General features: G+C 42.6%; 1 protein-coding gene and 3 long non-coding RNA genes across 12 annotated transcripts; 2 read left to right on the plus strand and 2 right to left on the minus strand.

The window, feature by feature from the left end:
- Positions 1-14,123: 14,123 nt before the first annotated feature.
- Positions 14,124-15,568, minus strand: LOC115576811 (uncharacterized). 2 transcript variants are annotated; one of them, XR_003982945.1, is made up of 3 exons: positions 15,290-15,568; positions 14,527-14,728; positions 14,124-14,229 (listed from the first exon to the last, which is right to left on the minus strand). It is a non-coding gene; the product is annotated as an uncharacterized LOC115576811 (long non-coding RNA). The 2 variants fall into 2 exon arrangements; XR_003982944.1 differs by lacking the exon at positions 14,124-14,229 and having other exon boundaries at positions 14,453-14,728.
- An 18,622-nt stretch (positions 15,569-34,190) lies between these two features.
- On the minus strand, positions 34,191-45,402 carry LOC115576745 (uncharacterized). 8 transcript variants are annotated; one of them, XM_030409301.1, is made up of 17 exons: positions 45,357-45,402; positions 44,596-44,931; positions 43,962-44,088; positions 43,686-43,772; positions 43,232-43,436; positions 41,882-42,051; positions 41,696-41,794; positions 38,812-38,905; positions 38,336-38,680; positions 38,096-38,204; positions 37,928-38,019; positions 37,695-37,815; positions 37,431-37,547; positions 37,075-37,263; positions 36,789-36,941; positions 36,448-36,646; positions 34,191-36,327 (listed from the first exon to the last, which is right to left on the minus strand). In XM_030409301.1, exons 7-16 carry the CDS (start codon positions 41,791-41,793, stop codon positions 36,549-36,551), a joined length of 1,416 nt encoding a protein of 471 aa, XP_030265161.1. In that variant the 5' UTR covers position 41,794; positions 41,882-42,051; positions 43,232-43,436; positions 43,686-43,772; positions 43,962-44,088; positions 44,596-44,931; positions 45,357-45,402; the 3' UTR covers positions 34,191-36,327; positions 36,448-36,548. The 8 variants fall into 8 exon arrangements, with proteins under 8 accessions (XP_030265161.1, XP_030265164.1, XP_030265162.1 ...); XM_030409304.1 differs by having other exon boundaries at positions 36,435-36,646; XM_030409302.1 differs by having other exon boundaries at positions 44,596-44,686; positions 45,357-45,379.
- Positions 45,403-53,962: 8,560 nt separating this feature from the next.
- LOC115576830 (uncharacterized) lies at positions 53,963-54,512 on the plus strand. Its single transcript, XR_003982952.1, has 3 exons — positions 53,963-54,136; positions 54,203-54,291; positions 54,371-54,512. It is a non-coding gene; the product is annotated as an uncharacterized LOC115576830 (long non-coding RNA).
- A 6,282-nt stretch (positions 54,513-60,794) lies between these two features.
- On the plus strand, positions 60,795-61,944 carry LOC115576829 (uncharacterized). The gene is made up of 3 exons (XR_003982951.1): positions 60,795-61,063; positions 61,130-61,218; positions 61,823-61,944. It is a non-coding gene; the product is annotated as an uncharacterized LOC115576829 (long non-coding RNA).
- The last annotated feature ends 10,145 nt before the right edge of the window (positions 61,945-72,089 follow it).

Consider the following 72,089-nt stretch of genomic DNA (forward strand, 5'->3'; position numbering starts at 1 on the left):
CGGCCTTATAAACTTATCGTTAGCTAGCTCTCACGCTAGCTCTCTCGCGTCGCTGTGGTCGTTGGTCCAAGCACGTAAAACACTGCCAAACAACTGAAAAAAGTGTTGGATTCGTGCGCGGCTGTCAGCTGGTGGCAGCACGCGGTGATATGAATCGAGAGAAAATAGCGCCAAGCGATTATGAGGTCTGACTATTTCGTGGACAACGGTTTTGTGATGCAAATGTATCACTCTTTTGAACACATTTCAGGGTTCGTACGGGTGCTTGAAATCCGTGAAAGTGCTTGAATTTCAATGTTGTGTTTTCAAGGTCTGAAAAGTGCTTGGATTTTAGTTTAAGTGCTTAAAAGTGCTTGACATTATGCAGGGTTCTCCCCAGAAATTCTTAGTATAGCGGCGCACCGTCTGTCCGGGGGGGGGCGCGACTGCTCGTCAACGTCAGTCCGGGGGGGGGAGACACGGACGTACGGACTGCCGGTCATCAACTCCGTCAGCCGGGGGACGGACGGACGCTCATCGCCGTCAGCCGGGAGCTCCTAGCCGTCAACCGGGGGACGGCGGACGGACGGACGCTCGACACTGTCACGCGCGGAGTATAGCGGCGCTGACCGAGCGGTATAGCGGAGCAGCGCCGCTGTTCCACCGTCTGGGGAGAACCCTGTTATGTCTATGCTAATGTCATATACTCTGTCTTTCACAAAATTGGGATCAGACTGGATAGTTTGCTTATTACAAGGAGAAATAAAATCAGTAAGAGAACCGTATGTGGAGATGTTTCCTCCTGGGCTTCGCTGAGCCTCTCTGCTCCTCTCCGCGACCTGCCGGTCTGTGTGTGACCCCGCCCCTTTCGAAGAGAGACAGCAGGAGATGACAAAATGCCGGGAGGCTGTTGTTTTTACAAGCGTTGGCTTGAAAATGATAACTACAAACTATGGTTAAGATAAGGACCGAATCAAAGAGTGCAGTCATGCAAGGTCTGCAATAAGATTTGCAGATGTGTGCAATGGGAGAGTCTGCGCTCTCCAGTCACAAGAAATGTAAGTTAAGACTTTTTGAGTAACTTAGGCCAACACTGCACATTAACACTTTATGTTAACCGCTAACGTTAGCTAAACCATAACACGCTAAATAATAATTAACGCACCACTAATCACGTTAAGTGACCTCGTTAGGTTAGCGCCTGATTGTCTGTGTGTCGTTACACATGCAGACTGGTAGCAATAGAGAAGGATGGCTGAAGAGAGGGTGGAATTTGGTGCACCAGAGCTGAAAGTGTCATAGTCAGAAACTGACTGTTCAGTTTGTCTCTGTAACGTCACACCAGGCACTAACATACGTAAGAGCTTTAAGTGTAAAAAGGAAATGTTCACTTTTCTCCCATTTTCATGACTTACTTCTAATAAAGTAAGATTAGCCTACATTGTAAGGCCCTTTAGCTAATGTTTATGAAGTTTTTGTATGTTTTATCTGGATACAGACTGATGTGAAACAGATTGACGTTATGTCACTGTTCTATTGGCTGATATATTATAGTCAGTAGCTCAGCAGCACTAACCTGTTGAGGCAATGATAGCTTACCTTGTTATTGCTAGCCTGGACGGGGATCTTGCTCACAATTTTTCTAAAAGACGGAGAATCCACTGTTGAAAGTGGCAGCATATCTTCGAAAACATACTCTGCCACAGTCTCCTCACTTCTTGAGGTTCAAGCATCGCAGAACGGGAGAATGATTTTGCTGCTTAGTTTTTTCTCCACTCTCATCCTCAGTTTGCTTTCTTTTGGTTACTAGCTTAATGTTAGTGTGGCACCGCTCTAGATGTTTCGTTAAATAACTTGTGCTGTGTCTGGGATTTGTACCCAGTAAAATATTTTTTTTGTAATGCCTTACATTACTGCGTTACAGCAAAAAGTAATGCATTACAGTAATTGCATTACTTTTGTAATGCGTTACTCCCAACACTGCATTTTGAAACATACAAATTTATATCAAAAAAGAAAATTACAGGGTGCTCTCAGGTCTCTCTGTCTCGGTGCAGGTGTGCCTGGAGAACGCCAAGTGGTTTCCATTTTTTTGGATAAAACTTTGTGTTCTCCTTTAATTTCTAAACTTTTTGCTATTATGAAACATCATTTTAGATGTTTACAGCATAATACAATGTACATAATTGTGATAAAAAGTGAAAAAAAAATAAAAATGAGTGTATATATTCCTGTAGATATGTATTTTACCCCAGCGATAAGGTGCTGAAAAAATTTAAAGATGACCCTTAAAAGTGCTTGAAAAGTGCTTGAATTTTACCTTGAAAAATGTGTACGAACCCTGACATTTGTTTTGAGAAGAAAAAGGCTTTATTTTCATGACCCCAGACAACTTGCCGGACTACTTTTGTCAGCACCAAAACAGGGCAAGAACTCGGCGCATAGGACACTGTCGGGGGTAAGTCAGTGTTGATGCACGACACTGCTGACGGGGATGCTATACAGATTCATATCAAAAAACCCGAACTATCCCTTTAACATATCAAAAGCATAATTTCTATAACAAAACTAGTGACTGTATAATGGAAAATCTGATTTAAACATGTTGCTGACATTACCAGCAGATAGCATTGCAGAAATGATGTCATGTCAATAAAACGGTATTTAAATGGATATAAGACCTTTAGATAATTACTTTCACCACTAAAAAATTGTACTATCGTAGAAACAACATACAACTTCAGAAACCCTGTATGAACCCCAAAAGGGAGTTTGAAAAATAACCATGTCAGTTGTCATCAAGTTTTGTCATTTTGATGCTGACATTTTTGTTTAACCTTCATTTATACAGCAAAATCTCATAATATACTATCAGTATGACAGTATGTCCAACCCAGTCTCACGGGAAATCGTGATACTGTCACGTTAATTATCTATTGTTTCGTGCATGCCAGCACATTTTCCTCATTTTTTTCGTGCTACTCAGAACGAGTTTCAAACTAATGCATTTCAATTCGAAGTTAATTTTGTGCGTACAAGCACGACAGCCAAACGCCACGGCGCACAGAAGGGGTTTCATTTTATTTAATTTCTGAACCTTTCCCCCCTTTTTTTTTAATGTTATGTCAAGCCTGTACATTTAATAATCCAGTGATATTCGGCATCATATCGTCTCATATTTATGATCTGATGCTTTTACTCTTATTTTTTGTTGCAGGATTCAGCCATTTTGTGATTAGAAAACTCTTTTATGGTTATTTGTAATATCTGCTTCCTGCTTTTTTCCCTATACAATATAGCTAGAATGTCCGCATTTATTTTTCATATCTATCGAGGTAACTTTTTTTTTAATCGTATCTAACGCGGTCTTTTTTTCCCCCTTTTTTTAATGTTATGTCAAGCCTGTACATTTAAGAATCCAGTGATATTCAGCATCATATTGTCCCATATTTATGATCTGATGTTTTTATTCCTCTTATTTGCTGCAGGATTCAGCCATTGTATGATTAGAAAAGTCTTTTGGTTATTTTATTTTGTAGGAGAAAGCAGGAAACATAAACATATATCTGTTTCCCGCTGTCGGAAGCAGATTCTGCCCTTCCCCGCTAACCCTTCTCTAGGTAAGATGTGTGTCTGCTGGGTGTTCACATTAACAATGATTTCTTTATTAAACGCAAGACTATGAAAACGATCTTCTAACTTGTGATGGAAAAAATAGCCAAATCTTGTAAGTTTTTTCCAGCTAGCTTACCGGTTAGTCAACTATGTTTAAGCTAATAGTTACTGTATTCCCGCCGAGCGTGGAGCATCACCAAAGAGTACGTTATTATGTGATATGCAATAACATGAGACCAGAAGGTGTGCCCTCACTGCAAGACAGAGCAGCCTCTGAAGCAGCGCCTTAAAAAGAAGCTTCAGAGGTTTGATGACAAGAGAGAAGAATGGGTGGTTTGCCGTAAGAAGAACCACAACGTGGCATCCATCAAGGATGAAGCCACCATCATGGTTTGTGCAGATTTTAAAATTGCATTTAACTGCAGTTCTGTCCTCAGTAATTTCTGTGTTCATAACAAAAAAGGTCATAAAAGAAATTGACTTGCATTTATACCACTACAGCTTGTAAAATATATACACTGCCAACTATAAATGCATTTACAGCATTCACCTATTCAGTCATAGAATCACAAAGGTTTCTCTCTATTTTGAGTACATTTAGAAACTGTCATTGTTGATGCTTCAGTTTCTAGTTATCTTAACGAAAAACAAGTGCTACAAATGTGATACATATTGTACCCTTACTGTTGCTATTTGTCTAAAAGTTTAGTTTCTGCTTACACTTCATGAACTGTTCCTGTTTGCACATGCATTTTTATACAAAAGTGAAACTCATCACAAAGTTAGAGCATCCTAAATGGCATTAGTATGGATGCTGTCCTCAGTAATGTCATATTTTTGTCATTAATCAATGTGTTTTGTTAGTTTTGTAGTTGCTATTCCATTTTTTCAACTGATAATACAAAATTTTGTCATTGCAGCTTGAGAAACTCCATGCTATTGGCTACAAACAAGTGCTTCTTCCAGGAAAGACGACAAAGAAGGAGCAACCCATATATATATATGTATATGTACATATACATATGTATATGTATATATATACTCATCAGGAGCAATTTGGGGTTCAGTATCTTGCTCAAGGACACTTCGACATGCAGTGTGAGATCCTTACCCCTCGTTGCAGACTGACTGATTTTGCTAAAGACTACCTCCAATAAATTGCCTCATTTTATGAGTACCTTTGTGAAGGTGAGATGCATGCAATGCATGCTTAACAAATGGTATTATTCATGTATAAATTAAATTATTGTATTGGAAAGGAATTATGGGGCTCTATTTTCATGGCATGGTTTTTTCATGGTGGCAAGTTTCATGCAGTGCAACACGGCACACGATCAGTTTGGCAATTTGGTAGACAGGGGTGCCCTGAGATGGGTGTGGTGGCGCAGCAGGGGGAAGTTTCACAGATTCAGCTTGGTGCAGTGACAATTTCGTGCCAAAAAGCTGCACCAAAAGTGTGCTGAAAGCCCGCCAGCGCGAACCTGGTCTACTCTCGGCGCAAGGCGAAGCGCAGCCGGTGCAGTGGTAGTTTGGCTGCACAAACGAGTTTCCATAATGTCAGGCACATTTAAATGACAATCTCAGAAAATTCAAAAGAAAAGAGGAAAAGGGAAGAAGAGACGCTCGCCGACAAGGGACAGGCCTCAGAGCTTGGCGATGCGTCCTTTACGCACAGGTGCTTCTGATTTCATCCCCGTTACACATGGTATTTGTTTATGTTGTGATCTGTGCACACTACTCATATTTGTTACACAGGTTAAAATATTCATAGATCATGTGATGTCACACTGCGGTTGCAGCGCCATCTTGAGTACCGACTTAGAACAGGCCATCTATCTGTTACCTTGTGGGCTGTGACAGCAATTCTCACAAAAGGAGTGGATTAACATTTCTTTATGACACGGCTCTTTTGAATGCTGCATTTTGATCACACTCTAATGAATTACACTCTTGATTCTACATCTTACAGTCTTGTATTTCTGTATAACAGACCGTTGCTAAGTAAAACAGACCGTAAACAGTAAATGTGAGCGTCTTTATTACTGGAAAAGGGTGCGTTTTTCTGTTTGTTAATTTTTTTTCCACACTGGGCAACAGTTCTTAGTGTATCGGGGCAAATTGGATTAACCATAACCTCCTCCCAGACTACTTCTGCTTCATCAGTCCGTGGAGGTCTGTCAGTCTGGTGCTGTCGGAGATCAAGTGGTCATTTGTGGTCACTGCCTGCCAATGGCCGCTGAAACTGAATGTCTGTGCTGCCAGGAGGACTCGGACGTGTTTTGTCAGTGCCTGGACGCTATGCTGGACGCGGAAAGTTGCTGCATGTATACAGGGCCAGATTAACACTTCACTGTACCCTGGGCAACAATACTCAAGGGCCCCATCATCACGACTCCAGGATCACCATAATCTGGCAAAATTCAGAATAAATTACAGTAATATACAGTAAATATACTCAATACTTCAATAACTAACTGTCATCAAGTGCATGTTGATGTACAGATGTGCAAATGCTCATAAAACTACAAATGCACCACTATGTTCTCTTGTCAAGACCGCTCACTCATATGATGTTATGAAAACAAAATAAATTGGCGTCAGTATAATCTGGCAAAATTGACCCACTACATAGAGAGGGAAGGAAGTGTCCTCCATTTTCAAAATAATAATCAAAAATCAACCACTTTCAAAGCATCCAGTATTTATTTAACAACACATACTCCCAACACAAATGTATTGAATTGATAGAACCATCACAGAGGAAGTCCACAGACAAGACACTAAAAAATATCCATAATCTAGAATCAAGAAGTATTTTGGTCCTCAGCTCATTTTAAACAGAAATCACCCTGTCACCTCAGAATTCAACAGGACTTCAAGTTATAGTGCAATTTAAACATTTTGAAATCTGCCTGTTCTCTCAACAATAAATAATTTACAGCATTTTCATGGAGCCACCACAAGGAAAACATAAATAAAATGCAGTATCATCAGCTCCTAAACTCATTTTTAACTAGTTTTAAAACAGAAACTAACCTGTCACATCACAGTTCAACAAGACAGGCAAGGGTCAAACATTTTAGTGCAATTTAAACATTTGGAAATCTGCCTGTTCTCTCAACATCAATAAACAATTTACAGCATTTTCATGGAGCCACCACAAGGAAAACAAATAAAATGCAGTATCATCAGCTCCTAAACTCATTTTTAACTAGTTTTAAAACAGAAACTAACCTGTCACATCACAGTTCAACAAGACAGGCAAGGGTCAAACATTTTAGCGCAATTTAAACATTTGGAAATCTGCCTGTTCTCTCAACATCAATAAACAATTTACACCATTTTCATGGAGCCACCACAAGGAAAACATAAATAAAATGCAGTATCATCAGCTCCTAAACTCATTTTTAACTAGTTTTAAAACAGAAACTAACCTGTCACATCACAGTTCAACAAGACAGGCAAGGGTCAAACATTTTAGCGCAAGATAGACATTTGGAAATCTGTCAATTTCTCTCAATTAGACAAGACAAAAAGAAATGCTAAATACTCTGGCAAAATACACACTTTTAATCCTAAATAATGGGAAAGTGCATATTTAAATTTGAAATGCTTGATTTTATTTGGCAAACACATCTTACACTGGCATTTTTCTGGACTTTGAATGTGCAAACTGGTGTACAATATCTTAAAAATCAAGGGCACTAACAAGTTCATGTTCAATGGCCAAGAGAGAAAGTGCAGAGAGCCGTGTCTGTGACATTGTGGTCCTCAGCTCATTTTTAACTAGTTTCAAAACAGAAAATGACCTCTCACCCTCGCAGTTAGACACAGGCAAGTGTGGCAAGGAGGAGGTGAAAAGAAAGGAAAAATACTAAAAGCTCAACAACGCCACCCTGGGAATTTCACCCAGAGAATTATTTTCTTACGCAAGGCACACAGGTTCGTAGTTACTTAAAGGCGAGAGACGTGGTTCAAAGTTTTAAAATGCATTTTATTTTAATATATTCTTAAAAATCAATTAACTCATTCACACAAAAGACAAACCTAATCAGGGCTGAGGCCGAAGTGGATGGACGAAGGCTAGTGCAGGGGAGGAATCCACCAAAATAAAGAAACAAACTTAAGTCACCGGGCACACGTGGCAGACACACTCTCAGTGAAGAAAAACCCACTCCAAGGGACACAGCAAGACAAGGGAGGATGCCACCACCAGGTCACCAGCAACGCCACCACCGGCCTACAGCAACTGAAAAGGGAGGAAACAACAAATTAGTGGGGTCACACACACACACACACACACACACACACACACACACACACACACACACACAAAATGAAAGAAAACCTAACAAAACCATAACAGACAGACCCCTTCCCTAAAATCACAATATATCACTTAACTGCTGATATAACCAAAAAAAAAGAAAGAAAACAAAACTCAGTTACCAAATTCAATTAACGAGATTTACAAAATAGATTTACATAAACAGAATCCAAAATGAACTCAAACACACACTCAAAAATAATGAAACAGGATCCACACATTGATACACTCATTCACATAAGGGGCACCAGTCCCCAGTAAAACAGATAGTCGGGCCCAGCAGCGTGCGGCCGACCAACTGTCCTGTACAAGCCGACACTTCCGATGACCGCAGGACAACACCGTACGGCATGCAGCAGCAGCAAATATGAACGAGATGAACGTAGTAAACAAGCTCAAAGCAGCAGCGGCCCAGGGAGGTGGCTACAGTAACACCTAATTAAGGAAAACCATCATTAGCATTGGCTAAGTTAAAATGATGAGGTTATGCATTAACGTATAGGCTACATACCTTTTTAGTAGCACAGACACTCACACACTCATGAGAGGAGGGAGGGAGAAAGGACTCCAGGCAGCCGCCAGCATTTACCTGTGACCACACTAGCATTAGCCACCTAGCAGCATCAACCACAACGGAGAGAGAGAGATGACACTCACCACCGCCAAACAATCACAGCGGCGCACACGGACAGGAAGCACACAGCAGCACACGATCGCCCTACAACACAACACAAATGCCTAAAACATAATGATCGAAATAAAACGAGCAGCGAGGTGAAGCAGCGTGCAGCCATACCTGTCGCGCACACAACCGCCGACCCGGAAATGATGAGAGGACGAACCGGTGGGCAGACTACCGCTTTTATACTGGCCCACCCCAATGCATAGCGGAAACCATAGTAACCAAATGTAAACAAAGGGCAAGAGGGGAAACAAGACAAAATGCTTATCCTGCTACAATCTACCCCCTCCTTTTGTATCGTCGCCCCGACGATGAACTAAAACCACAACTAGCTCCAGGGCCTAAAAAGAGCAGTGACAGCCTGTGATACAGAACCCTGAGAGGTTGCAGCCCCCAGCGCAAATTCCCCCACTGGCCTTGGGACACGATGGACATTGGAATGCTGACCAGCAGTTGATCGTGCTGATCTCCGTGGTGCCGTAATGCTGGTGTCAGAGGAGCTGGTGTATGGAATAACCAGAGAGGTGGATGGCTGAGCAGGGTCTATGACCAAAGGCCTGGAAGGACCTGGTGCAGTGGGGACCAGGTCAGCTGAATGGGGTGACACCTGAGAGGTGGCTTGAGTCTCTGCTACGGCTCTGGTAGCTGGCAAGATGGGCACAGAAGCAGTTTCAGGGACCAGAAACAGCAGGTCATCATCACCACAGGAAAACTCATCAGAGACTGGCGTATTCGGGAGAGGTGGATTACTGGCAGCAGCACAACCAGGTGACTCTACTCCAATCACAGCCTTTAACAGAGTACGGTGAACGTGCTTGACTTTAGATTGATCATCCCTTGGGGCGATAGAATACACAGCTCCCCCTTCCTTAGGTGCTTTGATGACCCGGTACACTGTGGGGCCCCATAGGTCTTGCAGCTTGTGCCGCCTTCTGGCACTGAAATCACGCAGCAAAACCAACTGACCTTGCTTCAGGGGTTCACCTCGAATGTGTTGATCATGAGCTTTCTTTCTGCGTGCTGCAGCAGTCTTCAGTCGTTCCTGTGCACCATTGAAAGCCATCTGTAATCGGGCCTGATGCTCCTGAATCCATTCATGAACCTCTCCACTCACAGGGTCTGGAACTCTACCCAACAAGAAGTCAATGGGGAGTCTGGGCTCCTGCCCAAACATTAAGAAAAAGGGAGACTCGCCGGTTGCCTGATGGGGGGTAGTATTATAACAATAAAGGACCTGAGGGAGGCAGGTGGTCCAGTCTCTTTTTCGGGATGGAGGCAGTGTGCGCAGTAGGTTGTGGAGGGTTCGGTTGAAGCGCTCACACTGGCCATTGCCGGCTGGGTGGTATGGGGTGGTGCGAGACTTCTGAATGCCATACAGACTGCAAAGCTGCTGGATGAGGGCGCTCTCGAAGTTACGTCCCTGATCAGAGTGTATCCTGGCTGGGACCCCAAACTTTGAGAACCACTCTACCACCAAAACCTGGGCCACAGTACTGGCATGCTGATCACGGGTGGGGACAGCAAGCGTGTATTTGCTAAAGACATCTGTCATCACCAACACATTTTCCGTACCATTTTTAGCAGGATCCAACAGGGTGTAGTCGATGGCCAGAATCTCATTTGGCCTGGATGCCAACAAATGTCCCATGGGGTTCCGTGCAGTGGGTTGGCTGTCCTTTGCAAACTGACACCGCTCACACGCCTGGCACCATGTTTCAACCTCTGTGGACATACCTGGCCAATAGCATCTGGATCGTAAAAGAGCTAGGGTCCGTTCCACCCCCTGATGGCCATGCTCTTGGTGGACCTGAGTTAACACCTCCCTGATTAGAACAGCAGGCAGGAGCAGCTGGAACATCGGCTCAGCACCATCAGGGCGGAAGATCTGCCGATACAGGATCCCATCCCTCTCCACGAACCGGCTCCATTGACGCAGCAGGATGAGCCCAGGTGAGGAAAGTTGCTGCCGCTCTTCATAGCTGGGACGCCGCCCCTGGTCCCAGTACCTCCGGACTTCCTGGATGACTGGGTCAGCATGTTGAAGGGCACAGATGTCTGAAGATGTTTTCTGAGGCAAAACCATCACAGTTGCTTGATTTACTAGCGTCTTTTCCATGTTCAGGGCCTGCTGGAGGGGCTTGGGAAGCGAGGTGCCAGGCAGCATGGCTTCGAAGTCTGATGGGCCAGGTGAGTGCTGACGGGACAAAGCATCTGCATTTCTGTTGCTTCGGCCAGATCGAAATTTTAGCTCGAAGTCAAACGAAGCCAGTTGGGCTGCCCAGCGCTGTTCTGCAGCACCGAGCTTTGCAGAGGATAAGTGACTGAGTGGATTATTGTCTGTGTAAACAATGCAACGGTGGCCCAACAGATACTCTCGAAATTTCTCACTCATTGCCCACTTAAGGGCCAGGAACTCCAATCTCATTGAACTATAGTTTGACATATTACGCTCTGTGGGCCTCAGTCCACGACTAGCATAAGCTATGGGTCTCAGTTTGCCTTCTTGCTCCTGGGAGAGCACTGCTCCCAGCCCACCATGACTGGCATCGACCTCGAGTACGAAGGGCAGAGAAAAGTCTGCGTAGGCGAGCACTGGGGTATTAGTTAGCTTTGTCCTCAGTGCCTCAAAACTCTGTCGGCACTCCTCGTTCCAGTTCTCGATGGCAATCTGCGTGGACCTCCGCTTGGTCCTAGTACTTCCCAGCTCAGCTACCAGTCGGTGAAGGGGAGCTGCGAGCTTTGCAAAGCCCTCCACGGAACGGCGGTAATAGCTTGCAAAACCCAGGAAAGACCGGAGCTCAGAGACAGTCTTGGGAGGTGGCCATTTTGCCACAGCGTCTATCTTGGATGGATCTGTGGAGACACCATTAGCAGAGATTACGTGGCCCAGATAACGCACCTCCGGCTGGAAAAAGGCGCATTTGGAGAGCTTTGCCTTCAGTCCCTCCTGCTGAAGCCGACCCAATACCGCTTCGAGTCGCTGCAAATGCTGCTGTACAGTGGAAGAGAACACGACAATGTCATCCAAGTAAAGAAGCAATGACTGACCCTGTTGATGACCAAAGATTCTCTGCATTAATCTTTGAAAGGTGCTGGGTGCGTTACAAAGTCCGAATGGCATACGATTCCATTCGAACAGACCAAATGGAGTACAGAATGCAGTCTTGGGTCGATCCTTCTCAGCAACTGGGACCTGGTTGTACCCACTGGCCAGGTCCAGGGTGGAGAACCAGCGCGCACCTGTCAAAGCATCCAATGACTCCTCGATGCGTGGCAGCGGAAACGCATCCTTCCTGGTCTTATTATTGAGCTGCCGGTAATCAACGCACATGCGCAGACTCCCATCCTTCTTCTTAACTAGCACAATGGGGGAAGCGTAGGGGCTGCTACTTTCTCTGATCACCTGTGCTGCAAGAAGCTGATTAATGTGCTCTTTTACGGCCTCATAATCGGAGGGAGGGACACGTCTATAGCGTTGTTTGACAGGGGTCTCATCTACAAGAGGGATGTCATGAGAGATCAGATTGGTGCAACCTAAATCACTGTCATGGGCAGAGAAAACAGATATATAATTCCTCAGGAGGGCCCTCACCTGACCCTGCTCTTCTGAGGACAACGACGACAGATCTAAACCCTCCATCTGGTCCTGTACTGTAGGTAGAGCAGTCTGAGATGCTACAGTGGCTACTGTGGATGGAACCTCTGTGACTCCTGTAGGCAAGCTCACTACATTCACCTGTTCCAGAGTGCCAACAACTGTACGTGGGTATAACAGAACCTCGATGGAACCAACATTGACAATGGGTATGTATGCTGTACCCCTAACCACCCTCACCAAAGATGGAGAAGCCAGCAGGCCAGCAGGTAAACCACAGTCCAGGGGTTCAAACAACACAGTAGTATCAGAACACTGCTCTGAGCATGTGACTGCTACTATTTTAATTACACCACCTGGAATGCGGTGTGCACGGTTACCTCTGACCTTTACCTTTACCATCAGCTCTGGAGGGATCTGCGTGGTCACTTGGTGGCACTTCTGTAACGCCTGTGTGATAGGTCGAGGGGCCTGAGTGACAAAAGACAGCTCAAACAGTGCTAAACCATGCTGCACGAAAAGCTCTTGGTAGCATTTCCGGATCACATTCATTCCCATCACACCAGGGACCTGAAGGGAAACATCACCAGGAGGATCCCTCACTACCAAGATACCACACTGCGAGATCAACTTGCCACACAACTCAACATTTAACTCCAGATAACCAAGGAAAGGAATATCCAACCCATTAGCTGCCCTAAGCTGCAACCAGTTACATGATTTAAGGCGCTCTTGACCCCATGGTTCAAAATGCTGGCGAAAAAAGCTCTCTGTAACAGTGGAAACCATAGAACCAGTATCAATTAGACATGGCACCTTAACTCCCCCCATGTTAACCTCTAAATGGGGACAAGACGAAACCAGTTTTGACACAGCCAATTCACCTTGCACTGCATTTGAGCCAGTAGAGACCCCACCCAAACTGTGGCTCTGAAGTTTGGTGGGTGCTAGTTTTCCGGAGCTGGGACGGATTCTGGCTGCCTAGCTGGGGGCCGGGAGGCTTGCGAGGAGAACTGAGAGCGAGAGGGAGCACGCACACCATCACATTCCCTAGCAAAATGGCCAGGTCGCTGACAGCGTCTACATATTACAGGCCCATGCTGCTTTGAAAGACTATGTTGAAGAGGACGCTGTATCAGAGCAATGGTTTGAGTTAACTGGTTCAGCTGTTCTTGCTGCTGTCTCAACATTTCCTTCATTTCACTCATTTCAGATGACGGAGGAACACAAGCAACTGGGTGAGCACCCTGAACTCCATACTGAATACCACTAATGGAGGGGACAGAGTTACTGCGGCCTCTCACAACACTTGATAGACCCTCGCGTTCCCACCTAATTGCCTCCCCCCTGACATCAAGCAATGTAGCTGTGGGCTGTCTACGCACAAACTGTTTAAGCTCTCGTCGTAAGGTGTTATCTCCAACCTGCTCAACAAACTGATCCCGCAACAAAACCTCAGCATTAGGCATTCTGGTCGGTGCACGCTGCTTAACCCTTTCCATGAGACTCATCAAGGCGAGGGAGAATTCCAGCAACGTTTCTCCCTCATGTTGCTTTCTGGAGAAGAAAGCCTCTTGTAAGGCTACATAGGATTCAGAGCAGCCATAGAGTTCCTGAAGTATAGCAATTATCCTAGCTGGATCCCCACGCTCTACACTGGGGCGGTATTTAACCTCCTCACGTGCTTCCCCCTCTAGATGATCGAAGAGAAAGAAAGCCTGATCAACTTGGGATAAATGACGGGCCCTCATACATGCCTGCACTTCCTCAACCCATTCAACCAGCGCTATCCCTGATCTTCCTCTGAACATAGGACAATTCCTGTCACGAGGCACAAACACCAACCTCTCTGCTACAGGGATACTGGCAATAGGGACCGCTGATCAGGTTGAAGGTATGGCACTAGGGGCGGGTCCAGCACGGGCCTGCTCTTGACGTAGCTTCTCATTGTCCGCTTTCAACTGTGCAACCAGGTCTCGCAGCTCTTGCAATTCCTCCTCCATGAGTGCAGATTTGAATAAAGAACCGCTGCTGCTTTGTACAAATCAAAAGAAAAAAAACAATGAAACACACGTCTCTGCCTTTTACTACAGTAACTATCCTGCCGACAACGCCAAGTTTGTGGCAAGGAGGAGGTGAAAAGAAAGGAAAAATACTAAAAGCTCAACAACGCCACCCTGGGAATTTCACCCAGAGCATTATTTTCTTACGCAAGGCACACAGGTTCGTAGTTATTTAAAGGCGAGAGACGTGGTTCAAAGTTTTAAAATGCATTTTATTTTAATATATTCTTAAAAATCAATTAACTCATTCACACAAAAGACAAACCTAATCAGGGCTGAGGCCGAAGTGGATGGACGAAGGCTAGTGCAGGGGAGGAATCCACCAAAATAAAGAAACAAACTTAAGTCACCGGGCACACGTGGCAGACACACTCTCAGTGAAGAAAAACCCACTCCAAGGGACACAGCAAGACAAGAGAGGATGCCACCACCAGGTCACCAGCAACGCCACCACCGGCCTACAGCAACTGAAAAGGGAGGAAACAACAAATTAGTGGGGTCACACACACACACACACACACACAAAATGAAAGAAAACCTAACAAAACCATAACAGACAGACCCCTTCCCTAAAATCACAATATATCACTTAACTGCTGATATAACCAAAAAAAAAGAAAGAAAACAAAACTCAGTTACCAAATTCAATTAACGAGATTTACAAAATAGATTTACATAAACAGAATCCAAAATTAACTCAAACACACACTCAAAAATAATGAAACAGGATCCACACATTGATACACTCATTCACATAAGGGGCACCAGTCCCCAGTAAAACAGATAGTCTGGCCCAGCAGCGTGCGGCCGACCAACTGTCCTGTACAAGCCGACACTTCCGATGACCGCAGGACAACACCGTACGGCATGCAGCAGCAGCAAATATGAACGAGATGAACGTAGTAAACAAGCTCAAAGCAGCAGCGGCCCAGGGAGGTGGCTACAGTAACACCTAATTAAGGAAAACCATCATTAGCATTGGCTAAGTTAAAATGATGAGGTTATGCATTAACGTATAGGCTACATACCTTTTTAGTAGCACAGACACTCACACACTCATGAGAGGAGGGAGGGAGAAAGGACTCCAGGCAGCCGCCAGCATTTACCTGTGACCACACTAGCATTAGCCACCTAGCAGCATCAACCACAACGGAGAGAGAGAGATGACACTCACCACCGCCAAACAATCACAGCGGCGCACACGGACAGGAAGCACACAGCAGCACACGATCGCCCTACAACACAACACAAATGCCTAAAACATAATGATCGAAATAAAACGAGCAGCGAGGTGAAGCAGCGTGCAGCCATACCTGTCGCGCACACAACCGCCGACCCGGAAATGATGAGAGGACGAACCGGTGGGCAGACTACCGCTTTTATACTGGCCCACCCCAATGCATAGCGGAAACCATAGTAACCAAATGTAAACAAAGGGCAAGAGGGGAAACAAGACAAAATGCTTATCCTGCTACACAAGGTTAAAAACAGTCTTAGTGCAACATAAACATTTGGAAACGTCCTAAGTCCATGTCTCTCAAGAGCTTGCAGCAGCTGTATAAGTGAAGTCTCATTGTGCACAAAGTGCTTGAACTGAAAAAGTTCGTCTGACAAGGAACCATCCAGATCTGTTGGATAAGTGGAGCACAGCTTAGCAGCTCTTTCACGCACATCACAATCATTGCAGTCCCTCTCAAACAAAACTCCAAAGAGGTCACACACGTGTGTAGGCTTCGATGCGCTTGGATAGGCACAAACAAAGTCTGTCAGTGATGACATAATATGTTTCAACCTCAAATCTCTGACTACTATCAGTAAAAGCTACTTTGCTGTCATCCCCAGACTCGTCTGCAAATTGCTTTCTTTTTCTCATACATCGGGTGTCAAACTGGTAGTTCTGTGTGGCACTAACAGTGCGTGCGGATTCTTCGAGCTCTGCAAACTGTTCACGTGGAGTGCCAAAATATGAAAGCAGTGACCGCAAAAGGCCAAGGGCAGTAGCTAAATCCATATCGTTTTTTTGGAGTTGGTCACTTGTTGCCTTAAATCTATGCAGTACCCAGTCCCACAATTTAGTCATTATCACTGTCTCAAGTTTATCAAGTTTTGCGACCAATGCAGCAACTTCGAGTTTGGTTTGTGTTTTTTCATCACAGTCTGAAGCTATTTTGATTAAGGTATCTCTGATTGCCCCGTAATTTTCATTGAGAGCTTTTGTGGAGTCTGCTCTGCAACTCCATCGAGTGGTGCTGAGGGATTTTAGAGTGTATCTAATGTAATGTTTGCTGTTATGGAAAACTGTATTCCAGCGATGTGTTGATGCGCTGCAAAATGTATACAAGGACTGCAACAGTTCAAAAAAAGAGTTAACCTCCTCACAGCAATTATCAATGCAGTTAACACCTACAAGGTTCAGTGAATGGGCAGCACATGGTGACATATTGCTAGCGTTATCGAAACTTTGGCCACGACAGTTTGACAAGTCTAACCCCAAGCCTCGCACCATTTCTATCACACATTCAGCTAGGCTGGCACCTGTATGGCTGTGGATGGGCTCAAACCCAATGAATCGTTCCACTACTCTGCCATCTGCACTGACAAAACGAAAAACAAATGTGAGCTGATCTATGTGTGCTAAATCTGGTGTTGAATCAACGATTACAGAGAAATACTTAGCATGTCTGATTTCCTCTGCTATCACTTGCTTAGTTTTGTCACCCATTACTGAAATAAATTCTTCACACACAGTTGAGGACAAGTACGATGGTTTACCTCTACCCTTATTGCCATGTTTCTCAAGGTGCTCCTTTAAGAAGGGGTCAAACTCCGCTATCAGTTCAAGCAGTCCCAAATAGTTCCCATTGTGCGCGGAGCCCAGCAGTTCGTTGTCACCTCGAAATGGCAGTCCTCTCGCTCCCAAAAATGTAATGACGGTCCAGTATTGCTGTTCTGCCTCACACTGTCGGGCAAGAGAAGTGTCAACTCTGCATGCGTATTTAGACCTGTGTAATAAAGACAGCATGTTTTGTCTGTGTTCTGCACTCTTTTCATGATCACTAATCCTCTCTGGATGTTTCCAATCACAGAACCCGCTAATAAATGCATGCTTTTGGGATGACAGGAGTTTGCAGGCATAGCAATAGACTGATCCAGCTGATGGCGAGTAAAGAAAGCCATTCCCTTGGCACAATTTGATTGTTTGGGAGACGGCAATGGAGCAGATCGTTGGTGAGGGAGCGTGTCCTACTCCCAAGTCCGGACTCTCTCACCGATGCAAGATACTTGGCAGCCCGGTTCTGGAAAGCTGCAGGTCCTAGGAAGATCGCCTCTTCCCGGAGCGGCTCCGTTACCGGCCCCCACAGTGCAGGATCCCCAGGGAGTAGAGGCGTTGAGGTACAGGGGCTGCTCGCAGACTCTACAAGCGGTTCATATGGCGGTGAGACTCGAGACCCATCACCGCTTCCCTCAGCGGTCGCAGTCGCAGCAGAATCCGGGCCGCCGGTTGAAGATGCTACCGGGGGCTCTTTGCTCTCCGGGCAGTGAACATTAACGTTAGCTAGCGCCGGCAGTGAAGAAATGTCCTGGCTAGCTGAGCTGTCCTCGTTGACTGATGCTGCCTTAGCAGAACAGTTGCTAGCGTTTACTAGCGTGAAGAAATGTCCTATTTTTGGAATATATTTAAAATTTTCTGCGTTCCTGATATCCTTCTCCTTTTTTAATTTCCGCTTAGCGCTCCCGCTTAGCTTCTCCATGTTTGCGTCTTCTGAGTTGTTTCGCATAGCAACGCTTGACGTCACGCGACCTGCTCAGTGCACGTTGATTGGCGTCACCTTTGCCCTGCCTCATACAGGCTGACCAATGAGGAGTGGGTCTCAGCTCACGGCCACAGTCACTGTTGCTGTGAGCTGAGACTCACAGGCAGCCAGGGGCAGAGATCAGGTGCAGCGCATAGACGGTCTAAATGCAGCCCGCGCTCCGGCGGACAGTTTAACATATCAGCGAGATATAACCACACCTGGGCCCTTTAGAGGTCGTGGGCCCCTGGGCAATTACCCAGTTGCCCATATGGTTAATCCGGCCCAGCATGTATAACTGGAGGAGAGTGGGTGAGTTGTTTTGGTCTCTTTTCAATAGAAACCAGGCAAAGCTAACAGATGTTTGATGCCTCCTATGTGCTGGGACCCTGTTTGTACTGCTGATGACGTTTGGTGCTGTTCTGAGCATTATTTGTGGCTATGAGTGGCTTTTTGATCAAGGTTTGTGCAAGTTGCTACAACTAGAGAAGCTAGCGGTTAGCAGACTTCATCTTTTGGGGGGGTCTAACTCGGAGTCACGGTGCGTTGGACCATGGGTTAAATTTACGCCGGAAGATCCCTTTTACTTGTAGTTTATTACTGCTTTATTATGTACTCAGTTGCTTAGAATGATTTCTTTGTTCAAAATAGCAGTGGTATTTCATAGATGAAATAGTTATATGTGGAATATTCTAGGGGTGTCCTTGACTAAGGATTTTCATAGTTTAATCTGATTCATCAGATTTGCTCTATAGTTGACTTATAGTCGAATCATATTGTTTTTCCGTCATTGATTCATGATCTCTTTTGCTTTTTTTTCTGCTCCAGAGCTAAGAGCTAATGTAATGTAAAATCAGATGTTCAGCAGCAGGGAACACCCCTATTTATTCAGAATGGTACAATCTTTTTTTCAAAACCAAATTTTTCGACAATTGGACGACAAGGTTGATAGTCAAATCAGACCTCTCCGAATCAAATCATCGACTATTTGAGGTCATCCCTAGAATATTCTGTAGGTTCTGTGCTTGACACATGTTAGAGGGTTAAGCTTATTAGAAATACTCAGCAAGCACCAGTAACAAAAAGAACATTTCTCATCTGTTTCTAGTGGCAAGGAGTGGGCCCCTTCCTGGCAGCCAAAGGATTCTCTTCAAATTGTTTAAAAATAAAAATGTGTAATGTGAATGTTTTTGTGTCAATGTGAATATTTTGGTTGGAGCATATATGCCATTAGGTTTCTATCTTGTATTTAAGGTAATGTTTATTTCAAATTTAGATAAGATGGAAAACTCCACATACACCTCACTTTTATTATATCACAGCTGACGTATTACTTGATTTCATGTTCTTGCATCAAATCAAATCAAATCATTGTTATTTATATAGCCCAAAATCACAATCACATTGCCTCAATGGGCTTTACAATCTGTACAGTGAACAACATCCTCTGTCCTTAGACCCTCAATTTGAGTTAGGAAAAACTTCACATGTTGATGGAAAAAAAAACAATGGAAGAAACCTCAGGAAGAGCCGCAGAGGAGGGATCCCTCTTCCAGGACGGACAGACATGCAATAGATGTCATGTGTACTGAAAAGAGCAACAAATCACAGTTTACAATGTACATTAACAGAAAGTCTGATACAAGTTATGTAAAGTGAGTGGATCCAGGAGACAACCGAGCAGGACGAGGCATCACCAAGTGGTGCCCAAGCCACACGACCTCCTGTCCACCATGATGACCTGGAAGAGGGCAGGCCACACAAGATAATTAGTAAAAGACAGAGGCATCAAGGTTAACAGAAATATAGATATGAGGAGGTAGTGAAACAGAGGAGAGCAATGATCCAGCAGAGTCTGGGGTGTGACGATCCAGATCAGTCAGTATTTCAAGGCAGCTGGAGCCCGGAACGGTAGATGGTCCCAGGGGGCCGTGGTCCATCAGAAGGGAGCCTGAAAGAAAGAGGGGAGGAGGAGAAAGAGAAGTAGGAGAGAGAGGAGGAGGAGGAGGAGAAAGCTATAGAGAGTGACACAGCTTGCAGCTTGTGGGAACAGAAAACAAAAACAGGTTTGAGAAATGCGATATTGATCAGAATAAACAGATTGTTTCTCGTCGGCAGCACAGTGTAATCTAATACTATAGGATCTCATTGAGACTGACACCGACCCACTGAAGAAGCTTACAATTGATATCAAGGGCTAATTAAAGGCTAAATCAAAGAAGTGAGTTTTGAGTTTGGATTTAAAGGCGTCAACAGAGCCAGATTGTCTGATGTCAGCTGGGAGGTTGTTCCAGAGGAAAGGAGCCCAATAGGAAAAAGCCCTGCAGCCAGCTGACTTATACTTTATCCTGGGAACCAGCAGGAGCCCTGAATTTTGGGAGCGTAATGCACAAGTTGGAATATATGGTGTAATGAGGTCTGACATGTACGACTTGACTTTTGATTGCTTTTTAAAGTTGGTTACTTTCACAGTATGGAAAAACACAAGTTGTTAACTTTGTTGCTGACAAAACGTCATGGCTATACATGAAGAAATAAAGATCATTAACAAATGGGAAGAGGATGATGTGAGGCTATTATTTGTTTGACCCTTGCTGATGTCATGGTTAAGCATTTCTATTATATTTCTCACAGTTTTGTCATTTTTGGTAAGGCAAATACTGCAGTACCTGAGGCACTATTGCTATGGAGATGCCGATGCCAGAAGTTGCTACAATTAGTTTCATTGCATTTTTCTTCTCTCCTCTGTGACAGGCGGGTTTCAACGTTGCTCCTCTCTCACAACACACACACACATGCACTCCATCCCTGTCCCAGTTCAGTTCCGTCCACAGCTATGCTGATATCCAGCCCCTGCTGGCATCTACATCCTTGACTGGACCTGTTGGTCCAAGTGGCCCTGCTTTGATTGTTCCCGCGGGCCTGACTTGTGTCACACAGTAACAGTGACAGTAACACATGACATAGTCAGTTATAGCGTGAATACACTTAGGTCTGCAACTTAACTCTGCAAACAGTCATCCCTTGGCGCGGGACCAATGCGCCCCTGCAGATCCATAAATGATCATCTCCTATAAATTAAGCTTTGCGCAAATTCATGCAGGACATTGAAGTCGTAAGTGGCCCCCAGCTGTTGTCATCTGACAGCCAGCTGATTAGTCTCTACCCAATCACATTCATTCTAGAGTGGAGCCTTCAGTGCAGTGAAGTCTAACTGTATAACTTTGTTGCAATAAATGGTTTTAATCAATGACGAGAATGTTCCTGAATGCTCACGACAGTGGCAAAATACACATCAAAGCTGGACATTGCAAAAAGAAAATTCTAATGAGCCAAAGGGGGGCCCGCAGTAGAGAAAGTTTGGAAACCACTGATCTATCCTGTCAGCGTGGGAAAGGGTGCAGTAGCTATAGCCTAGGCTATGTTTATAGCCATATTAAGGGAATGGGGAAATATGCTTATTTGCAAGAATATGTATTTGTAGGGTAAGATTGGGTCTTATCTGATCCAAATTGAAAAATCTGACTAGCTGTGTGGAAGGCAAACATCAATATCTTGAACATATTTGGCCATTAAATAGGCCTTAAAAAATTTTGGGCTTATCTTATCTAGCTGTGACCCTAAGGCATCTGAGAAAGTACACCTGAAAGAGGTTTAGCTGGGAGCAAGATTAAAATGAAATTTTATCGTAAGTGAACAATGAAGACATCATTTGAAAGGTCTTGACCTAGGGAGTAACATATTTCAGAATGGGACATGTGGGTGTTTCCTTCTCCTCAGGAATGACCTTTGAACCTTGAAATTGGGACGTTTTTGAAGGCTTATAAAGCAGCAACAAAAAGTGCTACAGATATGGGATCAACAGTTTTGGAAAGCGCTTGATCTAAACTACTATAACCGAATCAGTGTATATAGGGGGCACCACTGATGAAGGCCCAAATCTAAAAAAAACATGATCTTACCATTTTGTCAATAAGATGCATGAAATTTGACCAATTAAATGTGTTCCCTAGCCTTAAAACCTATCAATAAGCCAACAATATTCTTGGTTATGACTTCACTTAATAGAGAAAACACATTGGAACTACAAAACAACATGGCGGAGCATAGCAATGTGTATTGCGACTTCCGGACATTTCCGCATCTTTGTAGTTTTCAGTTGATGGGGTTTGGTTGATAGATTAGTGTTTAGAAAACATATATCTGGTTACTTTTTAATACAAAAAGTTTAACCTTGAGATATATGGTCATATAATTGGAAAATGTATGTCTGAAAAACATAAACATATACATTTATCACGATTTAGTAGACGTCTGTCAGACGTGACTACAGATATGCCTTACTGACGGAGATGCGTTCAGTGGCGGTAGGATTTTGTCATGTTTTCAAAACAGCTAGGTCGCGCTCGAGGGAAACACTGGGTGCGCTGCGCGCACCACCAAAAACTAAAACAAGACGGATGAAGAGAGAAAAAAAATCACAGAATATACACAGGCGACAGGCCTATGCCTTATATGTCCTAGAGACTTTGTCCCGTCCTCACGACGTGAGTGATCGAGGGTCGGATTGTGGCCCACGTTTAGTGATGAGGAAACTGTCACTCAGATCCATCAGATCGGATTTTGATGTTCTGCGCAGGCGCGAGATTTTTCCCCCGGGGCCGTGAGCCGGAAGTAGATGGACGACGGCGTCTTTCCTCTGAAATCACCGCAAGAAAGAGCGCCATTGTGCCCCTAGCTTGTGTTATTATCATGTACACCATATATGAAATGTACAAAGATGTAGCTTCGTCTCGCTTTTCGTACGTCGTCTTTCTTGAATGCGGAGGCAGCTGGTGACGTAAAGAGGTCAGCCGGAGGTAACTCTGTTACCACTACCTGGACAGCAACATCAGCCCGGGATGGAGAGGATCTAAGATGGCGGAGTGAGAGGCAGCTTTTTGCAGGCTCTGTTGGAAAAGTATCGTTTTGTCCAGGATAGTGAACGTTTGCCAGCAACCCAAGGCCTCCACTGGGATTTTTCCCTTCGAACTGCTTTTACCGACAACTTTTTTTTGAAAATTCACATTTTTCAATCCTGTTTTGACATTTTTTTTAGGACGACGTGGATGCTAACATGACAGACCATGACTACAACTTAACTGCCCTCCGCAAGGCTTGTGAAGACAGTGACATTGAAGACATCGAGGTGGATGAGAGTTCCTCCAAAAAAAGTAAGATTAACCCGACTCATACACCAATAAAAAGCCCAAAACCCAAGAAAATGAAAGAGAAAGACAACACTGAAATAGGCGCCGCCATTCTTCATGCAGTTCAGGCTCTGACTGGGAAAGTCGATGAACAGACTGAACTGTTAAAAAAACTCGACAAAAGCATCGAAGCTTATACTACGGCCACAAGAGAAAACAAACAAGAAATTATTCTGCTCAAGAAAAAGATTGACGAGCTCAAAAAAGAAAACAGCACGCTTAAAACTGCAACCGAGGAACAGGCTCGTTACAAAAGGAGATGGAACCTGAGACTGACTGGTCTACCAGAAAAGGAGGGAGAAAACACAAGAGAAATCGTCATCGGGATTCTCACCAGAGTTGTGCCTCTATCTGTGGACCGGCTGCGAGACACCGTGGACACAGTCCACCGCCTGGGCAAACATAACACCGCGGCCGCCTCTAACAATACGCCGAGGGCGATCATCATTCAGTTCGGGATGAGAACCGTACAGGATGAAGTCTGGAAAAAATCGAAGGACGCGCGAGTGTGTAGTGAGATGCATATTCGCTTCAGAGAAGACTTCTCCAGAGAAGATCGGGAGGCTCGCTCCAAGCTGTGGCCACTGGTCCAGGAGGTCAAAAAAAAGGGAAAGAGAGCGTTTCTGAAGGAAGGATACGCTCTGATTGACAACCGTCGTGTGGATCCTAATTGAACATCTTTACGTTGATACTATGGTCCATAACAGGTACCATGACCTAGTTTGACAGTTTATAAATGTTCAGATACCTCAAGGGTTGTTGCATTAAATGTTAATTTAGAATTCTGATCGGGACATATCACCTACTCATTCCTGCGCATCATTTTCTTCGCGCACACTTGCCTTAGTGAATGTTATCCTTTTTTTCTTTAAATACTAGGGGACTAAAGAACAATGTCAAACGCAAGGCAACATTTCTTTTTTGCAAGGAGCAAAAGAGCAACATTATTTTTTTGCAAGAGACTCATTCTGTGGAGGCGGACACAACTTTTTGGAAACAACACTGGGGTGACTGTGTTTTCTTTAGTCATGGGACTTCACATTCAGCTGGAGTAATGATCCTGTTCAATAAGTTTTCTGGAAATGTAATTTACCACACAAGTGACATCAACGGACATTGGCTAATGATGGTGATTGAGTTTAATGATGCCAACTATATTTTGATTTGTGTATATGGTTATAACAGAAGGACACAGAACAAACAACTTTATTCTTCCTTGAGCAAGATGTTGGAGGGATGGAAAGTGACCTATAGTACTGACAAAGTCATAGTTGGAGGAGACTTTAATCTGGTTCCTGATTTATGGATGGATTGTCTCCCTCCAAGAGGGCAAAGCCATTGCTATGAGGAAATCATAAGTGAATTTATCACTAAAGGTGATTTAATTGATTGTTGGAGAATGAAAAACCCCAATACTAATCAATATACATGGTATAATTCGGCTAACAATGGTCAGTGCTCAAGATTAGATTTTTGGTTAATTTCTACCAACCTGATAAATGAGGTCCTGAAATGTGAAACATCAAAATCACCCCTAACTGACCACTGTGCTGTCTCTGTTTCTTTTCAGCTAGGTGGGGTTAATCATATCCCTAACTCTCTATGGAAGTTTAATAGCAACCTTCTAGATAATAATGAATTTTGCAGTGAAACTAAAAACTTGTTATATGAAATTAATCAACTAGAAATGTCACCCTTGAATAAATGGGAGTGGTTTAAATTCAAAATTAAAGAAGTTGCTATTAAAACAAGTAAATACATCTCTAAAGCTAAAAAACAAAAACAACAAACAATTATTAATGATATGAATAGATTATGTCAAAAAACAGACTTATCTTCAGAAGAACAAGTCGAATTCAATAGTCTTTCAAAACCAACTAGATAATCTATACCTGGAAAAAGCAAAAGGAGCATTTATACGATCAAGAGCTTGTTGGCTCGAGGAAGGTGAAAAAAATACTTCCTATTTTTTTAGTCTAGAAAAACAAAGACAAACAAAAAAGAAAATTAATAAGTTACTTATTAATAAGATAAGCACTGACAACCAAGACCAAGTTAACGAAGAAATAAGACAATTCTATAACAAGTTGTATGAATCCAAATTTTCAATGGAGGATTGTCAAATGTTTTTTGAAAAAATTAAGGAATGTAGCAAAATAATTAATGAGAATTTTAGACAACATATGGAGGACAAGCTTAGAATTGAAGAGCTAGATATAGCAATTGGATGGATGTCAAAAGGAAAGTCACCAGGACAAGATGGGTTAACAGTGGAATTTTATATCCATTTTTGGAATGATATTAGACTACTGCTTTATAATGCCTTTTTGGAATGCATCTCATCTGGTCATCTGTCCCCTACCATGAAAAGGGGTGTTATCACCTTAATTCCAAAGCCCAAAAAAGATCATCTATTGCTGGATAAGTGGAGGCCAATTACCTTATTATGTAATGATTATAAGTTGCTTGCTCATATATACTCTAATAGATTGGATATGGGGTTATCACAAATAGTGGATGAGTGCCAGTCAGCCTTTGTGAAGGGTAGACACATACATAACCATACTAGACTAATTTTTGACCTGTTAGATTATAGAGAGTTTATCACAACAGATGGTTATGTGTTGTTTCTGGACTTTTTCAAGGCGTTTGACACAATTGAACATCCTTTTCAGTTGAAAACACTACAATTCTTGGGCTTCGGGAGTAAATTCTGTAAATCGTTGAAATGCTGTACACTGACATCAGTAGCATGGTCTCCTTGAACCCAGGAATGACTCCTAGTTTTAAGGTGCTACGTGGAATTAGGCAGGGTTGCCCTATTTCCCCAAAACTTTTTATATTAGCAACACAACTATTAACATTGTTAGTCAATAATTCAAATGACATACAAGGAATAACAATCTTTAATAAAGAGTTTAAAATTAGTCAATTTGCAGATGATACAGCTATCTTCTTAAAAGATAAATCAATGGTAGATAAAACTCTCAGAGGTATTTCAATCTTCTCTAAAGCATCTGGTTTATCTCTTAACTTTAAAAAATGCGAACTACTCCCTATTCATACAAAGTCCGACTCTTCTATTGCCTCAATTAGAGTTGAGTCTGAAGTTAAATATTTAGGGCTGACTATATCTAAAAACTTAATTAGAAGAGAAGACACCAATATATCTAACCGTATTATGGATATGAAGAAATCTCTCTGCCACTGGTTAACCAGAGACCTTACTATTTTTGGCAGAACCACTCTATCGAAAGGTGAAGGCATTTCTAAACTGATCTATCCCTGCCACTCCCTTTATATTTCCTCTAAAAACATAAATAAAGCCAACTCAGTTATTTTCCAATTAAAGCTCTTTTAAAGGTATTAAAGCTCCAGAATTTGAATCTATAGTTGGCACCTTTAGAATTAACTGGATAAAATCTTGTCTGTCACAGCCAGAATCCATGTGGTTCCACATTCCCAGGTCCTTGTTTCAAAAAATAGGAGGCTTAGATTTTATTTTGAAATGTGATTTGGAGGTGAACAGGATCCCGATTAAGCTATCTAACTTTCATAAGCAAATATTGCATTTTTGGAAAATGATATTTACCCACAACTTTTCCCCCCATAATTCAACCTTATGGAACAATAGAGTAATAACACTGAATCGTAAATCAATCTTCAAGAGAGACTGGTTTCAGAAAGACATTATATTCATAACAGATTTAATGGATGATAATGGTGTCATTTTAAGTTATACAGACTTTTCAGAAAAATATAATCTAAACTGTTCTCAAAGAGAATACACCAAATTTTGTAAACTTATTCCAATACCTTTGATTCACTTGATTAAAAATTTTATGATGTACAATAATCCCTCATCAGTACTACCAAATTTATTGGTAGGACAATGTATTCTGACTGATAAAAACTGTAATAATAAATGTAATAGTAGTTTTTTGAAAGCCAAAATGTTTCATGATTATAACAGAAGGGTTACTAGGCTGGGATCTGATTCTGTTACTTCGAGTACACTAAACAAAGCACACTCAAAATTTATCAAATGGCCTGTTTTACCTAAAGTCAAAGAAACACACTTTAAAATCATAAACAAAATTTACCTTGTGGCAGAACTTCTCCAAAAGAGATTTGGTTTTGAGGTGGATAAATGTTCTTTTTGTAGTGATGAAGATGAAACTCTGGAACATCTGCTCTTTTTATGCCCTACTACACAACGTTTTTGGTGTGACATAAAAGATTGGATTTCTTTAAAAATTAAAGATGTACCACCATTTGAATTATATAATATTATTTTTGATATGGATCACTTAAACATGTCTGTCTCAGACATAATCAACATTATCATACTGTTGGGTAAATATCATATCCATTGTGCAAAATGGAGGAACTCTAAGCCTTCCTTCTCTTGTTTTATTAATGAATTTAGGTTGTTTTTTTCATCGCTTAATATGATAAAAAACAAGTATACCAAGAAACTAAGCCTGGACTTCTCCCGTCTTCTGCTTTTCTAAACTATAATTTATTTGTAATTTATTAATTTGCTGCTCCGTTTTATGTTAAACAAGAATGCCTGAAAAAATACATCTTTTGCACCATCTCATTTGGTGCTATGCTTTTATTTTGTTTTGGTTTCATGAATCCCCTAAAGTTAAAGTTATGTTTTTCTGCATTTTATACTGTACTGATTTTTCATCTGTATTATTGTTATTACTGTTATAATATCCTCGTTGAGAGTTTTGTATTTTCAATTACTTAATAAAATTAAATTAAAAAATAAATAAATAAATAAAAAAATCATCAGCCCGGACGGCCGGAGGAGGCCATGGAAGCACGCAACTGAGAGAGCAACGTTTTTTGTTTTTTTTAACACCTAAAGTTTGATTCATAGGTTATACCAACTATAAGTTGCATCTCTAAGCAACACTAAGATTTAAGCTGAGAGTTGGAGACAGATAACCTAAATTTTTAGCGTTGGCAAGCCTCTGAAAAAAAAGGAAGAAAATCTCTGCCAGCGTTAATTAACCTGAGAAGTGACAACACCTGGGACACCGACAGAACGCCACCATGGCTCGGAAAAGAGTAAAAGATAGAGGAAGATTTCGCACAGCCAAGGTGGACAGAAACCTCTTCACTAAACTAAGTAGTAATACTCTTACGGTTGAGGCAGAGATGGAAATCAGTCATATGGATTTACATTCCTATGCACGCCCTCAAAGCCCGGAATGTGTGCCGTTACCTGACTCCATGCCGAACACTTCCGAAGCGAAGAAAGTGAGATCCGAACCAACTCTGGCTGAGGTACAGGATACTATCATAGAGCTGTTGAAAAAAAAAAAATAGACGAAAGAGCTGATGGTCTGGAAAAGAAAGCAGAGGTCCTGGAGAAGTTGATTCAACACAATGTAGCAAGTATCGACGCCTTGAAGGAAAACGCAGAGTTCCTCTTCAAAGAAATTCAGGATATGAAAAGAGATGTAACCACTGTGAAGAAGGTAACTACTGACCACGACAAAAGGATCTCTGAGTTGGAGGACAAGGTGAACGATGCTGAACGTTACCAGAGGCGCTGGAACTTGAGGGCGTTTTCACACCTATAGTTTGTTTGCTCTGGTCCGAATCAGGGACAAACGTGTTACAATGTTGCATATTACCTCGAGTTTGGTTTGTGTTCACACAGCAGCATTTACAAGTGGACCAAAATGTGTGTTGCGCGAGGAAACTGCTCTCTAATTGGTCTAAATTTCGAAAACGAGGCAGCAATCCAGCTGAATTTAGCACCAAGCAGACAGGAAGTCAAGCACTGAAACAACTACAATATGACATCTGGTTACTTTTCAAAATAAAACTCAAAAAAGAGACAGACACAAGCTCTTCTGCTGATCCTTCGGTCGGGAACACTTCCTGTTGTTGTTTTTAATAACACAGACTTATAACTGCGGTCGCGAGTGATTATGTGATTATCGCGGAAACTCCTCAGCCTCGAGATGCCAGCTGTCTACTGTACTGCGCCGTGTCCGACTCAATACGCAACCGGGGTTTACCGGACGGCGGATGGCAGAGCAAAACACCTGATCGGCCGTAACGCAGCGGACACGTATCCAGTGGAAATTTGGGGTTAAGCAATGATGCTTCCTGCAGTTGGGTCGGATTGAGTTGGATCATGTTCTCACCACAAACGAACTGTACCAGAGTTTGTTACGGAACCGGACCGAGACCACCTCTTCGACAAGGTCTCGGTCCGGTTGTTTTGGTCCGCACCCGAGTGCGATTGATGTGTTCACACCTTCCAAAACGAACTGCACCAAGGGGGTAAACGCTCCAGGGTTCGATTCAACTGAACTAAACAAGGCAGGTGTGAAAACGCCCTAAGACTCTACGGACTTCCAGAGCAAGGGGGAGAAGACGTCAAGCAAGTGGGTGATGGACATCTGCCAGGCGATTGCTCCAGAGCTCGGGAATCTTGTTCATCTCCACATAGACGTCAGCCATAGGTTGGGAAGAAGAACTGAAGATAAAGTACGACCAGTCATCACACGTTTTACTTCTAGAGCAAACAGAGAGATGGTTTGGAAAAGAGCCAAGAACGCGGATTATCTCACATCCAGGAAAATCCGTTTCGGAGAGGACTTGACATTGAGGGACAAAGAAACAAGAAACTATGGCCCCACATTGAGACAGCACGCAGGGAGGGAAAGAAGGCTTTCTTCAGGGGAGCAAAAGCCATAATCGATGGGAAGGAACTGCGATATGATGGTTGACAGCAAGTAAGAGAAGACTTGTCATAAATTATCAGGTATAACATTAAAGTAGGCTGTTAAAGTAGGTGTTGAAAAACAAACAAAAAAAATTATTTCTTTTTTCTTTTTCTTTATTTCTCTCTGAGTTTGTGTGTGTGAGCAACACTGTCCCTATCACTGTGCTCACTGAATGTTAGGGGTATCCGAGACAATTTGAAGAGGAAAGCTGTCTTTCTTTTCTGTAAAAAATTTAAAGCTGATTTTTATTTGTTACAAGAGACCCATGCTTTAGTGACTGATTATAAATTTTGGAAGCAGCAATGGGGAGAGGACATTTGGATGTCTTATGGCAGCAACAATTCAGCAGGTGTAGCCATTCTAAAAGGGAAGTTTAAAGGTAAAGTTTTGAAGAATACAATTCATGTGTTTGGAAGGTGGATTGTTCTGGCTGTGAAATTTATGGACACCATTTTTGTATTGAGTAATATTTATGGTACAAATAACAGCTCCAGAAACCAAGCCTTATTTGAAGAAGTGGAAGAAGAAATCTGTTTATTTCTAAGGCTGTTCCCCAGTGCGAAACTAATCCTTGGAGGAGATTCGAACTCCATTAAAGATCCACTTTTGGACTGTCAGCCACCACGTCCGGTGAGAGTTGATAAAACTGCAGAAATTGATAAACTGTGCTCTAATTTAAATTGTTTTGATATATGGAGGTATAGAAATCCTGACAAGTGTCAGTTTACATGGCAAACAAAAGACTTGAGCAAACAGTCAAGAATAGATTTTTGGTTGATTTCCACAGTTATGGAGAAAGAAGTTATGGATGTTTATATTGAACCTTCTGTACTTACAGACCATAAATTGATATACATCTCAGTTAATCTTAATAACATAAATGATCAGGATAAAAGAATTGGAACAGGTTATTGGAAATTAAATAACACTCTCTTAGAAGATAAACAATTTCTAAGCATGGCAAAGTTAACTATTAATGTAAACTGGAGAAAGGCTAAAGCACTGAACTCCTTTGGAGCGCAATGGGAATTTTTGAAGTATCAAATTAGAAGATTAGCAACCCATAGAGGGAAAGAAATGGCAAAAGTTCTATAGATGGGGATGTAAAACGAATAGATGAAGAACAGGAAAGTCTGTGTGATCAGGATATTACTCAAGAAGAAATCAATTTATGTATTTCTAAGTTAAAGGATAATAAGTCCCCTGGGAACGATGGTTCAACTAGTGAGTTTTATAAAATCTTCAAAGAAGAGATTTCAGAATTTTTGTTCAATGTTTATAAGGAAGCTTTGTCTATGGGAAGATTACCGCCATCTATGTCTCAAGGCCTCATAACATTAATCCCCAAACCTGGGAAAGACCCAGTGTGTATTGAAAATTGGAGGCCAATTACTTTAATTAATAATGATGTTAAGTTATTATCACTTATTTTTGCTCAAAGGCTCGAACCTTGTCTTCAAACAATTATTGATGACTGCCAGTCTGGATTTATGAGTGGTAGACATATAAGTAATACTGTTCATCTACTTCTGGATTTAATTGACTACCATGAAGTTATTGATGACAACAGCCTTATATTATTCATAGATTACTATAAAGCCTTTGATACCATAGAACATTCTTTTTTGTTTAATACTTTGGACTTTTTTGGTTTTGGCTCTTATTTTAAATCTGCAATTCAGACATTATATAAAAGGTGCAGCAGTTCAGTGAAATTGTGAAATGGAACCACCCGTAGCTTCAATATAGAGAGAGGGATTATTGCACCCTTTTTGTTTCTCCTAATCATGCAAACTATGGCACTTCACATTAATAAAGATTTTTTTAGAGGCATTCAACTGGCAGAAAGTCAATTGAAATGTTGTCAATTAGCAGACGATACTATTTTTTTTAAAGAATGAAAAGGAGGTAAAAAAGGCAATTGACTGTCTTGACGCATTCTCTCTGGTGTCAGGTTTGAAGATTAATACTAAAAAGTGTGAGCTTTTTGCTTGAAAAGACAGACAGAATAACAAGGAAATAGAAGGTATTTGTGTTAAAGATGTCATATCATATCTGGGCATTAAGATATGCAAGAATCAGGAAAAAAGGGTTGACTTGAATTTTAATCCACTGAAAAAGTATGATATGTGGCTATTAAGAGATTTGTCAATCAGTGGACGAATCTTGTTGTCTAAAAGCGAAGGGTTATCTTGGCTGGTCTATGCAGCTATGGTATTGGATATTCCACCAAAAAAAGTGAAACAGATTGACACGAAAATCTTCAACTTTATATGGAAAAATAAGCCCCACCAATTAAAACGAACAGTGTTGTGCAACCCATACTGTCAAGGGGGTTTAAATGCATTGGACTTTAATACATCTAACACAATTTTTAAATTAAACTGGTTGAAGAGATATTTGCAGGGAAAAAGTAAATTATGGTATATTATACCAGAACTTATTTTCAAGAAAATCGGGGGGATTGAATTTCTTTTAAATTGTTATTACAGTGTTGATAATCTTCCTGTCAATCTGGCAAGTTTTCACAAACAAGCCTTACTTGCTTGGATGTTAGTCTACAAACACAATTTTTCACCACACAAGTGTTTGATCTGGAATAATCAAAATATTCGATATAAGAACAAATCTTTGTTTGTCAAGAGATGGTTTGACCAAAATATCTTGTTTGTGACACAGTTATTGAATGAAAATGGACATTTGTATAACTATACTGAGTTTTTAAAAAAATATACAATTCCTATTACAGGAATTTGCCATAATATTTGACGCTATACCTGCAGAACTGTTGTTGTTATTGCGAGGAGATAGTAGACCACAGCTAAATGTACACTTTAAGGCAAATTTAATGTTAGATGGCATAAATTTAACAGATAAAAAATGCACCAATAGACATATAAGTAAAATTTGCCAAGAAATTACAACTCCGTCAGCTAAACTACTCTGGAACTCAAAATGTATAGGTATAAACTGGAACTCAGTGTGGACTTCAAGTAGCAGATACTGTGTCACAAACAAGATAAAGGAAGTTTCTTTTAAGATTATACATTCAATGTATCCTGTCAATCAGGCCATCTCCAGATATAAAGATGTTAATGTCAACTGTACGTTCTGTGAACAGGAGGAGGAAAATATTTGTCATCTTTTTTTTGAATGTTGTCATACTTATGTGTTTTGGAAGGAACTGGAAAATATGTTTGCATCTTTGACAGGAATTAAGCTCAAACTTAAAAAAAAGGGCATAATTCTCACTTATGATGAAAAAAAACTTAAAGGAAAGGAACTGTTTTTGTTGAATCTTTTTATTTTACAAGGAAAATATTACATCCATAAATGGTCATCCAAAAAACCAAATTTTTATGAATTTAAAATAGAAACCAGATATTACATACAGCTATTAAAAAACATGAAAGACAGAAAAGCTATAAGAACATTGGAATATTATGAATTATTAAAAACAACTATATGATTTGCTAATACCCCTATGTATTTGTATATATGTATATATTTTTTGTTTGTTGTGTTGGTTGTTTATTGTCTGTGTACTGTACAAATGTATATAGATGTGTTTATGTGAAAAAAAATAAATAAATAAAAATTAACAAAAAAAAAAACAAAAAAAAAAAGTTACCCCTAGTTGAAATGGGTACAGCGCCACCTATCGTACTGGGGTATGACACGCTTCGGCCAAATTTTTTTTGGCCAAAAAATGTCTGATTGAGTAGCATAGTAACCTATGGCTGTAATCTGACTAAACTGTGCATGTAAATGTACTTACTGACAGCTGCACATCTGTCAGCAGCTGTGCTCCAAACAGACACATCACCAACTTTAATTTGTAAAGACAGATTAAAGTTGATTTTGTAAACACTAAGCACCATATACTCACCCTCATTCATAATGATTATTAAACCATAACCCAACATAATAAATCTGTTGGCTGCTGTCACGTCCGGTGCAATCGGCGGTTTGAAGGTTGCCCTTTGTCCATAGTGGAGGATGACAGAAAGAATTTCAGTGATAGTTGTAGTTATATGTCTTAAATGTTCCATAATACATTTTAAGACAAACTTATGATATTAAATAAGTGTCAAAGTAACACACACAGAAACAATGCATGATCCTCCATTTATGTGCACACAGTGATTTTTATTTCTGGATACTATAGACACTGCCTTGGACATGGTATGTATAACTTAGCAATATAGTAAAGCGCAGATATAGGTCAACATCGTGAGGATAGTGGGGTGACTGCTTTTTATTGATTTTAGCTCTGCTTTTAACGCGCTTCAGCCACATCTTTTGATTCAGAAACTGAAACAACCGGCTGTCAGCCCCTCAGTTATAAGATGGTATCACTCCTTTTTAACAAACACAACTCAGCTACTTAAAGTCAGTAATAGTGTTTCTCAGGTAAAAACCATAAGCACGGGAGCTCCACAGGGGTGTGTCAGCTCACCAGTTCTGTTCACACGGTTCACAAATGAGTGCTCAGCAAGTCACGTACAGAATTATAATTTCAAATACTCTGATGACCCTGCAGCGCTGAGCTTACTTCAGGTGCATGATAACACTAACATTTATCATTCTGGAGTGGATAGGTTTGTTGAGTGGTGAGATACCAATCATCTCACATTAAATGTTAAAAAGACAGAGGAGATAATTTTCGATCCCAAAGGAGTCTGTGATTACAGCAAAATTGTCATCCACAACCAGCCAGTTGCACAAATCCAGTCCTACAAGTACCTTAGTTTCCACATACACAGAACTTTAACATGGACCACCCATGTAGACTGTGTGTGTTCTAGACTCCTCCAAAGATTGTACTTTCTAAGGAGACTGCAACTGTACAGAGTTGAGCAGAGAATTATGTTTTATTTTATCAGGCTGTGTGTGAGAGCGTAATCAGATACAGTATGACTGTTTGGTTTGGGAACCTCCCTGTTTCAGCCAAATCAAAGCTAATGCACCTGGTTCAAACAGCCATGAAATGATTGGCCTTAAAGAACATTACAATCTGCAGTCTCTGAAAGGTGTGTACTGAAACAGGTGAAGAGAATCCAGGAGGACTCATCCCATATTCTACACTCACAGTCTGAGCTGTTACCATCAGGCAGGAGATACTGAGCTCAGAGGTCCAGATTAAACCAATACAAGAACTCAATCAAAAACATGCCTTGAGTGCTGCATGGGTATCAGTTGTTTCTAAGTTAGTCTCTTTGTCTCTACCTCTGGTCCTCTTCAGTGTAAGGATCCAAATACTAGGTAATAGCGGGAATTGAGGCACTCCAAGTAGGAGAGTTATTTAAAAAGTCTTTATTGCAGCATGGCCATACAAATTAAAACAAGTCAACGCGTTGCAGCCACAGGCCTTCATCAGGGTTGATATAAAATGGCTGTCCATATGTAACCTCCTATATATAGGGAAAGGTCACATGTCTGGGCAGGCCTTATAGTAGAAATAATAAACTGGTAACTTAATGATAAACTGGTGAAGAGTCATCTCACTTCAGCTCCCCATAAAACATGGCTCAATATGAGAACAGGGAATCACAAATGTGGCAATTGCAATCATTGTGATTATATGCTCTTACAGAGAGAATCCTTTTGGATATATACTCTGAAAGCTAGCACAATACCCAGGCCTAAATGGTGAACTCGACTTCTCCCCTTTCCTTTGATCTAGGCGGGATCCAGCTCCCTTGGCCAATATGTGTCTTCCTTCAGCTTCCTGAATGAGAAACCTTTATTAACTAACCTGATGATTTACAGTGCTTGAATTGTTCTCTATTGGTGTTTGCTCGTATTTTTTTTTATTTGTTCTTCTTTCATGTCCGTTTTAATGTGGATGTATATTGTATTTTACTGATAACACCACAATCTGTGTTTCTACTACAAGGCCCGCCAAGACATGTGACCTTTCCCTATATATAGGAGGTTACATATGGGTGGCCATTTTATATCAGCCCTGAAACAACACGTTGGCTTGTTTTTCAATTGTATGGCCATGCTGCAAAAAAGGCTTTTTAAATCACTCTCCTACTCTGACTGCCTCAGTTCCAGGTACCACCCAACACAAGAACTCCTTCATGCCTCTGTCAGTTGGTGTTCTGCATTGGAGTTTAAACTATCACTACAACTTTTATGATCTTATTGTGTTTTTTGTAATCCTTATTGTGTGCTTTCTATCGTGTTTTTATGTGTCCATGGATATGTGATTGATGGGTCTGGCAGCGCGGAGTCTAGTCCGTCATGCAGCATCAATCTGTTAAAAAAAATAACACGGTAACAGAGGGTGAAGTCTAGAATGAAGCTATATAAATCATTTACAGGTATAGGTTTGCAAAACAAACACTAGTATACAGTACATACTTGAGTAAATTACCTAAATTGTGATATCCCCTTCATCTTCACTGCTGTCTGGACTGCTGAGGGCACTTTGATCTTCTTCCTCCTCAATGTGCAGATGGACAGAGGCCTCAGGACCTAAAGCAGTCTTGTACTGTTGGAGGACCACTTGCAACTGCTCCAACAGCTCGGACAGTTGTTTTTTAAGAGAGAGCAAAGTCCTTCGTTGCCCTGGTCTACATTTCAAAGGACACAAGACACATTATAGACGCACTCCACAGTAAGATGTCTGTCTTCTGTGACTGACACTGACTTCGGCTTACTTCTTTTAATCTTGAAAGCAATTCTTTCAATGAATACATTTTTGTTTCATCTTACCATTCTCAGCCCTCTTGTTCTTCAGCTCCTCTGCCTGCTTCTGCAACCATGTGCAATGTTGCACCATCTCCAAAAGCAAAATGCTCTTTTCCTCTTCCAGTCGCATTGTTAACATCACTTGGTCATACAATCTCTTCTTGATTGTGATGTTTTCTGAACACAATAACAGTAAAATTAAAATACAGCCACAAACCTAATGGATGTTAAAGCGCTTAATATGTTATTAGCATGATTCAGTACAAGAACTCAAAATTAATTCTTATGAAGCTTTACAAAACTGATTTACCACTGCCATGAACCTCCCATGGCCACAGAGGGGACACAGTGCTCCCTCCAGTAAATGTGCTCTCCACAGCAGCCACATCAACTGCTGCAGAGTCTGGTACGAGTCCATTGTACCTCTGCATCTCCTGAAGAAGCAGTTTTTTGTCTTCTCCCAGCTTCCTTCGAAGGCGGTGGCGAAACTTGCTGCTGTCTAAACAGACATTAAGAGCAAGAACGCTATCGAGATTATCATAATCTAAATGGCAGTTTAAGTAATTGACAGTTAGAATTTATGAATTGCAAGTACATGCATTTGTTGGCATGTTAACACTATTAAATACAGTAGATTGATTTTATGAACTTGTTTTATTGTTTTACCATTCTGACGGTAGACGCTTTGTTTCCGTTGCCTGATACTAAGGTAGAGCCCCACAATGGACTGCTGAAGTTCACTCTGTGTGGTCCCATCAGTGGTATGAGGTGCATTTGGTGTCTCTATATAAATAAAGTTACAGTAAATTCAAAATAACAGAACACAGGACTATTTTTGTTCTGCACATAAAATCCATTTTAATACAACTTGGGTGTAAAACATGCGATGTGCACTCTCTGAACTGATTTCTGTTATCTGGTCTTGCTTACCTCCAGCTGCCCATTCAATCACCTCAGAGATCCACTGTGATGTCATTTCATCATCCGAGCAATGTAGCTCTGTTTTTGGCTCAGCTAGCCTTGCAGTCTCGTCCAGGAGTCTTTGACATGTCTGATAAATAGTGTTATACAATAATCAGGTTAAAGCCCTTAAGGATTAACAAGCCAAGTGAACAACACATGTGTCAATACATGACACAACAAAACCACAAATACAGACTTACCTTTACATATCTAGTGGACAGTGCTTGGTGTAGAGAGGCCCTTTTTTTGTGGTTCCACCCCAATGCATGCAGTGTAAGCATGTCCACACGTGCTGTTGAAAACAAATAACTAGTTTATGAAATGCAATCTAAAAAAGGGTACAAGAATATGGCAAACAGATTAATCACCTGCTTTCGACATATATTTTGTCGTCAGGGGACAACGAGATAGGTAGCTGTTAACTTGCTCCACCTCCTCACCAGCTGCTCCTTCCTGGTTCCTACCTATCCATTTGATCTTTAAGTAAGTAAAGAGGGATATAATGTTAATGCAAAAGCTACATACCATCGTTGTTCATAAACTTGTATGTCATTACTGTGCTTGTAAACGTTACAAATGCACATATGACACAAAAATGTTAAAAATACCTCACACTTAGTTGCATGAGCTCTTGCATGCATAACACTGAGGAACGGCTTCATTTTTGTCAGCTCCTGGAGGGCAGGAAGGACACTGGCAGCTTTTTCCAAGTAGGGCCAATATTTGCAAGCCACATCCATGGCAAAAAATTGAGGCTTGGCCGACATCAGCTCTTTTTGAAGGTAGAGGGGGTAAGCAAATATCTCCCCCCTGTACATATTAAGAGCTTTCAAAAGGAAGCCATGGCGACATACAGCAACCTCCATCCCCTCTTCATCCAATTTGGAAGCCCTCCTTGAACTCTCCCTTGCTGCTGTCCACTGGGAGTCCCCACATTTTCCTTTTCCATGTCTCTGACATACAAAACAAACATAAATCAAATAAATGCAATTAGGTCTGCTATATAGGTCATTGTTTATCTAAATTCAATTTCAGTAATATTTCAGCAATAAAGCTATTTTGTCACATTATAAATAAAACTTGCATTTTTCACTGCTTTTTGGATGGCCTCAGTAAATGTGGACACTTCACTGTCTTTTGCCACAAAGAGCCCCTCAAAAAAGGCTGGCTCATCACTGCTGAATAAGAAAAACAAATAGACAAATGCATTAATCACATAGGAATATAAATTAATCAATAAAAGCAATAGAAATAAGAGCACCTTCCACTTTGAGCAAAGCAATACAACTTCCTGTTTCCATCTGCAGAAACAGCCAACATTTCAGGTGTGCAGGCTGGGCAGGTGAATTCAGCACCACAGCAGAGTTGGTTTTCCTCAAATGATGAGTATGAAAACTCTAAGAAACGTAAACGTACTCTTCCTCCACACTTTGTGTGGTGCTCCAGCAACTTTGCGAAGGCCTGTCTGGCAAACCAGGAGAAATTACCTTCAGTTCCTGGAAGGAGCTCAAAAGGTCCAATGTATACAAATGTAGGAGACTATCACTTGATAGAAAAAGGGTTAATTAATTACTGGTAATTAATTACAGTTTAAAAGGGGCACCACCTTCGTTTGTTAAGCTAGTTTGAATAATCCGATGGACATTATTCAAATTCAACTGTGCAAGTTTGGCTTAAACAGTTGAAAGCAATTTAATCAGTCTCTTATTCTGAAGCAGTGACTTCTTTCCACGTCTCCATCGATTTTCCACTTCAAATTAAACGTGCACAGACAACGACATAAGGTTAAATATGTTTATTGACTAAATAAGTGCAGAGTAAATGATATAAGGTAATAATTCAAATGAGTAATGACAAATAACAGAAAAGGTGAAGATTGTGGGAGTAAATTATTGAACAACGGACTTCGAAACGATGGTGGATTTGAGTGTAACACTCCGTTCATTCACAAAATCACGGGAGTAATTCCTATCCTAACGGTACGATATGAGACATTTTCTATGAGTTTATAAAGTAAAAGTCAAAGCTTTATAGACACCAACTCTGATCTTTATGACTCCAGCTGTGTGAAGAAATTTCAGCCTACTTGTATGTAGAGGGGGACGTCTGCAGGTTTTCCTCTGATCCTCTCTCGTCTCAGCTGTAGATGCAACAGCTGTTTGGCCGCAGGCCGATGACGGTGGAGTTCCCCGTGACGTCACTCTCCTGCCCAACGGGATTCCGTTTGAGTGCGTGGTGGGCGGTCGGCTCGGCTGGATGTCGAATTCTCTGGTCCGCTGGATGTGCTGTTCCGGCTTCTTGAACAGTTCGATTTCTCTACCGGACTTTTGATGCTTGATCAGCGTCTTAGTCAGAGTCTCTTTGGAGTGGTGAAGATTTAGCTTTGACTTATTAACGGATTTCTTGTTTAAAAATAACTGAAGGATGAAACGTTGGCCGGCGAATCGTCCTTAGTCACTAAATACAAGAATATACAAAAATAGCTTCTTGAATGTGGATACGATACTTTAGTAATATATAAAAAAGCAAAAGAAAGTAATTTCGCACTTGCCTACATTTTCAAAATAAAAGTTTGCTCAAACGAAAATCATCACTTGGAAGAATATGCAACCACTGTTTCAGTTTCTTCACAGCAGGTCGCAAAACTAATCAAGGCATGTCAAAATTTGAAAAATAAAAAGTTACGCGGCGTGGCAAAAAGTATGGAAGCAAGAAAAACAAGTGAAAAAAAATACTACGATCGTAAAAACGAGGAAACGAATGAAACAAGAGCACAAGAAAACAAGAGCAAGACAAGAGCAAGAGGAGGGGTAAGGGTAAGAGTAAGAGAGCGAGGGACACGATGTGTCCGTCTTTTAAGGCTTAGTAGTAGGCGGGTCCGAGGAGCGGCTTGGCCAGTCGCTTCCTTCGGTGATGTCACAGATCTAATCGCGGACTTATCAATTATTGCTGAATTAAACTATCCTTCTGAAAGTTTTAAGATCGCGGTTGACTGTTCACCTAAATCCACCATGGTTTTTACACAAACCTTTCGGTTACTTGAATAAAAGCAAATAAACGAAATTGCTTAATAGAAAAAAGGAATAATCAGTTAGAATATATGAAACACATGGAAACATAACCTCCGCCAGCATTGATGGCTCAAACCTGTTTCATACAGTGCTGACTTATACATTCAAAACATATATCGGAGGAAAGAGAAAAGTATAGATAAACAAGATTATGGATTACATTACTTATTCAGGTATTAATTCAGGAATGTATAACTTGGGTTAGGATTACATCAGGAAGATTATAAACATATTAAAACGTAGGTCTGGTCCTCCTGTGGAAAAACATATCATTAAAGCAAAGGTTAGACCATAGCTTGGTATCTTTCTTGGATTAGGAAACTGATCAGGACTCTTTTCACTTCTGCTGGTATGGAAATGTTTATGGCTCTCTTTTAAGATCCTTGATTTCACGGTGACATGGGACAGTCAGATGCTGGTGGTTATCTTTGACGCAGGCTCTTGTCCTTCTAATCAGAATTTGGTTGAAGGGATAGTTAGTCCACAGATAGGCTTTTGTTGGGAAGTCACGGTTTATAATATAAGAGATGATTTTGTCATGAGGTTGAGAGGGGAGAGTATTAGAAAAGGGAAAGCAGACCCTCGTGATAGAGGACACCAAAGGTTCACGAGGAGGGGGGAGGTCACGCAGACCCACAGCCCGGCCTCCTGCGAGAAGAACAGCATGGGCCGGGTTCCTACACAAAGTAGACACATTAAGAGAGGCCGGCCAATATCCGCTCCTAATGAGGTCGTTTAATTCAGGAGTCCACTGCCTCTGGCATGTTCCACACAAATATAGTGGCTGATGCAAGTCATAACGCCCTTGGAACATAATGCAAATAAACAACTTCATGAATACATACCAACCACATACTTAATACACATGATCTGTGTAGTGAAGTGAATTGTTCTTACCATTGATGGTAATTAAAATCACTGGTTTCCCTGGTGATATCATGATGTTTGTGCCCTCGAAAGAACAGCATGGTGCCTTCACAGCTGGCAAAATGCATGCTAAAAAAACAAGAAACCACTGCATTACATTATTTGTAACAAGCTAGAAATACATATAGAAAAGATTAAGCTTAGATTGAGACATACCTTGCTCATGTGTGCAATATCCATCCTTCTGTTTCATGATCTGTGTAGTTGGAGGAATAGCTTTAAAAAAAACGTCAATAATGGATTCCCTGTTGTGGAGTGGCTGCTTTTTGTGATGCAGTACATCACAGTCGCCACAGAACCACTCCTCAGGAAGACAATCTCTGCACCTAAAAGGGAAAGGCAAAATGATTATAAAAAATTATTTTATGACAATAGTGATAGGTACTATATATGGAAGTTAAATCAAGTCATTAATCAAGAGCATAGATTTTCAGTTTGAGAGCATGATTTCATTTCTTTTCAGTGACACAGCTCCTTCGCGTGCTCAGATTTTTTCTCCTCATGCTCACATTTTGTGCTCGCACTTAAATGTCTTCTGCTTTCTTTCAAAATGTCTGCTTGAATTCAAAAATCACATGCCTGTGCTCACATTTGTCCTTCTTGCACACAAAAATTTCGCTCGCATTCAAATGTGCTCTCTGCGCGCTCAGGTCTAAGTGCACACACTCAGAACACACACCTGCTCACAGGTCAGGTTCTGTTCTCGGATCTCTCCTCTGCTCACGGATTTTTCTTGTGTATCAACACTATCAACCAATAGAAGGCCGGCTACTGTTGACCAATCAGAATATCCCCGCTTCTTTGCGGATGCGTTCGCTGTACTTCAAGGAGCGTCGCATACGGGCGGGCACTGTTTCTACCGGGTTTATCTACTTCGTCCTCCAGGCTGTTAAATGTGGTGGTTCCCTTTATTTATGACGACTTTTGGAATAAAATATCAGTTAATCAATACACGAGCGCCCGTGCTTTTCATTACAGTAGCTACATCAACATAAAGTAGAACAATAGCGACTCCACTTTCGCCATATTAGCCAATAGCCAGCTACCCAGGCAGCGGGATATGTTATATAGTATAAATACTGAAGAGTTAGTATGTTTGAGATGATAGTACAGCGGTTAAGAACATCAATTTATGATGCTTTTTGCTCGAAAACTCGGGAAAACCGTGAGTGACAGACAGCAGAGATGAGGAGTTTGCAGCGAGTGCTAGTTGGATGAATCGTTTCCTCCTCCGCAACTTGCAGGAGGATGCCAGAGAATTCACCGAGAAGCTGGCGAAGTTTGTGACATTTTCATTCCGGATTTTGAGAGGAAGGAATTAAACGCCTGTCCCAAATAAACGCCTGGTCGTTTAAGTGATTGAAACAAATAAATGCCGTGGCTATTATTTGGTATTTTACGGTATGATAGCTCGCTCGGCTTTCTACCAGCACCAAAGAAAACACACTGACCACTAATTCTAAAAAAACCCATCATGGAATAAGTTTAGTATTTAAGAATACCAACCGAATGACAGCAGGCTCATTGCAGAGGCAACACAATGGGTGACCAACAGCCTCTTTCTCTATGAGGCACTGGAGGTTGTATGGTCTTGACTCTCTCCAGCGCTCCGAGGCTTTCTGCTGACGGAAAGACCAGGATGATGCTGAGCTTTGAGGCTCATCAGAATGACACGATGCCAAAATAGCAGAGAGCCTCTCCATATTTTTTTCTGTAAAGAAAATATAAACTTGAGTTATAAAAGATGATTAAGATAACAACCATTAAAACAATTAATCAACAGATAGTATACACATATTTTCATCACCATGGAACTGGCTCTAAACATTAGTGTTCTTTATCTATGTAATACATTGTCTTTACAGTTTAAGGTTTGTTTCAATGTCTATCTTAAATTCAATTATACATGGAGATTTGAAGATTACATTTAAAGTTAAATTCATTCATCACTGTGATTTACCAAATTTTGCCAGAGGACTTGCTGAGGGTAAAGTAGGCAGATCTCCCACACTGGATGACAGGGAGCACTCAGTTGGAGGCTGTGCACCTGTAAATAAGCACATAGAAGAACAAAAAAGGATTAGGGTAGGATTAGGACTGCAATCATGTTTTTTCTACCTACATAGTAATTAACCATTGATATAATCAGACAAACTATATTTACATGAAATACTTGGTTATGTAATTAACTGCAATGCCACTGAAAAAATTGTTATCAACAATTTACACAAACAACCTGTAGCTGAGGCTCTGTGTCGCCCACCACGCCTCCCCCTGGGCTTGCCTTGTCCTTTCCTTGTCCTCTTTGACTTTAACAGAGAGTCTCTTCCAGAGCATGTCCGTTTCCTGATCTGAGCTGCTTCCTATGAGTTGATAAAAGTCTTGTCAAACTGATGTGGTTAAAGGTACTAGAACCAAAAACAGATGACACATCAAAGCAAACCCCAACATCTACTGAATCGAGGGATATATACACTATCCCACCCTTACCATAACATCGCCATCTATAGTTAAGGACAGTTACATTGGAAAACTTGCTTTCCAATGTTTTGCATTACATATTTCACTAATGCACTACAGTTATGAACAGTCTGCCTGTGGCCTCAATTTCTTCTTTCTTCCTCAAGTTTTCTCCATAGCTCTAAGTGCAGATATCATTCACTACTGATACAGAGTCAGCATCATCTGGGCCTTTTTCATTATTTCTAAACATGCCACAGAGCATGCTTGGATGTTAAATACTCAACTGCATTGTTTAATAAAACAGTAAAAAAAAAATCTTCTGCACTCATATTTCTACACACATTCAGTAAGGGATATAATTTGTCACCCACATGTATGGTCAAGTAAAGTATGATGTAAACACTAACCCTGGTTTCAGCGAGAATCTGATTATGCTTCAGTTCAACAGCCATGCGCCTCCCCTCTTTGTATTTGGGATTCTGGGGGTCAACGGTATATCTGTTGTCCATTGCAATACAGACAGATACAGACAAACAAATAAACACACAAACCAATTAAGACAAAGAGGCAGACTAACAAACAGATACACAGATAGCTGAGAGATAGATAGAGAAACAGAGAGACAGAGAGACAGATAGATAGATAGATAGATAGATAGATAGATAGATGGATGGCTCTTAAAAGTGCCTTTGGGTCTATATGTGGAGATGCTGGGTCAGTGTTCGGGGATAGGGTGACAGAAACTACAAGGAGAACAGAGACAAATATTTAGTGCTGTAGGCTAGCTATCAGTCTAGCTGTGTTTATTTGCAGAAAGGTTTAAAAAGTATATGCAACTGGTTGAACCATGATTTCCCCATCTTCTGAATGAATACAAAAAGGTCACGTTTTAAAAAAAAAATCAAAACACAGGTTTTAAGGGTGCCTAATGAGACATTATTTCTCATGTTATTGCATATCACATAATAACGTACTCTTTGGTGATGCTCCACACTCGGCGGGAATACAGTATTAGCTTAAACATAGTTGACTAACCGGTAAGCTAGCTGGACAAAACTTACAAGATTTGGCTATTTTTTCCGTCACAAGTTAGAAGATCATTTTCATAGTCTTGCGTTTAATAAAGAAATCATTGTTAATGTGAACACCCAGCAGACACACATCTTACCTAGAGAAGGGTTAGCGGGGAAGGGCAGAATCTGCTTCCGACAGCGGGAAACAGATATATGTTTCCTGCTTTGTCCTCCAAAATAAAATAACCAAAAGACTTTTCTCATCATACAATGGCTGAATCCTGCAGCAAATAAGAGGAATACAAACATCAGATCATAAATATGGGACGATATGATGCTGAATATCACTGGATTCTTAAATGTACAGGGTTGACATAACATTAAAAAAACGGGGGGAAAAAGACCGAGTTAGATACGATAAAAAAAAAAAAAGTTACCTCGATAGATATGAAAAATAAATGCGGACATTCTAGCTATATTGTATAGGGAAAAAAGCAGAAAGCAGATATTACAAATAACCATAAAAGAGTTTTCTAATCATAAAATGGCTGAATCCTGCAACAAAAAAATAAGAGTAAAAGCATCAGATCATAAATATGAGACGATATGATGCCGAATATCACTGGATTATTAAATGTACAGGCTTGACATAACATTAAAAAAACAGGGGGAAAGGTTCAGAAATTAAATAAAATTAAACCCCTTCTGTGCGCTGTGGCGTTTGGCTGTAGTGCTTGTATGCACGAAATTAACTTCCAATTGAAATGCATTGGTTTGAAACTCGTTCTGAGTAGCACGAAAAAAATGAGGAAATCGTGCTGGCACGCACGAAACAATAGATTAATTAACGTGACAGTATCACGATTTCCAGTGAGACTGGGTTGGTATGTCAGCTGACCACTATGTCACTTGACAAAGTGATATAATAACCATTTATGATTGGATATGTAGGCCTATGTTTATGTCAGGTGTCATGTAATGTGTATGCAGGTGTTATGAATTAAGTGTTACTGAAAGTTGTTTTGTTGGTTTGTGGTTGTTTTCATGAGGTAGTGATTTGTTGGAAATCTCCTGTGAAGTGAAGAGGTACGTTTAGGGAAGAGTTACCTGCGGTCTCCAGTGCTGCTCAGAAGCTTATATCTGAGCAGGAAATCTGGTCTCCCAAGGAGGTAAGTCCATCACCCACTCAGTAGGACCAGGATGTAGTTGCATGTCCCTGATTATTTGCACATGTGCATATCGTCGCTGTCGGGCGGAAACCTCCTATGTCCAAATTTGGCCAATTTAAATTTTTTTCACAAATCGATACTATTGGTCATTCCCACGTGGGTCTGTTATTTTTATAAATTATTAACCAATCTAAAGTGTTGAAAAAAACATGAGAGCAAATCTCGTAACTCCATTGGACACTTTAACTGTCGGAGAAGCCTCGTAACTCCACCCACCTCTTCTTCTACTGTTCTTCCACTCTGCGGAGCCGCTCGCCATTATGTCTTATTTTCTCAAGATGGAAAGTCACAACGATCAGGAAATCCTCGTCGAGCAACACGTCCTTTAAAGGAGTCATCACCCGGAAATCGCAATTTCTCTCGTTAAATCATGCATATTGGTGTTGGACCTCTGTTGAAACTTGCCTGAAAAGCTGGAGTTTGAAAGTGGCTTATTTTTTTCGCTTTGGCTCTTTTTCCGTGCAGGAATAGCGCACAGTAGTGCGCGTTCCTAAAGCACGAGATTTTGACTCTGCTCCTGTGGTGACGTTACCACAGGAGGCTACTTGCATAAGCATCGGCTCACAGCCGTCCTCAGCCAGACTTTCTGAGTGAGCGCCGAATCTGCCTATTTCTCTGTCATTTTCACGGCATACATTGTGACCGCCAGCAGTAAAACTCAGGTCTTACATGTAAAACACGAGTGTGAAAAGTAAGAAGGAAAAAAAAAGAATTTACCATTCAGAGACATCCTGCTGTAAACGTGTCTCTTCCACCGTCTCTGCCTCTTCACTCTCCCGTTCGGTTTCCGACTCTGGCTCGTACATAAATGCCTGAATTCCGTAATGTTCGTCATTTAGTGTGTGCGCCATGACAGGGGGCTGTTTATGTTTTGGAGTCTGTGTGCATGCAGGCTAGCCCCCGATTCCGGCTCTGTCTTTCCTGCGGCCAATCAACGCGCGCCTCATTACATATTAATACAATGCACATCCGGACCGGTCAAAACCTCGCGCATAATCTCGCGTGAGAAAGTTGCGGTATGAAAAAGTGTCAGAACAAGCTCTATGTTTGATTTTTTTTTTTTTTTCTAATAAGTTTTAAGAATTGATCCAAAGCGATCCAAGAGGGACTTGATATGTAAAAAACCAGGTGATGACTCCTTTAAGGTAAATGTCCTCAAAACACTGGTTATTCATGATTCAAGTATGTGTATCACTTATATGCCAAACAGTTTTATCTCGATCTTGAAGTAATGGTAAGGTGTAATGTATCGTTTCTGAGGATGCTATATTTTTCTTTATGCTAGGTCTAGCTTCGGATGGTAGCTAACTTGTTGATTCAAATCTTCCATGGTTTTGTTTCTGACGAGGATGATGAATCTAAGCACAAACACTGCCTGCCGTTGACTTAGTTAGCCACTGTGCATTAGTTTTGTCGTCATGTTTGGTGAGATAGCTCACGTGATTTTCATGGGGCAAAACACTAGAACGGCCAAGACGGTCATTTTGACCGTTTTCTAATTTATATGTGCAACTTTGCCGAATGAAAAAATGCAATAGGCTGTTACATCACTTTTCCTAAAAATGTCTGTATTTTAATTTAGAATAGTTTCTTTATTAATTACACATATGACGTATCTCATTCATGCACTTTTGTGTGTGTATTTTGAAGTTGGTGAAAATGAAGAGGACTCTGATGCAAAAAGTTCGTGCCCAGATGCTGAGGAAGACGCCCCTCCAAGGAAAAGACTGAGAGAAACACCTGGAAGAAAGTCATCAACACACACAGAGCCTCACAGATACATGCACACAGACACACAGACAAGTGCTCAGCCTACTCACAGACACAATACACTCAGTAATGGGTTTAGTAAAGCAAGCTCAACTATGATTGTATGTGTATAAAACTATGATATCAGTTATTGATGTATTTTAAATATCTACTGCTGTTACTATTAGTAGGTGTATTATTACTAGGCTTATTATACATGTGCATTGAAGTTTTAATGTTTTAATGTTTTGGGTATCACCATTAAATTATTGTTTTTATTATTGTTTTACTGACTCCTGACTTCTAGACTATGCCTCTCTTGGCACTGTACATGTAAAAAAAAAAAAAGGGCCGTCTACTGTGTACTTTGGTTAACTGTCTGTTTTTTTAGACAATAACGAGTGAAAATAGTTAGGTAAGATACATTTGAGTAGGCCTGATTTGTTAAAAATTGATAGCTGTAATGCTTCGGTGCAGAAGGAAGCCCGTGAGCCACGGAGGTAAGTTTGCGTGCAGATTAATTAATAAGCTCATCGTTTTTTGTATTGCATCACTCATAGCTCTTAAACCTTTAAAATAGAGTTTAGGGAGATGTATGTAACCACAGTTGTTAGCTTTGGTTAACTATTAAAGCCTTTTCTCGTCAAAAGGCTCAACACGACCGTCGACTTTTGTTTGCGTGAAGATTAATTTCCGCCTCGTCATTTTTTTGTGGTATTGCATCACTCATAGCTCTTAAACGTTTAAAATAGAGTTTACCAATATGTATGTAACTACAATCATTAACTTTGATTAGCTCTTAAAGCCTTGTCTCTTGTGAAAAGGCTCAACGTGATGGCAGACTGTGATGAACACCGCTGGCAGCAGCGCCGCCTGTGTCCATACCATTCTTATCAATGACAGCGTAACCTCCTATCTCCCTGCTCCAAAATCATAAACCTCGTATCTCCGATTGAACATGATTTGGGGGAAATGTTGTGTTAATGTTGGTACATAACAGTATATGATAGCAATATAAGTTAGAATACCAACTTTAACAATATAATGTTTAATAACTCAAAAAATATGCAGTTTTTTTAATTTCCTGAAAAATAGTGGTTTTGGAGATAAGAGAATTCCGCCCGACAGCGACGATATGGTTGTAAGGTCTACAATTTAACTCAATAGTCATTCTGTTGTTTCAAATCAAATGTATATAATATTCTTAGATTCTCATAACACAAAATGTAGAACTCTGGACTGAAAATTAACATACACACAATAAGTAAGGGATATTGTGAGAGACTCAGTGGATTTCATACATACAGTGTTTGTTTCACTTCAGAGAGTTTTGGGCTAGGGAGGCAATTTTATTGGGGTGATAGACACACCTCATTTTGTGTTTTCCACGTAATGGTCTCACTGTGAACAGTGTGCCTTATATATTGGGGCCAATACCAAAAAACTAAAAGACAACCCTTTCAATGTGGCATCAATTTCAACATTCTGGGGGTATAAAAAGCTGGTATTGTCAGTAAGTCATTCCAAGTTCATCATTCAAACAGCCATTAACACACGACGTCACTTAACAGCGCCAGCGCCACCTGGCCATAGCGCGCCTTCGGTGTGTCTCAAAGTGTCATCAGCAGACTTGCATCAGGACACAGAACTATTGGCAGAGTTTGTCACAGACCCAGGAGTGGAGCCCCACGAGTGACAGACCGCAACGATGACCAGTACCTAAGGACCTATGCACTCAGACATCGTTATGCAACTGCCACACAGCTGCAGGCCCAGTTACGAGATGTGAGGGGTACTAGGGTTTCCAGACAAACCATTCGAAACCGACTCCACCGCTTTGGCTTGAATGCCGTACAACCGTTGCAGGTGACTCCACTGACACCAAGACACCGGCGTGAACGTTTGCAGTGGGCACAAGACCATGTGACCTGGACAATGCAGCAGTGGTCTACCGTCCTGTTCACTGATGAGTGTCGGGTCACCTTGCACAGAAATGATGGTCGTCAGCGTTGCTGGAGAAGGCAAGGTGAGCGATACGCCGAGGTCAACATGGTCCCCAGGGTTCCCTTTGGTGGAGGAGCTGCAACAGTCTGGGCAGGCATCACCAGTCAGCGCAAAACACATTTCGTTATTGTAGATGGCTCAGTCACTGCACGTTCTTACCTCAGAGACATCATAGAACCCATCATCATCCCCCAATTCCGCCAGCACACCCCCAACTTTCTGTTCATGGATAATAATGCTCCACCACATCGTGCCAGAATTGTCACAGCTCGACTTCAGGAAGTCGGAGTGCCTCATATGGTATGGCCAGCAATGTCCCCTGACCTGAACCCAATAGAGCACGTCTGGGACCAGCTGAAGCAGAGACTGGATGATCGTACCCCACCCCCACATGACCTGGCAGAACTGCGTGTAGCACTTGTGGAGGAGTGGAACGCATTGCCTCAGAACAACATCATGAGGCTAGTGAGGAGCATGAGACGTCGCTGTCAAGCTGTCATTGCGGCAAATGGTGGAAACATCCGCTACTGACATTGTCAATTTTTGTTATTTGGGGCTATCCTTGTTATTGTCTAAATTGTTGGGGTAATAAATATTAAACTAATGAAAATGGTGTTTCTTCTCATTCATTATTAGTAATATCAAAGGGAACTTTTACTTATTTCATTAAAATTCTGATCCAAATAGGAAAAGCACTCATGTAACTGACACTATCCCTAACTTATTGTGAGTAGTGTATATATTACATTATCTGTCAAGTATTACATTATCAGTTTTGAAAAAAAAGACCCACCTGAAAATGTAATAAATTCCCAATAATGTAATAAGGTATTACATTATCGGTAAAAATTTTATTACAATATCAGTCAGGATATTTTATTACATTATTGGTGAAGTTATTACATTATTGGATTTTATTACATTTTCGATCGAGTTAGGTGCACATTTTATTACAATTTCAGGCGTAGGGTGCTACAAGTGCCCAACATAATCAAATAGACAATAAGGTCACAATGATCAGCCCGTTTATTGACAAGCAATTCACGTTTAGTAACCCAAAAAGTCTGGTGAGCCAGCAAAAAAAGAAACAAAGGAAGGGGAGACACCCAGACCAACCCTCAAAGGGTCATAGGACCTGGGCTCTCCCCTCTAACCTAGGACCACCCAAACTACAACTAAAGAAACAAAGCCTCGAAAACAAAGGCTACCGGGCTCACCAAACTCTCCATAAACTAAAGAGACCAAACTGACTGAGATTTTAGACCAGATAGTAACACTCAGAAGTTGCAGCTCAGGCTGGCAGCAGGGGAAGTTAGGGAGAGAGGCCACATCACATTGCTTCCTTTTTATAGGTCCACCCATTCAGCAGGGGGGGAGCATGTAACAGTCTTCATTCTGACTTCTTTGATAAGATGGATGCCCTCCTAAGCTGCTCCCCTGAAAATGACACACTGCTTGTTGTCCTGGGTGACTTCAAGATCCACCCAGAGAAGCTGCCCTTATCTGAATTCATCGACTTCTTCTCCACATTTGACCTCACACTCTCTCCACCCACCCACTGGCCAGGAACCAACTTAACCTTGTCTTCACAAGGTCCTGTAGTACCTCGGCAATCTCTGTTACCACGCTCACTGTGTCCGACCATCACGCAGTCACTTTCTCTCTCCCCCTGAAATCCACCACCTCACATGGTCACTGACCACAGCAATCTGAGTTTGCTTTCTCCCTCCACTCTCTCCTCAACTGTTATTCCTCACTACCATCAACAGATCAATTCTCTCTGATGTCCACCGAGGAAGCATGCCGGTTGAGAGGGAGTTATGCTATGCGGGGTCAAGGTGAAGTCTGAACAAATGAGTCTTGAGTCTTTTGCGGAAGATGGAGAGTAATCCCGCTGTCCTGACATTGGTTGGGAGTTTGTTCCACCACTGAGGTGCCAAAACAGAGAAGAGTTGCGACTACGCTGTCAGTGACTGACAGGTTCGTGCGAGGGCAGTCTTTATCCGGGATAAAGAGGCTGTCGGGGATGTCTGCCAAACATTTTGAGGTGCGCGTCGCAACGTGGGTGTTGGAGTCGGATGGGGGAAAAGAGAGGAACAGTTGGGTGTTATCTGCATAACAGTGGTAAGAGAATCTATGTGATGTGATTGCAGAGTCTAGTGATCTAGTGTGTAGTGAAAACAGCAGCTGTCTTTATATTGAGCCTTGAGGGACACCAGTTTCCAGAAAGCAGGGTTTGGACAGGGAGACATTCCATGTGAACTGAGTTCCGCTAGCATGGAGAGGAGTATTTGGTGGTTGACTGTGTCAGACGCAGAGTATAACTAAAGAGGAGGAGAGGGAGGAGGCTTCCTCAGTAGACATTAGAGCAAATTGGACTGAGGATGGTAGTGAGGAAAAAACAGTAGAGGAGAGAGGGATTTTAGATTGTGGCAGATGGTGACTGTGTTAAGTATAGGGGTACTCAAATACAAATCCTAAAGGGCCACAAAGAACTCTTTCAATAACTCAAAGGTCAAGGCCCGGGGGCTGCCGATTGAGGACCACTGCACTAGATGTATAATTCCCTCTTACTCACCTGCAGTAGTTTCACAGCTTCTCTTTCCTGGATAAAATGTCCCTTCTCCAAAAAAATCTCACATGAAATCCTGCCATTCCTTACCACCCTGATCAACTCCTCCCTCACTTCAGGCCATTTTCAACTCTTTTCAAGACAGCTACAGAAAAGCCACTCCTAAAGAAAACTACAGATCTCTTCTTTCATTCCTCTCTAAAATCTTGCAATGCGCAGTCTACAACCAACTGTCCTCCTACAGCTCACAAAACGACCTCCTTGACACTAATCAGTCAGGCTTCAGGAGTGCTCACTAGAGATGCACCGATCAGGATTTTTGGGGCCAATCACCGAAAGCAGTATCTGCCGATCCCAATATTGCCGATCACCAATCCCAGCGTCAAATCCATCAATTCATCTATATTGTTGTCTTGTGTAACTTTCATATATTTAATTAATGATTCTTCTTACACAACATTGACATTGTATTATTAAGTATAAAAATTAGGAGATGAGAAAGTATCATGAATTGACCACCGTTTTATTACAGGCTGAGGCAATGTGCAATATTTCACACTCTAGAGACTCTCTTAGAGACAACTTGGACTCAGCTTACATAGAGTAACTGTAGCTTACTAGTGGGAATGCATGCAGTCAGGGTGGGAATTTCGTCATTTTAGGGGCAAGTCCATTTGGCCTTCACTTCACATGGATTATATATTAAAACATTTTTTAATACCAATATCAAGTTAATGTTACATTAGAAAAAAAACGTTTTTTTTAAGTAGGGTTAGGGTTAGGTGATTTTTGTGACACCACACTGAATATTGGTGTTATTGAATATTTCTCCCAATAGAAATACCCAAAAATGATGGCAAAGCACATTTTTTCAAAACAAAAAAATTGTAGAATAACCAGCAGGAGACTGCAGTGATTTTGGTGACACTACTCTGAATAATAGTGAAGTTATTGAATATTTTTTGTAGTTTCTCTTTTCAGTGTTGCACTTTGTAGACGATCCCTGCACCCTCGTCTCACAGACGGCTGACCATACAGACCAGTGTTAGTGTCCAGCCTGGAGGAGCTTGTTTTGATAAAAATACGGTTGTAGCTCGTTGTCTACCTTACTACGGTAGGAAAGACCCGTCGTTTGTGTTTCAACAAGGTTTCTGTAGCAGTATAGATGTGCCATCCATGTCTAGTGCTACTGTTTGTTTGGCGCCACTAGTGGCCGTCATGCTGTGGGCTGGTATAAAAGCAGCCATCCTCCACCATCTCTTCCTTTTGCGCTCCTGTCACTGGTGCGTCACTTCCGGGCCAAAGGTTGTCTGGTCCGACAGGGTGACTGCTTGTTGCTGATCTGGGTTTCCTGTGTGCGCTATGGTGCATTGTTTGCTTGGTAAGTATTCTCTCTTTCGGCAATGTAGTTGATGCTGTCCGATGGCTAACGCTGGTGTGGTCTCAGGTGAACGCCGACAGCGGCCGGAGTCCTCTCTCCTTCCCTCCTCCTGTGTGAACGGGTGTGTGTGTGTGTCCGTGTTTGGTCGTAAACAGGTATGTGTTTGTAGCATAGCGAACAATCGCAGCATTTCTTGCTAACGTAGTGACATTAACAGTCTTTTCTCCTGATTAGGACTAACGCAATCAGCTTATTGGGGTCACTGCTGTTTTGTTTGCCGATACTTCGTCTCCACGCTGCTTTGCCTTGCTGCTGCTTGACGCTGCTGTTTGCCCCATGCGCTTTGCTCCGGCTGGCACATTGTGTCCGTAGCCGCCTGTCTCTTGCGGCGCACACTTCCCGAGTAGCCCTACCAGGGGCGCTCATTCAGTGTGTATGTGTGTGTGTTTTAACTTGGGCTTGCCCCTCCCCTCGATGTGTGAATGTGTGTTAAGTGTGTTCTGATTATTTGAACGATTTGGTAATTATTTTGGTTTGACTATTTATGTAGTCCTATCTAGCTTATGTAATTATTTTAGCTGGCTGTGTTTTTCTTTTTGTTTTCATATTCTTTTGTTTATGACCATATAAGTTAATAGTGGGCAGTTGATATTGGTTAAGTTTATTTGCCCACTAGTTATAATTTTGTTAATTTTTGAAATCATTTTGTTTCATGTTGTTGGGTCATTTGCCCACTGATTTGTTTGTTTCTCTTTTTAGTGGCTGGAGACTGGTGGTGGTGTGCTGGTGTCTTGGTGGCGGTGTCCCCCCCCCTTTGTCTCGTTTGCTGTGTCCTGGGAGCGGGTCTTCAGTGTGTGTGCCCCGCATGTTGGGTGATTTTTGTTTTCTTTTTGGTGGGCCCCCCCCTTGCACTAGTCATTGTCCACTCACTTGCCTCCAAGCCCTTATTTATCCTGGGATGAATGTCAAAAAGACTTTGTTTTAAAAAGAGAACTTATGTAATAAAATTGTATTTTTCTACAACATTTAAACCACGTCTCATGCCTTTTAATGAGTGACCTTACCTGTGTGCCTTTGCACTTTAAATCAATTCCTTGGGTGAAATTCCCAGGGTGGCGTTGTTGGTTTTCCGTTTCTTGTTTTTTTTTGTTAGATTATTTCGTTTAATTTTCTCTCGCCTATCGCTCGCCACAAACTTGGCGTTGTTGGCAGGATCACTCTTTTCCAAACGGCTGAGACGTGTGTTCCCTTGTATACATATTGTTTTGTGTTGCTCACTTTATTTGATGTGACCTAATTTTGTTTTTGTGCATGCAGATTGGAGAGATCGGGGACAAAGCAGCAGTGGCTCCTTGTGGATCTTTGTGAGGTGCATACTATAGATTTGACTTTTGTGGTGCTTTTTGCATCATTGTAATTACTGGTGTAGTGAGTTTGTAGTAATCATGGAGGATGAAACTCAGGAACTTAGAGAGCTGATTGCACAGTTAAAAGCAGATAATGAGCGGTTACGACAAGGACAGGCTGGCCCAAGTGGTCTACCGTCTACCTCTTCAGCAGTACCTCTTCCCCCCCACACTTCTGTTCCCTCTGTAGCGGAGAGACTAATTTTTGTGCCTAGAGATAGGAGATGTACAATCTTTCGGGGAAGGACAGGCGTGGGATTGAGTGAGTGGGTGGAGGAGGTGCAGGCGAGTATGAGGGCTCGGCATCTGTCCCGGTTCGACCAGGCGTTTTTTCTGTTCGACCACCTAGAGGGAGAGGCCAAAGAGGAAATAAAGTATCGCTCTGCCGCTGAGAGGGAGGACCCCACTAGAATACTTGCCATCTTAGACGAGCTGTATGGGTGCGCTGAGTCGTATGTTGCTGTGCAGCAAGCTTTCTTTTCCAGAGGTCAGCAAGAAGGAGAAACACTTCAGGAGTTCTCCCTTGCTTTAATGGGCCTTATGGAGAAAGTGAAGCGGTGCGCCCCCGCCGACATGCCACACGCTGGGGCCCTTTTGAGAGACCAGTTTGTCGAGCACATCTTGAATAGTTCCTTGAGACGTGAGTTGAAGCAGTTGGTGCGTCGCCAGCCTGGTTGCACCTTGCTTGAGGTGAGGGCTGAGGCAATTCGATGGGAGCGCGAGGGTTTGCCTGGTGGTGTGAGAGGTCGCAGCCAATCAGTCCCCTCAGTCTATGGTGTCCAGTACGGTGTTCATGGTGCCCCCCAGGCTATTGTCTCACCTACTTCAGTGTCTGAGATGAGTGAGATGAGGGAGATGTTGAAGCGTCAGCAAGAGCAGCTTGACCAGCTTGTGGGAAGCATTGCTCAGCTACAAAGCTCCAACCAGTACCGTCGTCCACCACGGCCTGGCCCTTTAATATGCAGGCGCTGTAACCAGCCGGGACACTTTGCACATGAGTGTGATGGAGAGCGTGTTGCCTCTCGTTCGCAGTTTCCCTCACGACCCCCCTTGAATGCTGGTCGACAACATGCTCTCATTCCACGTCGGAAAACTAGTGCCCACCGAACTGCAGAGCCACAGTTTGGGTGGGGCTGACACTGGCTCGCAAGCTGTTTCACGCAATATGGATGCTTCTGGATTGATTTCGTCCTGCCCCCATTTGGATGTCGACATGGGTGGCGTGAAGGTCCCTTGTCTGGTAGACACCGGTTCCATGGTGTCTACCATTTCTGAGAGCTTCTTTCGTCAACATCTTGAGCCTTGGGGCCAGGAGCGCCTCCGTTCTTGTCATTGGTTGGAGCTCAGAGCTGCCAACGGTCTGACTATTCCTTACCTTGGGTACTTGGAACTTAACGTGCAGCTTTGTGGCAAACTAATGCCGCAATGCGGTGTTTTGGTGGTGAGGGACCCGCCTGGTGGTGTACCTTCTCGAGTGCCTGGTGTTCTGGGGATGAACGTGATTCGTAAGTGCTACCAGGACCTTTTTGGCCAACATGGTGTAGCCTTGTTTTCTCAGGTTTGCATCTCTGAGGCCCCCAAGCCAGTTGTGCAGGCACTGCAACAGTGTCACCATGCTAGTGGTCTAGCTTCTTCAGACACTCCAGGGACAGTGAAGGTCAGGGGTAAGAGGGGCTGGCAGATTCCTGGTGGTGTGATGAGAATTGTGGCCGCCACATGTTCTGAGCAGTATTCAGGTTCTACAGTATTGTTTGAGCCTTTGAATGCTGGTTTGCCTGCAGGGTTGCTTGCCTCCCCTTCTTTAGTTCGTGTTATAAGGGGCACAGCCTATATACCTGTTATTAATGTTGGCTGCAACGATGTTATGTTGTACCCCCGCACTGTTGTCGGCACACTGGATTTTGTGAACGTGGTCAGCCTTCCTGCAGGAGTCACCGAGGTGCCATCAGAGGTGGCCACTGTGTCTTCCCAGACAGCTTCCCCCAGCATGCAGCAGCAGGTGGAGGATGTGGATTTGTCACCATTGTCTGTGGAGGAACAGGGTCAGGTGAGGTCACTACTTGAACATTACGCTTCGGTCTTCTCCACCAGTGACACCGATCTGGGTTGTACTAACCTCATCTCCCACGATATTCCTTTGATTGATGACACTCCAGTGGCGCAGCGCTATAGGCGCATTCCACCCTCCGAGTATGAGGTTGTGAAGGAGCACATCAACCAACTGCTCTCGTCTCAAGTAATTCGTGAGAGTAGCAGCCCCTATGCGTCCCCGATTGTGTTGGTACGGAAAAAGGGTGGCGACCTGCGCATGTGTGTCGACTACCGGCTGCTCAATCGTAAGACCCGAAGAGACGCCTTCCCTCTACCACGCATAGAAGAGTCTTTGGACGCATTGTCCGGTGCTTGCTGGTTTTCGACCTTGGACTTGACCAGTGGCTATAACCAGGTGCCAGTCACTGAGGCCGACCGGCCAAAAACCGCATTTTGTACACCTTTCGGTTTATTTGAGTGGAACAGAATGCCTTTTGGGCTCTGTAATGCGCCCAGCACCTTCCAAAGGTTGATGCAACGCATCTTTGGTGACCAGCAGTGTCAGTCTGTATTGTTATATCTTGACGATATTGTTGTGTTCTCCTCCACTGTTGAACAGCATCTGGAGAGACTTAAGGGGGTGCTGGAGCGGCTTCAAAGTGAAGGCCTCAAAGCCAAGCTCAGTAAGTGCTCGTTCTTTCGTAAAGGGGTGCACTACTTGGGCCACGTGATATCGGCTGATGGGATCTCCACAGATCCAGGAAAGATTGAAGTGGTGGCCAATTGGCCGTGTCCCACTACTGCCTCGGAGCTTCGTTCTTTCCTTGGTTTCGCCAGCTATTATCGGCGGTTTGTGGAGGGGTTTGCCAAGTTGGCAGCTCCTCTGCATAGGGCTGTGGCTGAATGTGGAGGCACCAAGAAGCCTGATCAGCGGTTTTCCAGGTGTTGGACTGACGAGTGTAACAAGAACTTTGACACATTGAAAGCTAAGCTCACCACCGCGCCGGTGTTGGCTTATGCAGACTTCTCTCTTCCATTCATTCTGGAGGTCGATGCAAGCTATGGTGGCTTGGGCGCAGTCCTTTCTCAGGCTCAGGCGGGCAAGGTGAGGCCAATAGCATATGCTAGCAGGGGCCTGCGACCCCCAGAGAGGAACATGGCAAACTACAGCTCTATGAAACTGGAGTTCTTGGCCCTTAAGTGGGCCATGACAGAGAAGTTCAGAGAGTATTTGTTGGGTAATAGATGTGTCGTGTATACTGATAACAACCCCCTCAGTCATCTGTCTTCTGCTAAGCTTGCTGCTACTGAGCAGAGGTGGGCAGCCCAGCTAGCCTCTTTCGATTTTGAGATCAAGTATCGATCAGGGAAGAGCAACACTAACGCCGATGCCCTCTCTCGTCAGCACCCATCTGGCCCCCAGGATGTGGTGGCAATGCTTCCAGGTACAGCCATGCCGAAGTCTTTGCAGCAAGCGTTGGGTTTGGGAAAGGCAGAGGCCACCCAAGCTACCATCGCTGCCATGCCACAGCTCACTCTATCTGAACTTCGTCTCGCTCAGCAGACCGATCCTGTGATACAGGAGCTGTTGGTGTTTTGGAGCAGGAGGCAGCGTCCTAGTCGTGAGGAGCGGGCACGGCTCTCCCAAACTACGCTAGTGTTGTTGCGGCAGTGGGACCGCCTGCTTGAGAGGCCTGGTGTCCTGTTCCGAAAGGTGTTTCGACCGGATGGCGCTGAAGCCATGTACCAGCTGTTGTTGCCCACTGTACTGAGAGATGAGGTCCTGACCCAAGTGCACCAGGAGCATGGTCACCAGGGGGTGGAGCGCACACTGGCGCTCCTCCGGTCTCGATGCTACTGGCCTGCTATGTCTTCTGATGTAGCTCGTTGGTGTCAGCAATGTGAGAGGTGTCAAGTGGCCAAGGATGTTCACCCAAGGGCGCACGGAGTCATGGGACATCTTTTGGCTTCCCGCCCTAATGAAATTCTTGCCATCGACTACACGTCTCTAGAGCCGGCCCAGAATGGTGTAGAGAACGTCTTGGTGCTTACTGATGTTTTTAGTAAGTACACCATGGCGGTCCCTACTCGGGATCAGCGTGCGGCCACTGTAGCCAGGGTTTTGGTGTCAGAGTGGTTTTATAAGTTTGGTGTCCCCGCTCGTTTGCATTCTGACCAGGGCCGTAACTTCGAAAGTTCTCTCATTCAACAGTTGTGTAACCTGTATGGCATCGTAAAATCACGTACCACTCCATACCATCCTGAAGGAAATGGTCAATGCGAGCGGTTCAACCGGACACTCCACAATCTGCTGCGAACTCTGCCAGTGTCTCGTAAAAGGGATTGGCACGTGTGTCTCCCTCACGTCCTTTATTGTTACAACACGACTCCCCACCAGTCAACAGGAGAGTCTCCCTTTTTCTTGATGTTCGGGCAGGAACCAAGGCTACCACTCGATTTCTTGTTGGGTAGGGTTGAGAACCCGGTTGGTGGGTCAATCCATGAGTGGGTGCAAGAGCACCAAGCCCGCTTGCAGGTGGCCTTTGAAGGTGCACAGGGGCGCTTGAAACATGCTGCCGATCGGCGAAAGCGAGCCCATGATCAGCATGTAAGAGATTTGCCACTGCAGGAAGGGCAGTTGGTGTACTTGCGCGACTTCAGAGCCAGGGGGCCCCAGAAGACCCGCAATCGGTGGAGCTCAGTGAAGTATCGAGTATTGAGGATGCCTAAGGAGGGTGGCTCAGTGTATACTATTGTGCCAGTGGATGATGAGACAAAGGCCAGACAGGTCCACCGTACTATGCTGAAGGCGGTCATAGGGGTGGACTCACCTCGTCATGCCTCTTCTCACAACTTGTCCCCCAGGGACGAACCACCCCCAGAAGAGGAGCCTTCATTTGAGTATGATCTGTTTGTCCTTGACCAACAACCTTCTGTGGCCAATTCTGCCACGCCAGCTGCCGGACCAACTACGTCCCAAGTGCCTTCATCCTTTCCAGCTCCGGGGGCATCCTCATGTCCTCCTTTGGTCACTTGCCCTGATTCCAGCAACATGGGCCCACGCCGGACCCTACGTCAAACGGCTGGTCAGCACCCGAATGTGCATCATCTTCCACGACCTGCTGGAGAGGCGCAAGCGGCCAACCCTCCTACTTCTTTGTCCAACTCAGTGTCTGCTTTGTTTAGACCTTGGAGTTAGCTTGTTGTATTTATCTTACTTTGTTGATCGTCGGGACGACGATCTAAGAAGGTGGGGTAGAATGTAGCAGTATAGATGTGCCATCCATGTCTAGTGCTACTGTTTGTTTAGCGCCACTAGTGGCCGTCATGCTGTGGGCTGGTATAAAAGCAGCCATCCTCCACCATCTCTTCCTTTTGCGCTCCTGTCACTGGTGCGTCACTTCCGGGCCAAAGGTTGTCTGGTCCGACAGGGTGACTGCTTGTTGCTGATCTGGGTTTCCTGTGTGCGCTATGGTGCATTGTTTGCTTGGTAAGTATTCTCTCTTTCGGCAATGTAGTTGATGCTGTCCGATGGCTAACGCTGGTGTGGTCTCAGGTGAACGCCGACAGCGGCCGGAGTCCTCTCTCCTTCCCTCCTCCTGTGTGAACGGGTGTGTGTGTGTGTCCGTGTTTGGTCGTAAACAGGTATGTGTTTGTAGCATAGCGAACAATCGCAGCATTTCTTGCTAACGTAGTGACATTAACAGTCTTTTCTCCTGATTAGGACTAACGCAATCAGCTTATTGGGGTCACTGCTGTTTTGTTTGCCGATACTTCGTCTCCACGCTGCTTTGCCTTGCTGCTGCTTGACGCTGCTGTTTGCCCCATGCGCTTTGCTCCGGCTGGCACATTGTGTCCGTAGCCGCCTGTCTCTTGCGGCGCACACTTCCCGAGTAGCCCTACCAGGGGCGCTCATTCAGTGTGTATGTGTGTGTGTTTTAACTGGGGCTTGCCCCTCCCCTCGATGTGTGAATGTGTGTTAAGTGTGTTCTGATTATTTGAACGATTTGGTAATTATTTTGGTTTGACTATTTATGTAGTCCTATCTAGCTTATGTAATTATTTTAGCTGGCTGTGTTTTTCTTTTTGTTTTCATATTCTTTTGTTTATGACCATATAAGTTAATAGTGGGCAGTTGATATTGGTTAAGTTTATTTGCCCACTAGTTATAATTTTGTTAATTTTTGAAATCATTTTGTTTCATGTTGTTGGGTCATTTGCCCACTGATTTGTTTGTTTCTCTTTTTAGTGGCTGGAGACTGGTGGTGGCGTGCTGGTGTCTTGGTGGCGGTGTCCCCCCCCCTTTGTCTCGTTTGCTGTGTCCTGGGAGCGGGTCTTCAGTGTGTGTGCCCCGCATGTTGGGTGATTTTTGTTTTCTTTTTGGTGGGCCCCCCCCCCCCCCCCTTGCACTAGTCATTGTCCACTCACTTGCCTCCAAGCCCTTATTTATCCTGGGATGAATGTCAAAAAGACTTTGTTTTAAAAAGAGAACTTATGTAATAAAATTGTATTTTTCTACAACATTTAAACCACGTCTCATGCCTTTTAATGAGTGACCTTACCTGTGTGCCTTTGCACTTTAAATCAATTCCTTGGGTGAAATTCCCAGGGTGGCGTTGTTGGTTTTCCGTTTCTTGTTTTTTTTTGTTAGATTATTTCGTTTAATTTTCTCTCGCCTATCGCTCGCCACATTTCACTTATGAATTACTGATCCGGTAAGTTCGAATCTGTGAATATATTTCCAACTTTACCAAACTAAATCCTACCACATAAGTCAGTTACATATCATGTCAAAACCGGCTGCGCTCGCTTGCTGTGCTGTAAGTTTCGTTCTTCTGTTTTGAGACGCTGCTGCTGTTTGAAAGGCTTTCTCGTGAGATCATTGATGTGATGATGAGACTCCACCTGCACGAGCCACGGACTCACTGAAGTTACTGTGAGTGACTACTGTGCACTCAGGTTGCTGTAATTCAAGGCAAGAACACTACGCTGACTGTCAATGCACGCTATATTGAAACGTCATCTGATCGGCCTGCTTTGATCTATTTTGAGAACTCTGATCAAAACCGATAGGGGCATTATCGGCCGATTGCGATCTGTGCGTCTCTAGTGCTTACTCCTCAAATCAAAATATCGATACTTTTGATACTTCAGTCATTTGAGGTAATGTATATCATTAGCAGGAACACAGTGGAAAGTTACTAAACTGTTGAGACCTTGTCTAAATGATACGCGGTTGGTGGGAACTACTTTTTCTTCCGCCTGGGTAAGTGCGGAATGCGTAGTCAGTCAGTCACTCATGTGTGGAGCTATTTCAGCTTCAAGATTGTCACACCGCGGTGAGGGCTGTCCTGTCTCGGGTTTTTTGTCTCGCGGATTTCATGTTTTATTTTGAAAAGTAACTCTCCTCTCGTTTCAGGTCACTTGCCCTTCCTCTCGTGTCACCGGTCTGACGTCTCCCCTAATCCCTGATTGTTTCCACCTGTGCTCCCTTCCCTGGTGTATATATTGTCTGTGTCTTCCCCTGTCTCGTCGCCAGAGTATTTCGTCCTGTCATGTACCTCCAGCCCCCGAGTCACAGCCTTACCACAGTTTGAGAAGTATTGTCTTGCTTGATTTTCTGTTTATTCTAGTATTCCGCCGATGTTGAGTGATTTTGTTTACTGTTTAAGTTTTGGTCAGCGTGTTCTTTTGTGCTTCAGTTAATTTCTTTGTATCTTGTGTTTTCCTCCCTCGGGAGCGTTTTGATTTGTAATTTTAATAGCTCAGTGTAGCTCAGTTCTGTTATAGCCTTTTGCTTTTTCCTCTTTTGAGAGCGATTTCTGTTGTTTAACATTTCATAGATTTATTTGTCGTATTCAGATCAGAGTAGCTATAGCCTTTGTGTTTTCCTCCCTCGGGAGCGTTTTTCTGTTTTTTCTGGTGTTTGTGCCACGTTTTGTTTTCTTAGTCCCTCGTCTGCTCAGACGAGTATAGAGTTCATAGCCTGTTGAGTTGTCACATCAACGGAAGTCGATACTTGGGTATCAGAATAAAAGCTTGCTTTTCACCGTTCTCTGTCCTCATTTTTGCCTAGGCCTGACAAAGATGCGGTTTGTGATGTTTGTGGGAAAATGGAAAGGAGTTGTGGCAACACAAAAAACCTTGTGAAACACCTCAGGTTAAACCACAACACGGATTATGAGGCATTTATGATGAGGCAGACAGAAGAAGAGAGCACAGTGTCAGGCGCTGCTGCTGGGGAAAGACAGACGTCTCTGGCGGAGTCCTTTGGTGCTGCAGGCACTATCCAGGTACAGAGGAAGAAAGTGTGGAGCTTTAAGCAGCGCTAAGCACTGTTGTTGCAGGAGTTGTTCAAATTAATAAATATGGTTGTAGGAGACAATACTCTGATAAAAAGGGTAATTAATTACTGGCTATTAATTACACACTTTTAGACGGGGCACCACCTCCGATGGTTCTATGTGCGACTAACTCGGAGGGTATAAGTCGAAATATTAACTGTCCAAGTTTGGCTTGAACGGAAAAAGATCAGTCTCGAATCGATCTGTTGAATTTCAATTTGCTCCTATTCTGAAGTCGTGAATTCTTTCCACGATACCATCGATTTCCCACTTCAAATTAAACGAGCAGAGACAATGACATCAGGTTAAATATGTTTATTTACTAAATAAATGCAGAGTAAATGATGTGAGGTAATGATTTAAACGGGTGACAACATTAACAGAAATTGTGGAAATTGTGAAATAAAATACTGACAAGATAAATACTAAACGATGGTGGATCTTAGTGTAAGGAAACGATAATTTACCTATACGGAATTAATATTTATTCTAACGAGGCAATGTGGCAATGCCTTTAAATTTGGGATATATATATTCGAAGCTTCCACAAACACCAACTCTGATCTCATTCGAGTGTGACTCTTGTCGTGTGAAACGTTTATCCTACTTTGGTTGAAGAAGAGCGGGGTCCTGGACTCCAGAGTGTCTGGAGCAGCTTCGTCTCTTTGCAGGGAGGCAGCGGCGGTTTCAGAGCTGCTGGAGAGCGATGCCGTCTCGGTTCACCTGAGGACAGCTTCTGGCCCAGCAGTGTTCTTGCTTGAGTGCGCTGAAGGCGGCCCGGGGATGGTCAGATGCTATTTCTTCTTTAGGCTGTGGATTTCTTCACGGTTTCTTGAGCAGTTAACTGCACCGACTTTGTAATAATTACGAGTTCTGAACAGAGTCTCTCTCTTGAGCTGATTATTGCAGAGCTCCGAACATATATCGATTAGGTTTCTTGTATAAAAATAACGGGGAAAGAAATGCCGGCCGAACGAATATTAATTACTAAATACAAAAACAAAAATAGCTTCTTCTGGCTTACTGAGTTGCAATACTTTACGATTAAAGAAATATAAAAAGGGGATTAATCTCGTTCTTGCTTCGGTTTCAAAATGAAGTTATTTTCAAAATAACGGCGCGTCTCTTGAGAAAGGTTCTTGAAGCAATTCAAATCTCCGGAGAAAAAGTCCGGAGACGCGAACAAAGCCAAGTACGGAGATTACGTTTGAAAAATACAAATTTACACGCGTTGCAGAAAAGATTAAGCCGGTAGGGGTTATGAAAAAAAGAGCGAGCAACGTGAAGTTTGCTCTTTTAACGCTTACGCTGAAGGCATTTCCTCCGATGACGTCACAGCTCATATTACAAACTCATTACTTAATGAAATATAATAACGGTTCAACGTTTTAAGATCACGATCGACTTATTCACCGAAATCCACCATAGTCTTTACATCAACCTTTGTTACATAAACATGAAAAGGACATGACAAAAATTGCCAAAATAAGAAAAAGGGAAGTTATTGGTTATAACAAGTCACACACACAAGTACATACGTTTTTAGCAGCACCGATGGCTTAAAAACATTTTGAAAAGGTTAGCTTAATTTTTGATACAAGAATATATATTGGAGGTAGGCGATAATATTTATAAGTACAAATATAAAATTTGTCCGTTTCAGAAACTCTCCTCTTAACTATACCCGGACTTACCACCAGGTGGCACTGTGGCTAAATCAAACTTTCTGAGATTAAATCTGAAGTCTCTAACTGTAGTTTCCTTCAACTAGGAAAAGGGAGGGAAAAAGTATGTTTGGGTTCTCATCCAGCTGATTAAGAATATTTTGACCTGCAAAGGATGAGATTACATTTAAGTACTTCTTTAGCATTAAGACAGAAATTAAGCTCTTCCTTTCTCCTGCTGGGAATGTAGAGACACTCTGGCTGGGTTGAGTGTCATAACTCACACGTGTGGCAATTTAATGGCTCATGCCAGATGTGGAGGATATCTGTTGATGACAAGCCTGATATAACAGATTGAAGCCTGACTTGCCCCAGTGACCACTGCGCACTGAATTATAAACAGTCCGTCAAAGAGAACTAAAGGAGACCTTTCTGAGTCTCGGATGTCCAGAGTCTGTTAACATAGACTCTATATAAGTCAAGGAAGAGGGGAACTTAAGGTGACAAATGGTCATCTTCCCCCTTTCAGTGATAATCCTTGGGGTCTGGTGACCCCCCCTTGTGAACTCAGCCGGCAGTCCCTTCTTGCAAGCGATGTTTATTGCCCAGCACATGTTGTTTTCTCACTATCAGAGTGTGAATGGAGAAAGGGGGAGAAAGAGAGCCAGGCCATTATAGTGTCAAAGAAAGTGGGTCAGAGGGGAATCTGCATGGACATGAAGATTGCATCTCCTGTGATATAAAGCTGTTTAAAAAGGACATGTTCCTACATGGTTATGATACAAGTAAAAAAAAAAAAGGAATACATGCTTCAACAAATAGCTGCATGAGTTCAGCTTGGAGTAATAATATGTGTAGAGCTGACCTCCAATAGTCGACTATTCGACGATTCGATTCGGAGAGGTCTGATTCGACTATGAACCTCGTAGTCGAGGAAATAAGGTCCCAGCACATATTTCAAGGCATCAAACATTTGATATAGTTGCCATATTTGTCGGAAAAAAAAAAAAAATCGACTCACAGGGCTTCCCTACAACGAGCCTGCAGCTGGAGAGGTAAGTTTTGTTTATCTAGTCCGACAAATCCGGCAATGATATGAAATGTTTGATGCCTCGAAATATGTGCTTGGACCCTATTTCTAATGTTGCTGAAGTTTGGTGCTGTTCTGAGCATTATTTGTGGCTTTTTGATGGCGGTTTTATATTTGGACCCATTTACTGCAATGTATTGTTGATGTGCGGTCGTTTCTGAGGATGCTAAAACTATGTTAGCTAGCGGTCTGCTAACTGTATCTCTCGAGAGGGAGTCTAACACAGTTTCACGGTGTGTTAGACCATGGATTAAACTTACACCGGAATATCCCTTAAATAAATCACCCACTGCAGTTGCACAATCCAAATGAGCGGAGGTGAGCAGCACACTACAGGACCATTAGCATTTACGGATTTATTGGCTCACAATGGCTACTAAAAAATCTTCCAAAGTGGGGGAGTATTTTGAAAAGGTTAAAGATGACCCGAAGAGAGTTAAGTGCAAGTTGTGTTGGCAGCTTCTTTCACATCACACGACGACAACCAACATGGCGTATCATTTGGGTCCGTGTATCTTTTGGTCATTCGATTTTCCTTTCAGAAACGGGTATTAAGAAACAAAAAAACTAGTGGTTATTTGATTTTCGTTTTAGAATAGAAAATTAAAATACAAGGCGTTTTTCTTTTTCATGGTCAAAAAGGGATGAGCGAAATTATAGAAATGATTCGATTTTCATTTTCTATTTCGTATAACAAAAAATAAAATAACTAGAAAACAGCAACGGAAAAAAGGTCAGTTTATTCATATTCTGAGACCGGATGTTGTCATTTACAGGACGGTGCTGTGTAGAAGAAACAGTAGGCTAGTAGGCTACTGCGGGGTAATCTACCATGGCAGTATGGAACTACGGTCAAGCCAGCTGTCATCCCAATCTCCGTGGTCAAATCAGCCGCACTTGAATTTCAAGCGTACAAGTATTCTCAGCATTATGGTAAATGCGGAGAAATAGCGTATTTACTTTCGGCTTTCAAAATAAAGGTGTTAAGAACAGTAAGCTATAATTCGAACCTACATTTAGAATAAAATATGTTACATTAAAGTGTTTCATGAGCCCATGATCAAGAAAAAACAATATCAAGTATAGATACATGCCAAAATAAAAGTCCCATATTTATGCCTCCAGTTTGCATATTTGACCATATTTGAGGTGCTGTAAAAACACATTGCTCAATATTTCTTGGCTACTGATGGTGTATTTGACATCTACACATCTAAGACCACTATACTTGCTATCAAGCATTTTTACTACACCATGTGGATAAATTCAACAAAAAAAGTCCCATATTTATACCTGCAGATTCCATATTTTCATATATTTGACGTCCTGTAAAAACGCTTTGCTCAATAATTCCTGGCTATGGGTGATATGTCTGACTTCTACACAAGTGTTCTTACAGTAGCTCAAATATGGTCAAATATGCAATCTCCAGGCATAAATATGGGACTTTTATTTTTGAATTTCTCCTTGATATCAAATATAGTTGTAGTCTTAGATGTGTAAAAGTCAAATATACCATCCATAGCCAGGAATTATTGAGCAAAGAGTTTCTACAGTACGTCAAATATATGAAAATATGGAATCTGCAGGTATAAATATGGGACTTTTATTGTTGAATTTATCTACATTGGTGCAACAAAAATGCTTGATATTAAGTATGCTTGTAGTCTTATATGTGTAGAAGTCAAATATACCATCCATCGCAAGGAATTATAGAGCAAAGTGTCTTTACAGCACCTCAAATATGGTCAAATATGCAAACTGGATTTTGGCATTTTTCACACTGGTGCAGTAAAGATACCTGATATTAAGTGTTTTTTATTCATCATGGGGTCATGAAACACTTTAATGTAACATATTTTATTAAACGTAGGTTCGAATTATAGCTTACTGTTCTTAAAACCTTTATTTTGGAAACCGAAAGTCAGCATTTACCATAATGCTGAGAATACTTGTACACTCAAAATTTAAGTGCGGCTGATTTGACCACGGAGATCGGGGTGACGGCTGGCTTGACCGCAGTTCCATGTCCATGTGTCACGGTAGATTGCCCCGCCGTAGCCTACTAGCCTACTGTTTCTTCTACACAGCACCGTCCAGTAAATGACAACATCCGGTCTCAGAATATGAATAAACAGACCTTTTTTCCGTTTCTGTTTTCTAGTGATTTTATTTTTTGTTATATGAAATAGAAAATGAAAATCGTATCATTTTTTTAATTTCGCCCATCCCTTTTTGACCATGAAAAAGAAAAAACGCCTTGTATTTAAATTTGAATTTTTATATTCTAAAACGAAAATCAAATAACCACTAGTTTTTTTTTTTTATACCCGTTTCTGAAAGGAAAATCAAATGACCAAAAGATACACGGACCCATTTGAAACGGGTAAGGCTTGTTAACTTTACAAAAAAAAAAAAAGGTTCGACAATCAGTCGGATACGGCAAAATCTGACGAATCAGATTCGTCTATGAAAATCTTTAGTCTTTAGTCTGCTGGGAGCGAAGGGGTGTAATCCTCAACAACGGACTGTCCTGCACCCCCAACATCACTACTGTGGCCTGATCTTTCAGATTTGCCCCATAAAACATCTGTGGGATCCGGTCGTTCCTTACAAAGGAAGCAACACAACTCCTGGTCCAAGCGCTGGTCATCTGCCACCTAATTAAATATACACAGTCTGAGCAAGTCAACAACAAAAGGCAGGCATCACAATCCGGTTCTGAAACGCTCCCAGTGGGATATGAAGTCACATAGAGGATGTGTTGGAGTGTTGGACAGGGGGTTAGGGCTACATGGCCCTCCAAACAGAGGTTATTCAGAGGCACACTTCACAGTGAGGTTGATGAGAACTCTGTTGTTTCAGTGTGTTGGGCAGTACAGCATTACTCAGTAATATATTATTGTAATATTACTTTTCCCAGTAACGACTAATGTAACAGATTATAATTTCAAAATCAGGAATAATATTAGTTACTATATCAAGTAAGGCAGTGTTACTGTCCTAGGCAGGCTGTCTTACGTGATCTGTGCATGCCGCAGGCGAGGACAGTGCTTAAATCGCGATAGAAAAAATGTCATGTGAACTACATCTGATATGGCAGCACAAGAACGTGAAACTCTGGCTAAACAACAGAAGCTGTATTTCTGAGAAGGACACGGTTGTGGAGAGATGTCAGGTTGACAAGATTTGAAGAAACTCATCACGGTTAGTTAGATCGTGGAGGAGATGTTACCTGTAGAAAAGTTATATACTTGTGGCCAAACAATGGCGGGAAGAGAGTCAAGTTGCCAGACAACGCTACCTGGGGAATTGCACCCCAGGAAATACGACCACTACTCTTACTAGAAGGTTACACACAGATGCGTAACACCATTTGATTTAAAGAGGACATGATAGAAGGACTTCCAAATACACAAGATTTATTGATTTAAAAAGAAATATACTAGGTTAAAAGAACACAAAGATGTCAAATACACGACCTGAGCGTCAAAATAGTAAAGCACTATAAATTGCGGTGAAAAAGGATAAACAAATGACAGGACCAGGGCTAAGGCTTAGCTTGGCGGACAGACTAAAAAAACAACCAAAGGAGGGGACAACTCAAAAATCAAAGAAAACCACTACAAACCACCACGTGCCACACCAAATTCAAAGGAGTGAGAGGGGAACCACCACCGGGGGAGTCTGCCACACGCTACACCTGCTCCTGTCCTGCAAAAGAAAGAAAGAAAATGAACAGCTGACAGCTGAGTAAACTAAATAAACAAACGAAAATATTCAACCCAAAAGAATAGACCAAATAAGCCAACAGGAGAAAAAAAAAAAAAAAGTTAATCAAGTAATAAGAGTCTTGGTGGTATTGAGAATCCGAAGCTGCGTGGGCACACAGCGGGATTATGGTGCCCCCTTTAATCGAGATGTCGAACACGCAGCAGCAGAAGAAACGGCGGCGGAGACAAAGCGACCGCACCAGAGCTGGGAGCCGTGGACAGCCGTCCTTTACGATGCCCAGCTGGCAGCCCACGTCAGAGCCGTGCAGCGCAGCCCCACACAGAGCGCAGGAGGGAGGAGGAGAGATAAACTGTGGCCTCAGCAGCTGAGAGAAGAGAGCTTAGCATCCAGCTCCAAAACACTGTCACCGTTTCGCGGTGAGGGCAGAGAGCCGACCCCTCAGTCCTCAACATCCTCTCGAAGGCACCCAACAGTACGGCCAACACCAGCCGACCGTAAATCCAAGCTCGGTGCAAACCACCGTAGCACGCCAGAACGCGCACCAGTCAAAGCCCGACCAATTAACAGGTGGCACTAATGCGCAATCAGGCACAGGTGATGTTAACTGAGTAGAGGTGGAGCAACACCCAACCTGTCACATACTGTAGTAATATAAAGAGTAACATTTTGATACCAAGTAATGCATAATATAATTCCTTTTAAATGAGTGTTAAGTGGAGAGTAACTTTTTACTTTTCCAGAGTAACTTGCTCAGCACTGGTCCTTTTCCCAAAAACAAGTATAAAACAATCTATACTATTCATAGCATATAAAGCTTCTTTGTTTGATGATTTGATAGCATGAAATTGTGAATTAATGCTTTTCTAACTACTTCATATTGTAGCGTCCCGTCCGGGACCGCTGTGCGGACAATGGACTCGTGAGCTTTTGGTCTTATAACGTGCATTTATTGTCACAACTCTTATTGATTACTGTTGGCCGTAATCACGCCATACAACACGACTCCTGTCTCTCGCCCTCCTTCAACCGGAACCAAAACAAAACCACGCCAATCTCCTGACGTCACTTCCTGCTCCTCACCAACAACATGAACATTTAGAGCTTTTCATAAAACATTTAACGCATATAACAGAACACATTTACCAGGTCGCTACACTGCCCCCCCCCTTACAAAGACCCTCGCCCCGAGGGGTCAAACAAAGTCTCTGAAGCGACCTGGGGCTTGTCTCTGTCTTTGAGGTCGCGGTTCAGGACCACCCTGTTCTGCAGCAGGGGCTGTGTGTGGTGAAAGGGGGAAATGTGGTGTGAGGGTGGGGGAGTCAGTCAGTGAATCTGGGGAACTGTGTGTGGGGGGAACACTCCTTGCGTACTCTGGCCCTGGAGGGACAGCGAAGGTGTCCGGGGGCTTACCAAATGCCACCTCTGCTGGAGTTCTGAGCTCCCGACCCAACATGAGCAGGGCAGGAGTGCAAGAGGTGGAGTCCTGAACGGCGGACCTGTAGGCCATGAGGACAAGAGGCAGGTGTGTGTCCCAGTCGCGTTGGTGCTCTGCGGTGAGTATAGACAGCTGTTGTGCCAGGGTTCTATTGAACCTCTCTACTAGACCATCACTTTGAGGGTGCAGGGCTGTGGTGCGCGTCTTGTGCGTGCCCAACCGTTCGCACATTGTGGCAAACACGCGTG

This window comes from Sparus aurata, chromosome 24 (genome assembly GCF_900880675.1).
Source record: "Sparus aurata chromosome 24, fSpaAur1.1, whole genome shotgun sequence".
Lineage (NCBI taxonomy): Eukaryota > Metazoa > Chordata > Actinopteri > Spariformes > Sparidae > Sparus > Sparus aurata.

Coding starts and splice junctions, on each gene's coding strand:
- LOC115576745 (XM_030409301.1), bottom strand. CDS start 41,793: ATGCATTTTGCCAGCTGTGAAGGCACCATGCTGTTCTTTCGAGGGCAC. Junction 38,681..38,811: donor TCCAAAAAGCAGTGAAAAAT/GCAAGTTTTATT, acceptor TTTGTATGTCAG/AGACATGGAAAAGGAAAATG. Junction 37,264..37,430: donor AAGCGTCTACCGTCAGAATG/GTAAAACAATAA, acceptor ATGTCTGTTTAG/ACAGCAGCAAGTTTCGCCAC.